This window comes from Paramormyrops kingsleyae, chromosome 4, assembly GCF_048594095.1.
Source record: "Paramormyrops kingsleyae isolate MSU_618 chromosome 4, PKINGS_0.4, whole genome shotgun sequence".
Classification (NCBI taxonomy): Eukaryota; Metazoa; Chordata; class Actinopteri; order Osteoglossiformes; family Mormyridae; genus Paramormyrops; species Paramormyrops kingsleyae.
Window position 1 is genome coordinate 14,074,489 of NC_132800.1, and position 71,386 is coordinate 14,145,874.

General features: G+C 44.8%; 3 protein-coding genes and 1 pseudogene across 4 annotated transcripts; 2 read left to right on the forward strand and 2 right to left on the reverse strand.

The window, feature by feature from the left end:
* The first annotated feature begins 12,366 nt into the window (after positions 1 to 12,366).
* Positions 12,367 to 17,096, forward strand: LOC111843109 (NLR family CARD domain-containing protein 3-like). The gene is made up of 6 exons (XM_072711652.1): positions 12,367 to 12,737; positions 13,459 to 13,572; positions 13,913 to 13,973; positions 14,774 to 15,002; positions 15,160 to 16,197; positions 17,041 to 17,096. The coding sequence occupies exons 1-6, from the start codon at positions 12,676 to 12,678 to the stop codon at positions 17,094 to 17,096; spliced, it is 1,560 nt and encodes a 519-aa protein (XP_072567753.1). The 5' UTR covers positions 12,367 to 12,675.
* Positions 17,097 to 23,339: 6,243 nt separating this feature from the next.
* Positions 23,340 to 31,215, reverse strand: LOC111840047 (E3 ubiquitin-protein ligase TRIM65-like; annotated as a pseudogene).
* A 936-nt stretch (positions 31,216 to 32,151) lies between these two features.
* LOC111845459 (NLR family CARD domain-containing protein 3-like) lies at positions 32,152 to 50,911 on the forward strand. Of its 2 annotated transcripts, XM_072710728.1 has the most exons (11): positions 32,152 to 32,223; positions 32,444 to 32,545; positions 33,262 to 33,375; positions 33,543 to 33,614; positions 43,759 to 43,819; positions 44,604 to 44,832; positions 45,005 to 46,724; positions 47,683 to 47,856; positions 47,996 to 48,169; positions 48,285 to 48,331; positions 50,059 to 50,911. In XM_072710728.1, the coding sequence occupies exons 4-11, from the start codon at positions 33,568 to 33,570 to the stop codon at positions 50,589 to 50,591; spliced, it is 2,985 nt and encodes a 994-aa protein (XP_072566829.1). In that variant the 5' UTR covers positions 32,152 to 32,223; positions 32,444 to 32,545; positions 33,262 to 33,375; positions 33,543 to 33,567; the 3' UTR covers positions 50,592 to 50,911. The 2 variants fall into 2 exon arrangements, with proteins under 2 accessions (XP_072566829.1, XP_072566828.1); XM_072710727.1 differs by lacking the exon at positions 33,543 to 33,614.
* Positions 50,912 to 60,446: 9,535 nt separating this feature from the next.
* LOC111859258 (uncharacterized) lies at positions 60,447 to 64,481 on the reverse strand. The gene is made up of 8 exons (XM_072710739.1): positions 64,069 to 64,481; positions 63,854 to 63,959; positions 63,683 to 63,763; positions 63,456 to 63,608; positions 62,900 to 63,381; positions 62,181 to 62,380; positions 61,242 to 61,401; positions 60,447 to 61,041 (listed from the first exon to the last, which is right to left on the reverse strand). The coding sequence occupies exons 1-8, from the start codon at positions 64,247 to 64,249 to the stop codon at positions 60,890 to 60,892; spliced, it is 1,515 nt and encodes a 504-aa protein (XP_072566840.1). The 5' UTR covers positions 64,250 to 64,481; the 3' UTR covers positions 60,447 to 60,889.
* Positions 64,482 to 71,386: the final 6,905 nt, after the last annotated feature.

Below are 71,386 nucleotides of genomic sequence, written 5' to 3' on the forward strand. Positions count from 1 at the left end.
TTTACATATAAATTGTCCTTTCCATGTAGGCCTATATGCATTTAGTCTGCGCTACTAAATAAGGACGTGCACAGAGCCCAATAATTGTATTTGCATCTTTATTTGCTAAGGCAGCAAAATTATTTGTATTTTTATTTAAATAAAAGTGGAAATGGGTGTAACAATCCAGTTTTTGTTTTTACTTCACTTCTAATTTTTGAATATTAAACTGTTAATATTTGTTATTCAATAATGTGTTTATGATAACCATGAACCAATATTACATTTAAGTATTTGTAATTATTTTAATGAATATTTATAACCATAAACATAATTGAAAAGAAAATAATAATTAAAAAAAAAACACTCGGTTCTTAATCCACACTCAAACCAATAGACTGAACTCGAAACCAGGGTTTCCCAAACCTTTTCGCCTGGGGACCCAAAAGGGAGATTTGTTGTTTGCCTGGGACCCTAACCCATAATTTATGATGAAATACCATTACATGTTAACGATATAAAAACAAAACAAAAAACGCACAAAGAACCAAAAGTTGAAGTATACAAACAATATTCTTTAAATATTTTTTTAGTTTTTAATATTTAATATTTATTTTTTAGTTTTATTATTTATATCTGTATTGCTGTTTATGACAATTGAAGTTCCCCTTTAAAGACCCCTCCTTCATTTTAGGTAAAACAAAATGGTGGTGCAGTGGTTAACACTGTTGTGTCGCAGGTCTGGGACCTGGGTTTGAGTCTCTGTCTGGGTTCCATGTGTGTGGAGTTTGCATGTTCTCCCCATGTCATCATGGGTACTCTGGTTTCCCCCCACAGTCCAAAGAGGCTAATTGGGGTTACTAAATTGCCTGTAGGTGTGAATGGTGTGTGATTGTGCCCTGTGATGGGTTGGCCCCCCATCCTGGCTTTTGAATTGGCTCTGGACTCCCCATGACCCAATAGGATAAATGGTTGGATGAATGGTTTTGATTCATCATATTTGAATATATATCATAAATTCCTGTAGTGTTTTTCATGTTGCTATCGGTATGAAAAGTCCTTAAGACACACAGACACATACAGTTAATGTATCATTGACAGAAACTTAACCCTGAACTTTATCTTCCACTGTCAAAACCTTGTCTCTAAGTTATCCTCTTCTAACTGGAAAATAACTCTTTTGTCTTAATGATGGGGGGGGGGGGGCATTCTAAAACGCTTAATGTGAAAAAGCTTAATGTGGTTTAATGTACCAAAACAGCGACCAATAATCACCAAATTTCTCACGGACATATCTGGTCATAAAAACTTTTCTTTCAAATCCAAAATATTAGGAATATGCACTTTATCTCACATTAAGCCTCTTCCATTGACGCCCGCTGTAAGGCAAAAGAAAGCATAAAAAAAGACAATAATAAATAAATGTAATGGACTGTAAGGTGTTCATATATTTAGTTTTTTAAATTATTATTTGCAGACAAACTTCTGACTACAGGAACCTCTATGTTTTTTAGTAGGCAGAATGAGTGAATGTTGTCACATTATTTAAGATTTCGGATTTAAGAAGTTTGTGGGTTCATTGGTAGGTATGGTTCTATATTTATGTTACTAAATTATTTGGAATAGACCGTTTGTGATGTTTTTTTAATTGCACTTTATGTAGCATACTGTTTCCCGAGTAGTCAGTTACTGCGTCAATCAAATTTTCAAGATATCCTGCCTACCCCATTGCCTGCGACGTCTCCACTACCTGCGACGCCCTTCTGCCTGTGATGCCTTCCCTGTACGCCCTTCTGCCTGTGATGCCTTCCCTGTACGCCCTTCTGCCTGTGATGCCTTCCCTGTATGCCCTTCTGCCTGTGATGCCTTCCCTGTACGCCCTTCTGCCTGAGATGCTTTCCCTGTACGCCCTTCTGTCTGTGATGCCTTCCCTGTACACCCTTCTGCCTGTGATGCCTTCCCTGTACGCCCTTCTGCCTGTGATGCCTTCCCTGTACGCCCTTCTGCCTGTGATGCCTTCCCTCTATGCCCTTCTGCCTGTGATGCCTTCCCTGTACGCCCTTCTGCCTGTGATGCCTTCCCTGTACGCCCTTCTGCCTGTGATGCCTTCCCTGTACGCCCTTCTGCCTGTGATGCCTTCCCTGTACGCCCTTCCGCCTGTGAGCCTTCCCTGTACGCCCTTCCGTCTGTGATGCCTTTCCTGTACGCCCTTCAGTCTGTGATGCCTTTCCTGTACGCCCTTCCGTCTGTGATGCCTTTCCTGTACGCCCTTCCGCCTGTGATGCCTTTCCTGTACGCCCTTCTGCCTGTGATGCCTTCCCTGTACGCCCTTCTGCCTGTGATGCCTTCCCTGTATGCCCTTCTGCCTGTGATGCCTTCCCTCTATGCCCTTCTGTCTGTGATGCCTTCTCTGTATGCCCTTCTGTCTGTGATGCCTTCCCTGTATGCCCTTCTGTCTGTGATGCCTTCCCTGTATGCCCTGCTGTCATATCACTGTTCGTCCTGCCATCTGAAGCAGCATCACCACTTGCCTGTCATCACCTCCCTGCCCCCTGCTTTGTATCTCAAATGTAAAGACTGTGAAAATGTGAATTGGGACTTTGACTTTCCCTGCCAGCCCCTGGAGGATGGGCTCCCCCTCTGATTCTGGTTAGGGTTAGGGCTTCCTCTGCTGCCCCCTGGAGGATGGGCTCCCCCTCTGAGTCTGGTTAGGGTTAGGGCTTCCTCTGCTGCCCCCTGGAGGATGGGCCCCCCCTCTGAGTCTGGTTAGGGTTAGGGCTTCCTCTGCTGCCCCCTGGAGGATGGGCTCCCCCTCTGAGTCTGGTTAGGGTTAGGGCTTCCTCTGCTGCCCCCTGGAGGATGGGCTCCTCCTCTGAGTCTGGTTCCTCCCAAGGTTTCTTCCTTTTAGGGAGTTTTTCCTTGCCACTGTCACCTCTGGCTGCTCACTGGGGGTTTTGGGTGGGGATGCTGTAAAACACTTTGAGACGATGTAATATTGTGAGAACATTCTATACAAATAAATTGAATTGAATTGAATATTGAATAAGGACCGTGAATGACCTGAAGATCTCAGCTCAACTCATATTGTGTTGCAAAGTTTTTATTCCCAGCCAAAATGCCACATTTACTGATTTAACTTGAACACATTGAGATTTGTGGTAGTCAGTATAAGCAAAAATTAAATGATCTGGGGCCTCATGTATAACGACGAGCGTAGAATTCACACTAAAACAAGGCGTACGGACAAAACTAGGAATGTGCGTAAGCAAGAAAAAATCCAGATGCATAAAACTGTGCGTAAGCACAGATCTACGTGCATTCCCTTTATACATTCCAATTAGCGTGAAATTTTACGCATGTGAACGAGCCCACAGCCACCCCCGCCCCGCCCCTAATTATGTATATTTGAATATGCAAATCAATATAAATACCCACTTTGTTCAACGTTTTGTTTAAAAAACAATGGCCAAGGCACGCGGAAAAAAGAAAAATTTCAGTGAATGCGAAGTGGAGGTCTTGCTTAGTGAAACTGAAGCAAGAGGAAAAATTCTGTTTGGTGGATTAAGTAGTGGCATCAGTAACAAAAGAAAACTGATGGAGTGGCACAGCGTTGCGGAGACACTTAAAAATGTAAGTTCGGAAAGTCGCACAGTGCCTGAAATTAAAAAGAAATGGTCGGATATTAAAGTCGACGTTAAAAAGCGAGTAGCGGCTCACCGTAAGAGTCTGAACACCACTGGAGGAGGTAGCGGAATTCCGGGGCTCACACCTTTTGAGCAGCGTGTTGCTGCTATTATTGGGGATACAGTTTTAACGGGAATCTTGCCAGCGGGTGAGGGGGACTCCGACATCAGCGCGGGTGAGTTTTTATTTATCTATCTATCGTACTATACTTGTTTGATTTATTTGCATGGTTAAGTTGAACAAGCAGGCATCACATGCGTCAGTACTCATGTTTATTCTGTTTCAGAGAATAGTACAAGAAGTGACCCCCGTGCTGTGGATGACACTTCTGGCGCGGAAGGCGCTGCTGTGCCGAGCACATCATCGGGCGCTGGCCACACACACCCCCGTGCCTCAGAAACCGAGGGGCGACCATCCGGCCGTGTGCTCACGGAAGCTGTGCTGCAGTCACAAAATGCAATGGTAAACTCTGTAACAGATGTTGCAAATGAACAAAAAAATATATATGCTGTGCTATGTGACATTAACCACACGTTAAAAGAATTAGTGAAAAAATAAATTCTGCATTTGATTACCTGTTGTTACTTTCTTTCTATTACATTCAAACGAAGTTGTAATGCTGCCCCATTTGCCGGATCATTTGGTGGGTCGAGGTCAGGTTCATCATTTCTCAGCTCTTCTGGTACAGGCAAGCCACTATGTTGTGCCACATTATGCAGCATGCTACATGCGTGCACAATGCGGCATACTTTCTGTGGACTATAGAGCAGCACCCCGCCGGTCTTGTCCAGGCAGCGCCAACGACCTTTAAACTGCCCTATAGTGCGCTCCACCACCGCCGAGCCCGAGAATGAACATCGTTGTAACGTCGCTCTTGTTCACTCTGTGGGTGTGCGAGCGGAATGAGAAGCCACGTCTTTAGTGGGTACCCACTGTCCCCTAAGGAATTGTCATATAGTTAAAACGTACAGAAAACCTACAATTTTGGTCCCAGAATATGAAATGTCTTACATCACGCACCACAGCATTGTCAAGTTTGATTCCAACACTACTATTTCTGAGAATGAAGGAATCATGGGTTGAGCCAGGCCATCTTGCCACAACATTAGTGAGACACATTTTCGCGTCGCATATGATCTGCACATTGATGGAGTGGAAGTTCTTTCTATTCACATATGCAACTTCATTCTCTGAAGGCGCTTTTATAGCAATGTGCGTGCAGTCGATCGCTCTGATTACATTTGGAAAACCGGACATCGCTGCGAATTGCGCTTTAATGTTTGCCTGTTCACCCACAGTGTAGGGAAAATTTATATATCTCGATGACAAGCGGATTATGCCATCCCATACAGCTGGCATGGCACGACTCAGTGATGACTGAGAAATGCCTGATCGGTCCGCAAGTTCACGCTGAAAAGCACCTGTGGCTAAAAATCAGAGGGTGGAGAGTGTGGTGTAATTGGTTATTTGGGGGTGGAGACTACGAGGTCGGGGAGTGATGACGTGGGGATAATGATTAAAGACACGCTACAATAACAGTCGGACTCACGAAGTGTTTTTTAATAACACGACATGGTGTTGGAAGTCCTGTAGTTAGCGTGGAGTGCTGAAGCCCGTCACATAGGTTCGTTGTACACCGGCACACGGGGAGAAGGACAGAATGAGCCAAGGAGGAGACGTTAGCGGCGGGAGCCAACGGCCGGCGGCAGCTGCGCCTGCACGGGGAGTCGCTGCGGGGACGGGGCCGTGCGCTACGTTTAATATCCAGCCACCGGAGTCCTTCGACTTTTCAAAGCCGCAAGGGTGGGACAAATGGATCCGGAGATTTGAAAGATTTCGCCTTGCAAGTAACCTGAATGTAAGCTCTGAAGAAAATCAAGTTAACACTTTGATATATTGCATGGGGGATGAGGCAGACGATATCTTACATGGACTTACTCTAACTGCTGCAGATAGAGACACTTACAAGGGGGTACGTGATGGCTTTCAAAGTTTTTTCGTGGTTAAGAAAAACGTTATATATGAGCGTGCTAAGTTCAACATGCGCAAACAGAGAGAAGGAGAGGCAGTAGACGCGTTGTTCACTGCATTATACGCGCTAGCTGAACACTGCAACTACGGTGCGCTACATGACGAGCTGATCAGGGACAGACTCGTTGTCAGACTGCTAGACAAGGGGCTGTCTGAACGCATGCAGCTGGATGCAGAACTTACTTTGGACAAAGCTGTCAGGATGGCACGTCAAAGTGAGGAGGTGAAAAAGCAGCAAGCTTCTCTGCGAGGTGACACCGGAGCACAGGCAAGTGATGGAAAGTTTGTGGAGTCAGAGTGCTCAAGCACAGCAAGTTTGCTAAAAACAAACCTCACCATGCTAGCAAACCACACAATGCCCAGCACAGCAAGGTAAAAGCTTCCCAGTCGTAGTGTCACAAATGTGGCAGTTCTCCATCACATCCAAAACATGATTGTCCTGCTAATGAAGGAAAATGCCATGCATGTGGCAAAAAGGGACATTACAGTCGTGTGCAGGGCGCCAAAATCTGTACATGAGGTTGAAGGAGAGGAGGAGGATGCTATTTTCCTCGGCAACATCACGACAGATGGCGATCCTTGGATGGTCAACATTGACATCAATAACAGTAATGTGACATTCAAAATCGACACGGGTGCAGACGTCACAGTCCTGCCACACACTGTGTTCAAAAACATATACAAGGACAATCCACCCATACTCTCCAAAGCAACAAAGCCTCTCCTTGGACCGGGGAGGAGTCCACTTGATGTTGTGGTGGTCGCTAGGCTGCTGCTGAGGAGAGGTGAGAAGGAGGAGATGGAGGATATGTATGTAGTTCGTCACCTGCACACTGCTTTGCTGGGAAGACCTGTGAGCTGTAGACTGGGACTTGTTGCACGCCTAGACAGTGTCACTATAGAGACACTAAAGCAAACCTACCCAAAACTATGCAGCGGTCTCGGAGAAGTGCGCCAGCCTTATGCCATAAAGCTGAAACCAGGGGCTCTACCATTCTCACTCAAAACACCACGGAGGATCCCATTGCCACTGCTGGACAAAGTCAAGCAGGAACTGTCCCGCATGGAAGGCCTCGGGGTTATATGCAGAGTTGAGGAGCCGACGGACTGGTGTACTGGCATCGTGGTAGTGCCCAAGAAGATGGGGGCCGTGCGCATATGTGTTGATCTCACCAAACTGAATGAGTCAGTGTGTCGAAAGAAGTTTATCCTGCCATCAGTGGAAGAAACACTGGGATTGCTGGCTGGAGCCAGAATAAGCTGGACGCAAATATGGGGTTTTGGCAAATTCCCCTGACTGAAGCTTCAGCGAAATTAACGACCTTCATCACACCCTTCGGACGCTTTTTCTTCAAGCGGCTACCCTTCGGCATAGCATCAGCTCCTGAACACTTTCAAAACAGAATGGTGACAGAGGTCACAGAGGGGCTAGAAGGCGTGGTTTGCCATATTGATGATGTGCTGGTATGGGGTCGCACACAAGAGGAGCATGACGCTCGCCTGCATGCTGTGTTGGAGAAGATCCAGAAGGCAGGCATCACCCTAAACACTGACAAGTGTGACCTGTCAAAGTCAGAGGTGAGCTTCCTGGGTCATCTAGTCTCTGCCAGTGGCATCAGACCTGATCCATGTAAGACGGAGGCTGTGAAGAGGATGCAGGAGCCGACGACAGTGAGTGAATTAAGGTCCTTTCTCGGAATGATAAACCAGCTGGGCAAGTTTATCCCGCAGTTGGCTGAGAGGGATAAACCCCTGCGTGATCTCCTGTCGAAAAAGAACTGCTGGATGTGGGGCATTGACCAGGCTAGAGCCTTTCAAGATCTGAAGGATGCACTGACGTCGCCACCTGTGCTAGCCATGTATGATCCCAACAGAGAATGCAAAGTCTCAGCAGACGCGTCGTCATACGGGCTAGGAGGAGTGTTACTCCAAAAATGGGACGAGGAGTGGAGGCCAATAGCCTACATGTCGCGGTCTCTCACACTAACGGAGCAGAGATACGCACAAGTGGAAAAGGAGGCATTGGGACTGACCTTGCGAGAGGTTCCATAACTTTTTGATTGGGAAACACTTCCAGCTGCAAACGGATCATAAGCCTCTCTTGAGTCTCCTGGGGTCTGAAGCGCTGGATGCTCTACCTCCTCGGATCCAACGCTTCAGAATGCGTCTGATGCGCTATTCATACTCTATATCTCATGTGGCAGGGAAGTGTCTGTGGACAGCAGATACGCTGTCACGAGCGCCAGTCAAGAGAGAGGAAACACTGGCTGACAAAGAGCTGTTAGAGGACACTAATATCTACATAGACACAGTAATGGAGAATCTACCTGCAAGCACTGCTTATCTGGAGGAGTTGAGAGTCCAGCTGCAAAGGGACAGTGTGTGCGTACGTGTGATTCAGTTGTGTGCAGAAGGCTGGCCAAGACACGGCATCCATGAACCTGCACTCAAGTCTTACTGGAGTGAACGAGCTTTTCTCACAGTCCAGGATGGTCTTCTGTTGAAGGGGCAAAGACTGGTTATACCATCAGTAATGAGAAATGATGTTCTTGCCAAGCTGCATGAAGGTCATCAGGGCGTGGTCAAGTGTAGACAGCGGGCGCGACAGTCGGTATGGTGGCCAGGGCTGAGCCAGCAGCTGAACGAACTGGTTCTTGACTGCCGAGCATGCTGCCAGGAGAGACAGAACCACAGGGAGCCGCTGCTGCCAACACCATACCCGGGGCAACCATGGCAGAAATGTGGGGCAGATTTGTTCATGTTAGGGAGCAAGACCTACCTGCTAGTGGTGGATTACGCATCAAGGTATGTGGAGGTCTCACTGCCACAAGGGCTAATGACGTGATTGATCACCTGAAGTCCATTTTTGCGCGTCATGGGATCTGCGAGACCCAAGTCACGGATAATGGGCCACAGTTCTCAGGTTTAGCCTTTGCCAAGTTTGCAGAGTCTTATGGGTTCCACCATGTGACTAGCAGCCCAAAATACCTCCAGGGAAATGCTGAAGCTGAACGTGCAGTACAGACGGTGAAGGGGCTCTTGAAGAAGTCAGAGGATCCCTACCTCGCTCTACTTGCATACAGGGCTACCCCACTACAAAATACAGTCCAGCTCAGCTCCTCATGGGGAGGAGGCTTCGTACCACCGTGCCTATATTTCCTGCACTACTAGATCCTGCTCTTCCTAATGGAGCCGCGGTAATGCTGAAGGAAAGTGAGAGGAAGAGGAAGGATGCGCAACACTACAATCTGCGACATCGTGCGCAGGATCTCGGCAGACTCGCTCCCGGGCAGGATGTGTGGGTCACAGACCAAAGAGCGGCTGGAGCTGTCATTGGAAGCTACACTACACCCCGCTCATACCTGGTGGAGGGTCCCCACGGGATCATCAGGCGAAACCGTCACCATCTCATTGCTACAGTATGCAGCCCTTGCCGGAGCAGAGCAGTGGTGGAGCAGCTGAGCATATCCTGAGAGGCATTCCAGAACGACCTTCCACAGAACATCCTGCAGCAGCACTGCCACAGCAGAACGTTTTGGAACCACCATCTACTCCTACTCTCAGAACCAGGTCGGGGAGAGCTGTAGTAAGACCGACCCGGTTGGACTTAAAGTTTTGTTCACAGTTTCCAGGGCCTGGGAGGCATTTAAAAAAAAACAAAAAAAAACAAAAAAACAAACGTGTTCAATATTGTGAATGAGCCATTTCATGTTTTGCGCTGTTTGGATGTACGCCTTCGAGCATTAGTCTCTAGGGTGAGGACAGATAGCACAGGGACGGTATTGTGTTTGTAATTTCTTGTTCCACGTTAAGGATTAGACTGCTGTGTGTCTGTTATGTGGATCGGAGGGTTCAGGATTCAGAGGGTGCAGACCTTCCAGCCACAGGGGCAGAATAACCCCCTAGGGTCTTGCTGATTCAATGGTAGTCTACCCATTGATTCTTAAAAGGGGAGATGTGGTGTAATTGGTTATTTGGGGGTGGAGACTACGAGGTCGGGGAGTGATGACGTGGGGATAATGATTAAAGACACGCTACAATAACAGTCGGACTCACAAAGTGTTTTTTAATAACACGACAGAGAGAACTTGTACAGGTACCGGTAAGGCACAATTTCTTGCAGTCTTCCTCCGTAAAGCTGGCTCCAGTTCAGCACACAGCTCCAAGAGGATAGCTCTTGGAAATCTGAATCGACTTAGTAGCCAGTCATCATCATGAGCCAAGAAATCACTGTGATCCCTGAATACGCGCTCTCTTCTGACTCTTCCATTTGCAATGTCCTCTAACAATGCAAAAGCAGCCATGGTTGGAATATTTTTTGTCTTTCCCTGCACCGTTTTATTGTCACAGATTGATTACGATCAGGTGACCGATGGGCAATTAATTTCGGTGTATTTCATGCAGACCGCGTCATGAATGCGAGTCTGACACAGTGAAACTGCAGTAGCACTCTTTTGCCAGTAGGTGCCTCCATTTTGCCAAATCAAGCAGAAACTTGCGTACGCCTTGTCTGGGGTTGCCGTGAGAATGTGCGTGGCGGTACGCCAAGTTTAGTTTTTATACATCTTGACGTGAGCATGGAAACGGGCGTGCGCAACATTTTTGTGCGTAAGCACCGTTTATACATGAGGCCCCAGATGATTTTGTGCACTTACAAAAGTATCTATTTGCAATATATGTTATATAGGCTCAGGGCTAGACATAAGCCGCGGCACCGCGGCCAATGGCCGTCGTGCCTTTCAAGATTGGCCGCACGCCTCCTCAAAATTGAAGTACCTTACGGCCAAGATTGGCCTGCCTTTAATGTTTGTCTGGCCGTATGCCCCCTTTTTACCGAAAGTAACGTTCATTACACAAAAGACTTGCGCACGACACGGTCCACTTTACCTCGTCAACAATCGATGCATCTGTACTGAACCCGAACCCGAACCCAACCTTCGATACGAGAAACGAGGTCGACCCGCACATCTCGTAATTCCCAACTACTGAATGAACCGCAATGAATTCTGGACTAATACGATCATGTGTTCGTCGCATGATTGGCTGGTATGGTATGTATCGTCCAGCCTACTATGGAGCCACAGCAATGACAATGGTGCATCATCGGGGGTTACGTTTTTGATTGGAAAAGCCATCCGACGGTTTCCGAATAACAGATAGGTGTCCTCTTCGGTAATCATCGTGTAATTGTCGTCTGCTGCTTATGCTGTCACCATGCCTCGCAAAGATCGAGAACGTAAAAGAAAGCAAGCTGAACTCGCGGCTACTGCCGCAAAATGTTGCAAATTATCTACTTTGTTCAGGTAAGTGTCAGATGGTGTTGTAAAAAAACATTTGCCGAGGCAGAGCAGATTTGACTCAGAGAAGTACCAAGCTCTGCTGGGAGGATATAGGACTGGTAGCGTGCAGTGTGCAAAAAACGAACGTCAAGTCAATTGTCATGTACTGTACACTAAAAGAATACGGGTGTTCTGAGCAAACAAATACAAAAATATTGACGGCTCCTTTATTGTTGGATTTTGTTTTTTGAAATAAAGCTATATATATATATCTATAAATATATATACTGTATATATTCTGTCTCAAATCGAAGGTCGTATTGCGTAGGTTGTCTAAACTTGGTAATTACAGTAATTGGTAATTAGTGACTCAGTATTGGCCCAATGCCTTTTCTGCTTTTTTGAAAATAAAAAAATGCATCCTTTATGGAAATAAAATTCCTCCACAAGGCCCGAGGTGTCCTATGAAATTTAAATAAATGAAAAAAACATTTTTTCAAATTAAAATTTTTAATTTGTCAATGACTTCACAAAAAACAATACCACTGCACACTAGCTAATAAATAATTTTGGCCTTGTGCCCAGGCTTAATGGCCTTGTGCCCTAGAAAAAATATGAATAGCCAAGGCCAAAGTGGCTGTGCCCTCCTAAATCCTTATGTCTAGCCCTGTAGGCTGTGATGGTGGTCTGCTAATAAAATAGAAATTTAATATAGCCTTTAAAAAAAGAGGTGAACCTTGAGAGTGGCTGTTGGGTGAATGTTAAGAATATAACTATGACAATTGTTGTAATATTCTTGTATATATGTATAATGTATATATAATTACTATTGTGTGTGTATATATACAGTCATATGAAAAAGTTTGGGAACTGCTCTCAGCCTGCATAATAATTTACTCTACTTCCACCAAAATCCATTTCCTAGGAACATCTGAGTACTTTACTAGAACAAAGATTTTTATTGAAGATTTTTAGTGGCACCAATAAAATATTAATCTGAAGTGGCTGCAAAGAAAAGGTGAAAGTCTTTATGACCAGATATATTGGTGAGAAATTTGGTGATTATTGGTCGCTGTTGTGGTACATTAAACCACAATAAGCTTTTTCACGTTAAGCGTTTTAGAATGTCCCTGAAGCAGCCGTAGGGCGGCGACAAATGTGAAAAGTGAATCGCAAGATTGTGTGATAATGATTTATATGTGTTATTGATTTAAGTGTCACTGTAGAACCGCGTTTTATATGTACAAGTATAACGCAAAATGTTCGTCATGACAGAATTAGGTGGCGGCGGGAGCTTAGTTGTCCCCTTTCTCTTATTGTTGCTTGTTATTAAGTCGCATGGATAATATCCCCACTGAGTCCGTGTCCATTTCTGCTTAGACTGCTTCCGAGTTTGATACGCAGCATTTCCTGTTTGCAAATGAAAGTGAAAGTATTTTAATGCTGGACTCTCCATTTTGTCAAGAAACGCGGATAAGATTCTGTATTGCAAGGCAAGATTTTAGTCAACAGATAAAACATAATAAAATAAGCTATATTTGGGAGTACAAATTATAGGCCTATATATATATTTGACCTATATATATAGCGGCCGCACCCGTTGCATGAAGTAGCTACTAAATATTATGCATGTATGTCACTATTTACCCTTCGTGTTCATAGAGGCCCCAGCATCAGTCATCTGGTCTAGATCAGCACAAAAATGGGGGGAGCTGCTTCTGAAATGACCCCCCCTGTGGAGTGTAAAACAAAGAGAACAGAGAGGTAAGACAGAACCTGTGTGTTTGTACTGCTTTACACACGGTCATAAAAAATAAACGTTCCAGCATTCTCGAAAGAGCGAGAAATCAGTCTTAACGTAATTCATTTCCTCGAGACTTAACTGATTCAGGTCCGTGGGGTAGATGATTTATGTTTACCAGTTATTACATTTATGAAATTTAATTTCCTTCAAGAATTTACATTTAATTGTACTCCCTGGACGCCGTCCTCTGCTTCCACCTAGCGCTGATTCTTCAATTTTTCACATCTATATGGCGCGAGGTGATTTTTCTGAATGTGCGCTAAAATAAAGTTTATGTTTTCGGTCTCCAAACCCCCCCCATTCAGAACCCGTTATCGGTATTCAGTAGCAGTCCAGTAGCCGGTTGGCAAAATTTTTATTGGTAACTTGGTGAAATTTATTTTGGGGAACTCCATTTAAGGCTAAATTTATGTAATATCAAGCAACAACTGTCAAGCCTAGTAACGGAGGCTGTAACAATGATACTAAACCTTTTTTATTGGAATCTTCAATTTAGGTGAGACAGTTTATTTCACAGTAAAGCTAACTGTAAACAAGCATGTTTGCATCAAGAGCTTCACAGCATAACAAAGTACATGAAGACAGAACAGAAGGTTAAACAGCTGAAGATTTAATGTGACCCTGTCCACAGTATATGGGTTATATTTATATAATCAGGATCTTTCCTCTCACTGTCCACAGTGTCCTGATGGAGAGAGCAGGCTCACCTGTACCCAGCTGTGCTTCCATGAAGAGTGACAAGTCAATGGACCTCCCAATCTTCTTCAGAGATGGACGTTTTCCTACAGATCAAAGGTAAATATACATTTAAACATTGTTTTAAACACCCAGACTCTCAATCAAAAGACATACAGGCAAATAAAATCTACAAGGAAAAAAACTTGCAAATCCCATCATTTTTGAAAATGTAAACAGAAGTTTTGTCTTCTGTATAAATCACGTCTGAGGTAAAAGGATGAGGATCACTGTAAAGACTGACTTCTTTCAAGCTGTCTCATGTCACTGCTTCTCTTATACTGTCATAAGCAAGCTGATGTCAGGAAGCTGCCCTAATGAAATAAACTCAGAATGTGGATGGCAGTTACATCTATTTAAATAAAAATATAATGGTTGGATATTTGTGTTTTATTCACAGGGACCGAGTAAATAGATGTAATTTACATCCACATAAAGCAGGCTTATCATCCATCTTCAAGGTTTGCATTTATTAAGTATATTTTCTTAAATTTTATCTAAATTGACATATATCTTCTACAGATATACAGTAAGTAGTTTGTCCTGTGAAAGAGAAGATATTTACAACTAATGCTGCGTTCCATTTACCTCGGAGGTCGGAAGTCGGAGCTGGGAATGACGTCACACCTATGTTACCCTCGTTCCAGTACAGCAAGTCGGAAAGACATTTAGCAAAACCAGGGACCTGTTTCAAAAAGCAGGATTTCTTGCTTAGCCAGATAACTTCTTCTATTTAATGTGCCCCAGTTTAAATGGCCTTCATCTTCATTCACTTATGTTTAGCCCAGATTATTTCAAATATTATCCGGCTAAGCAAGAAATCTGGCTTTCTGAAACAGGCCCCAGTTCTAGCCAGGTTAATTGTTAGCCATTGTTAGCAATACCAGTTGATAACACATTACGTGATGTTTTGCACATAAAAACACTATAGCAACATGTCCACAGAAAGTGGTGTGTGCAACCAATTTAATGAGCAACAAATAATACAGAACTGCTTATAAACACTGTAAAACTACAGCTTTAACTTCTGTTGATAAAGGGTGCAGCCATTTTGATTTCTGAGGTCAGGGTTGTGTAGATTCCCCCGACTTCACAAAGTGGAATTCTGACTTCAGGGGGCGTTCCAGTTGAAATTTCCCACTAGGAACTCAGAATTTCCAAGTTACAAGTTGAAATGGAACGCAGCATAACTCACAAATGAAGTTATAAAAAGATACGGTGCCAGGACTGATGATAATTAAACTATAGCTGTTCATTTCAGTTACTGGAGAAAAAAGCTCAAACGTTTCTGAAGGATGAACTGATGAAATTCAAAAGGTACCTGGATCAGAATGACCCAGAATGCTCTGAGCCTCAGCTGGAGGAGGACAATGACCTGGACAGTGATGGTCAGATGCAGAAGACCTGTGGTAGAGAGGGAGCTCTGAAGATCACACTGTATATCCTGAGGACCATGGAGCAAAATGATCTCGCTGACATGCTGGATAAGAGTAAGAGCTGTACCTCATTCAGTGTGTGTTTGATTTGCCGCAGAAAAAGTGTTTATGAAAAAATGTGTATTACATTTGTTTCTCATTTATTTAATTTGGCTTAAATGAGTAAAGGTTTTTTGAAAAGCTAATGCATTTTTTTCTCATTTCATTTCAGGGTATCTTCTGTCACAATGTCAGCGCAGAATCAAATTTAATCTGAAGAAGAAATTTGAGTGTGTATTTGAGGGGAAAGCTAAGGAAGGACAGCCAACACTTCTCAAAGAGATTTACACAGAACTCTACATAACTGAAGGGGGAGCTGGAGGAGTCAATGATGAACATGAAGTGAGACAGATTGAAACAGCATCCAAGAAAAGGGTAACAGAAGATACTACAGTCAAGTGCAATGATATATTTAAACCCTTACATGGGCGTGTGACACCTATCAGAACTGTACTCACAAAAGGGGTCGCAGGTATTGGGAAAACAATCTCTGTGCAGAAAGTTATTCTTGACTGGGCAGAAGGAAAAGCAAACCAGGACATTCACTTCATATTTGCTCTTCCTTTCCGGGACCTGAATTTGATTAAGGATGAATACAGTCTGATTGATCTGCTTCACCACTTTGTCCCAGAACTGAAATCGCTTGAATCCACTGAGCTGTGTAGGTACAAAGTTTTGTTGATCTTTGATGGTCTGGATGAATGTCGCCTTCCTCTAGATTTTCAGAACAATGAGAGCCGGTTTGACGTAACAAAGAAAACATCACTGGATGTGCTGTTGACTAACCTCATCAAGGGGAATCTGCTTCCATCTGCTCTCCTCTGGATAACCTCCCGGCCAGCAGCAGCCAATCAGATACCTCCTAAGTGTGTCCACCAGGTGACAGAGATACGAGGGTTCAGTGATGGCCAGAAGGAGGAGTATTTCAGGAAGAGATTTAGTGATCAGGGTCTGGCCAGCAGGATTATCACACATGTGAAATCATCAAGGAGCCTCTTCATCATGTGCCACATACCTGTGTTCTGCTGGATTTCAGCCAGTGTCCTTGAAAGGCTTTTTAATGAGACTGACAAGGGAGAAATTCCAAGGACTCTGACTGAAATGTACACACACTTCCTGATCTTTCAGGCGAGTTTAAAAAATGACAAGTATATGAAAAACTATGAAACCAAGATTAAGGAATACAGCAAGGAATTCCTTTTGAAACTTGGTAAACTGGCTTTTGACAACCTTGAGAAAGGCAATCTCATATTTTATGAGCAAGATCTGATAGGGAATAACATTGATGTCACTGAAGCTTCAGTTTACTCTGGAGTGTGCACAGAAGTCTTTAAGGAGGAATATGGATTGTATCAGGAGAAGGTGTACTGCTTTGTGCATCTGAGCATCCAGGAGTATCTCGCTGCTTTATATGTGTTTCTGTCAAACTCATCAGCTGACCTGCTGAAGACTGCAGTGGATCAGGCATTAAAGAGCAAGAATGGACACTTGGACCTCTACCTCCGCTTCCTGCTTGGCCTCTCAACAAACTCCAGTAAAACTCTGTTACAAAAACTACTGGGAGAGACAAGACCCAGCTCACATAACATTAAGGAAACGACCCAGTACATCAAGGAGAAAATACAGGAGAATTTATCTGCAGAAAGGACCATCAACCTGTTCCACTGTCTGAATGAACTGGGTGACAATTCTCTAATAGAGGAAGTACAAAGATACCTGAGTTCAGGAAGCCATTCAGCAGCAGACCTCTCACCTGCACAGTGGTCAACTCTGGCGTTTGTGTTACTGATGTCAAATAAGGAGCTGGATGTGTTTGATCTAAAGAAATACATCAGATCAGATGAAGGTCTTCAGAGGCTGCTGCCTGTGATCAAGAAATCTAGCACAGCTCTGTAAGTGATCTTACATACGTCTTGTTAAAGAAGTACAGATGTTATTCATGATACTGCTTTTATATCTTTTTTCATTCTGGATACTGCAGGATTTGTATATTTTTTAACATTCTTGCTGTGGTGTGTGGTTCAGTGGGTTTGGACTCTGTGTCTGTGGTCAGAAGGTCACCGGTTTAAATATCTGGCCGGCAGAGTGATGCTGGTTTTGGGCCCTTGAGCAAGGCCCTTACCCCCCAGCTTCAGGGGGCTGGATGCTGGCCAACCCTGAGCTCTGACCTGTATGTGTGTGTCAGAGAGAGCAAGATCAGAGAGGCAACAGCAATATTTTACCAGGGGGACGAATAAAGTTTCACTATTTCATCCCGATCTGACAGGATTGGTAATTGTGTGATTTGTGTTTTGGAAATTTTACAGGTTCTCAGATACAGAAAACAGAAAATAAGGATTTCAGTCATGATGTCAGCAATTCAAAAGTCATATAAAAATACATAATTAAAATAAGTTAAGCTCTTCTTGACATTCAAACCCCCATAAACATGTACACTTACACACATCAGAGCCAACGAACTGAACCCAAAACCCTAGAACCCCTGGGTCGGCTGTAGTGCTGATCACTGAGCCCCAGCGCTGCTCAGAGCTTTATAAAAATACTTTTGCATATATTACAGAGTCTCAGGGTAACTCACCCTGTAAGGTCATTAAACAGCAGGCTCGTCTCGGCTGGGGAGTGTCAAGTAAAAACTATTTGTGTTTCTGACTAGGACAAGGAAACAACAAAATAACTGATATTTCAGCTATATGCTGCATGTCTTATTGTACTTAAAAATGTTTATTTTGATTTTTTATTTGATATACCTGTGTGTCGTGTATGTATTTATATCGTAACACGTTTCCTTTTCCAGGCTGGACAGCTGTAGACTCACAGAGACATGCTGTGAAGTGTTGGCTTCAGCTCTCAGATCAAAATTCTCTCAGCTGAAAGAGCTGGACCTCAGTGACAATGACCTGCAGGATTCAGGAGTGAAGCTGCTCTCTGCTGGACTGGGGGATTCACACTGTACACTGGAGATACTGAGGTCAATATTACTGGGTATTCCACACTGTAATGTGTAATTACTGAAATCTTTATTGAAGTCGTCACATTTAGTTAAAAGTAATACTCATAGTGGTGAGGTGTTTTTATTTATTGGAGAGATATTGTCTGTCTCTCTGCAGGGTGTCAGGCTGTAGAGTCACAGAAGAAGGCTGTTCTTCCCTGGCTTCAGCTCTGAGGTCAAACCCCTCACACCTGAGAGAGCTGGACCTGAGTGACAATGACCTGCAGGATTCAGGGGTGAAGCTGCTCTCTGCTGGACTGGGGCATTCACACTGTGCACTGGAGATACTGAGGTCAATATTACTGGGTATTCCACACTGTAATGTGTAATTGCTGAAATCTTTAATGAAGTCGTCACATTTAGTCAAAAGTAATACTCATAGAGGTGAGGTGTTTTTATTTATTGGAGAGATATTGTCTGTCTCTCTGCAGGCTGCCATTCTGTAGAGTCACAGAAGAAGGCTGTTCTTCCCTGGCTTCAGCTCTGAGGTCAAACCCCTCACACCTGAGAGAGCTGGACCTGAGCTACAATCACCCAGGAGATTCAGGAGTGAAGCTGCTCTCTGCTCTACTGGAGGATCCCAGCTGTAAACTGGAGAAACTGAAGTGAGTATAGAATGTGTGTCTGCTCCTCCTATAGACTCATGTATGTGGAGAAAGTACAACAATTAAATAAATGGATACAGCAGTACTATGTCATTCTGCTTCTGCTATAGTGTGGACCACAGTGGAGAGTGCAGGACCAGACCAGGGATCCAGAAATGTAAGTTTGTTTGCATGTTTTTATGCTTAATACCATTAATACTACTTTATGACAGCATTCACATAATTATTGTGATGTGTGTTTTTTTTTTGGGTTTAAAAATGACTATTTTCTTAAATAACAATGGGAGTCTGGGGACTTCTGTAGTAGTACTGTTTTGAGATTTGTTAGGATTGTCCTAAGACAGCACCCGTAATCTCCCCTAACTGGCTGTGACACTGAATGTCGTCTCAGTCTGCGCTAGTGATGGGAATTTCGGCTCTTTTTAGTGAGTCGGATCATTTGGCTCAGCTCACCAAGAAGAGCCGACTCTTCCGGCTCCCAAACGGCTCTTCATTTTATTACTTCTGCTTCAGCCAGATTCAGCGCTGTTATGACGCATGATTGATATGTGTACTAAACCTTATAATTTTCTGAATACCATCATGTTTGGTATAAAAAGATAAAATGTAAAAACCTCAAACACTACTACACGTGTATTGAACATTATATAGTGGAAAATTCTTTTTTTGTTTTTGATACCATTAACAGTCAAATAACATAAATAACGAATAACAGTAAAGAAATTATAAAAAAATTACAACGTGCAAAACACCAGCATCCAACAGTTTTAGTATCTATCCACTTTAACAACTATCTATCACCTGTCTATCAGTGTAACATTTTAACATTTCCTTTAGGGCAGAAAGGCTAAGTGCCTCAGCTTAGACGGGCTGATCCGGCTTCTGGCAGTAGCAGCACGCTAGCCTGTCTTTTTCCTTCCATCTGAACTGTTGGATGCGCAGTTCCTAAGTGCCTGTGAAGGTTGTTTGTGGATCCTGATCGAAATGACAGCTTCATCTTGCAAAGTGTGCATTGTGCCTTTTAGTTATCATAGCTATTAAAATGCATCCAACTGCCGCTTCGTTTCCAACTATCACTCATCTTGCCTATTATTCGCGCACCACACTCCCTCTTTCTCTCCTCCTTTCCCTCCCTCGTGCTCTGTACCTGTACACCGTCAGCACGCGACCCCCCCCCCCCCCCTATCTGACTCATCACGTGATTGGTCGCGTGGTTCACACGCCATTAACACAAATTTCAGTCACAGTCAGAGCAGCATGGAGCGCTGAGCCGCGGAGATGTTTTGTTTTATAAAAATGTCGCTTGGTCGGGATCCGGATCTTTTGAGCGGGTCGTTCGCGACAGACACATCACTAGTCGGCGCTGAACGCTGCTGGAGGGCGGTATGTGTCCGAAGTGGTTTGAAAGAAGTTTTTATTTTGAAGTAAAGACAAATTAACTTCTAGTGGTACTCTTTGTGGTACAATTTCAAGTTTAACACGTTTGATTAATGCTGTTTGTAATTTTATTTATTTTATTTAACTGTAATTACGGCTATTAATTTAGCACGAGCAGCATTTCGCCCCGTCTTCCCGCCGGCGTCGCGCGGGCGTCCGACATTTCCTGAGGTATTTCACATACTTGAATTCCTGCTTCGTTTTTATATTTTGTGTATCGTACAGAATAATAGAGCGCAGGCTAAAGTGCAGTTCGGTCCCCAGCGAGTCTCTCAGCGCGGCGTGTCTCACAGCGCAGGGGGCAGCCGGAGCGCCGCAGACTCGGGCGGCTACATGAGTATATTGGGAATAAAATGTGTGTATTGGAGCGAGTTCTGTGTTAGTGAGTGTGTGAGGTGTGACAGTGATAATGATGGAGATGCTGGGCTTCGTGATGGGATTAATGGCTCTTCCTCTTGCCTACAGACTCTTGCCAGCTGACGCTGGACCCCAACACAGCAAACAGCCGCCTGTCTCTGTCAGAGGGGAACAGGAAGGTGACATGGGGGGCAAAGCAGCCATATCCTGATCATCCAGAGAGATTTGACTGCTGCCACCAAATTCTGTGCAGAGAGAGTCTGACTGGTCGCTGTTACTGGGAGGCTGAGTGGAGTGGAGGTGGAGCCCTGATAGGAGTGACTTATAAAGGAATCAGGAGGAAAGGAGGCAGTGCTGACTGTCGGCTTGGAGACAATGACAAGTCATGGATGCTGAGCTGCTCTCCTGACAGTTACTCTGTCTGGCACAATAATAAACAGACTGACATACCCATAGAGCCCTCAGGCTCCCGCAGAGTAGGAGTGTATCTGGACTGGGCGGCTGGTACTCTGTCCTTCTACAGAGTCTCCTCTGATGGACTGACCCTCCTGTACAGCTTCACCTCCTCATTCACTGAACCCCTCTGCCCAGGGTTTGGGGTTTATAACTCCTCCGTGTCCCTGTGCATGCTGGGATAGCTCACTGTGTGCTGGAGGAATCATTTTTACCTTATCAGAGTGTCACATGTCGCTGCTTCTCCATAGCAAAAAGGTAAAATCTCTGCTTTTTAACCAGTATAACCCTTTTTACTCTGAAGTGTGACATATTATAGATAAAATAAGTGACTGGGTTCAGCAAACTGAACAAACAGGCAAAATGATTCTGTCTGATTAAAATGTAATGAAATGTAATCATGTTGAGTGGGGGGGCTTTTCCCTCCCCTGTATATGTACATTTCATATATTTCTGTCTGTATATTGTATTTGCTGCCTGTACACTGACAATAAAGGCTTCATATTGTATCCTATTAATGTCCTGGTTCAGCTCTGCTCAAAGCGTGAGGTAACTGAGTAACATAAATCATATAATACAATTAAATAAATTCACTTTACTGTAATTGAACATAACTAACAGCATTAGATTAAATCAGCATATATAATAACCATGTAAAAGGAGACGGGAGAACAGCGAAAGCAAAAACAAAGTTAAAAACAAAAGTCATAAATCACATCAGTAACATACATTAGATTAAATGATCAGAATACAACAAGCAACAATAAAAAATTCCTAACTAAACCTGTGAACTGCTACACCTGACAACCGACAAGCTAATTAGCAAACCGCGTCTCTCTCTCACCACGTTAAAACTCGGGAAAAGACTCATTAAAAGCCGAACTAAGTCCTTACTACGTAAGTAAATAATTACACAAGTAATTAAAAACAAAGCGTAACATTTTAATTTCTCATTAAATATACGGTTTAACTTCAGACGGCTGAACCTCACGTCCGCCCCCTACTGCCGTCCTGAGGTAACTGCGGGTTTCCCGTCGGTCGCAGCAAGCGAGACGCTGCGGTCCCTCAGTTAATAATTTAGGAATAAGATTATCAGATGCAATGTATCCCACAATACACTCACAGTGTCATTGCAGCAATACAGATATACCCCTGAACGCAATGGAAAGGTGGATTCTTACTCTGACGTCCCTCTTCTTCCTCTGGTGATGAGCTATTGGCCTCTTACAAAATGATATCACATTTCTAAAGAATGCTTTCAGCACCTTGTTGAATCAATGCCACGTAGAATTAAGGCAGTTCTGAAGGCGAAAGGAGGTCAAAAACCGTATTAGTATGGTGTTCCTAATAATCTTTTAGGTGAGTGTATATGCCTATAGTGAACGAACCACCGGCAGCCTTGGTCACTCCCTTGGGTCTCATTCTCATTCTGAATGAACTGGTGAGTGAGTGGATGAACATGAGCGTCTGTCATTCACCTACTGACTCACCAACTCAGTCCACTCCTTCAGCATGAAGTGAATGGCAAATTTTCTCCAGTTTTAGACAAGATAAGACATCTCATTGCTAAGATGGTGCCAGTGTGTGTGGCCGGCCGTCTTCCATGATTAGCTCATGTTGGTGTTTTTTTGTTGCATTTTGCTGGAAATGTTTGCTCCTTACTGGTATATGATCGCCAAGCTCTATTTGATATTCGTTCTGCTACAAAATGCCGGATTATAAACATTAACAGCAGACACGGTGACCTTCCTCTGTTTTACTAGGAGTACCCAATCATCTACGCCGCATTCAGACTTCAATCAAGTGCCTTCTGCGATCTTTTAGCTCGTCGAGATCTACTGGTTAAGGAGGAGGAGTAGCTATAGTTTTTAAAGAGAACTTTTATTTGTAAACAGTTATCAGCAGTTTTACAATTTTGAGGTGATTATGTTTAAACTGGGCCGCCTAAATCTAGTATTTATTGCTGTGATTTACCGGCCACCAAAATATATATAAGAAGGACTCTATTAGTGACTTTTCTAACTTTCTGACTTATTTTATGCCAAAATATGACCGGGATTTGATTGTGGGTGATTTTAACATACATATTTGCTGCTCGCCTAAGCCGCTAGTTAAAGACTTCCTGAATCTTACTGAATCTTCTGACCTGTAATAGGTCTGTAATAGGTCCTACTGAAGATCATGCCCATACTTTAGACCTTGTACCATCATATGGCCTGTCTGTTTTTAATATGGCAGTTCATGAGGCCGATTTCTCTGATCATTCCACCATTCTGATGGAAAGTTATCTTCCGTGTGATGCCCCTAACTTGTGGGGGCTCCCAATGTTTCCGACAGATGAAGCCTTCTACTGCTACAAAAGTTGTAACTGCGTTTAATGATGCTGTTGGACCGTGTTTAGAGAATGTTCACTGTACCGATACGGAGGAGCTAACTTCACTTTTGTACTGCACTTGCCAGGATATTTTAGTTGTCATTGCCTGTCTTAAAGTTTGTCCTTCTAAGCCAAAATCAATGCCATGGCTGAATGTTATTACTCAAGCTGCCATAGAAGGACAGCGTTCCTGTCCCGTGATCCAGGTTCACTCCTATCTCAGAAGAGCGGGGGCAAATATAATAGTGTCATCATTATTGTGCCAGAGTGTGTAACTAGAGGGATCACAGTACAAACACCAGGACTTGTTATTGCTTCCAAGCCCACTGTCATTACTCCATCCTATCCTGCTGATCCCTTTATATGTGACGGCTACATCAATCAAATGCCCGCTCCACTCAACCTCCCAGTAGCAGCACCCAGTCAGACACTCTGTACACAGCACTTGCCGGAGTGAGTCAAAACTCTCCCAGTGATCAGGACATGACTCTGTCTCTCTCTTCCATGTCACCACTCTGTTGCCCTTAGACAGTTGGAGGTGTCTGTTTGCTGTGTTGGGGTCCAGAGCGAGCCGACAGGAGTCTGATGGAGGAGAACAGATGGTTTGGTTTTAAGTCTATTTCATACTGTGCACAGACTTCTACACACATATTACGTTTGTCTCTGTGCGCAGACTGTTGTAACTGGTCCATGAGTACAGCAATGATATTCCAGCAGACCAGCAGGCTAAGAATTCGCTGCAATGTGCAGTCAACACATACCGATGCACTAAAGTCATTGTCACTGTCCGCAGACTGTAACAGTACGAATTGGGCTTTATTCACTCCTTATATTAAGTCAAAGTCAAAGTGAACTTTATTGTCATCTCAGCTATATACATGTATACAGTGAGACGAGACGCGGCTCCAGTTCTTACAAAGTACAAATAGGCACAGAGAATAAATATATAAACTATAAATATAAATATTAACTCTAAGCTAGCGTGGAAATTGTGCAATTAGTTAAGGAGGTATTCAGAATATGTGCAAGTATTGCAACAGCAGAGAAACATTTTTCAATACTGGGAATGTAATTTTGTGTGCAAATGATTAGTAGCAGTTCAACATGATACAAGGACAGTATTTTTTTTTAAATGCAGTTTTGCACAGTTGTTTTTGTGCATGTAGCAGCATGTGCATTTTAAACAGTGATGTGTAAAGTGCAGATGTGTAAAGTCACAGTAAAGTCACGGTTCACAGTTCAGGTGTGTGTGTGGGTGGGGGTGGGGGGGCAGGCAGCACGATGAGGAGTCTGACAGCTTGTGGGAAGAAGCTCTCGCAGTCTGGTCGATCGGGCTTTGATGCTGCGGTAGCGTCTGCCAGATGGGAGTAGTGCAGAGAGTCCGTGTGGGGGGGGGGGGGGGGGAGTCCAGCACAATGCGGGAGGCCTTTCTGATGCAGCGCTTGTGGAAGATCTCCTGCAGTGAGGGGAGAGACGCCCCGATGATGTTACCAGCGGCTTTAACGATCCGCTGCAGGCTCTTCTGGTCAGCAGCACTGGCACTGCCGAACCAGACGGAAATGCAGCTGGTCAGGACGCTCTCTATGCTGCCTCTGTAGAACACGGAGAGGATGGGAGGAGGGAGGTTGGCCCGCTTCAATCGTCTCAGGAAGTGAAGACGCTGCTGAGCCTTTTTGGTGATGGAGGTGGTGTTGGTGGTCCAGGTGAGGTCGTCTGAGATGTGAATTCCTGTGCTCAGTCTGATGGTGCTGGACATTTTGTCGCCGATACGGACGGACTGAGGCCTCTCTGACAGAAAGTCCAGGATCCAGTTACACAGAGAGGTGCTCAGTCCCAGCTCGTTCAGTTTCCTGCTGAGCCTTTGGGGGATGATGGTGTCGAATGCTGAGTTGAAGTCTATGAACAGCATTCTAACATAAGTGTCTCTCTTCTCCAGGTGAGATAGGGAGAGGTGAAGGGCAGAGGATATGGCATCTTCAGTCGACCTGTTTGATCGATATGCAAACTGTGAGTGAGACATTTTGCAATTTCATGAAAAATATTGGCTCATTTTGAATTTCATGACAGAAACACGTCTCAAAAAAGTTGGGAGGGGGGCAATAAGAGGCTGGAAAAGTTAGTGGTACAAAAACCCAACAGCTGGATATAAATATTACCAATACATAATATTTGTTTGAGTAAGTGTACACTATATCTTTAATATTAAAAGTCTTGTGTTTGAGTAAATGTACACTATATGTTTAATATTAAAAGTCTTGGCTTGGGTACGCTGTACACCTTTTGCATTTTTAATAATGAGTACAATAGTAACTTCTACATACAGTGGCACAATTTATACAGTATATATAAAGGTCTTAATATAGGACATGACCAATTATTTTGACATGGAAAGTGTACAGGGCAGTTTGTTTAGAAATTGGTAATAAACAGACTTTTTAATGTTATAGTTCTGGCTAGCAGACTGTGATACAGTTAGGGGTGATATTCTGCCCCTAAGCCTCGCGGATGCGTAGGGGCTGTACTTTACGCTGAAGGAAGAAAAATGCAAAACTGCAGAGTGCAATGTATGTAAGGCTAATGCTGAACACAATAAGATATATCAATATTTTATTGATATAAACGCTTGCTGAACCTTTTTTTATTCTTTCACGGAGGAAGTCATCAGTCCTATAAGGAACAATGCTGAGTTCTCTGGGCCCAAGTTCATGTGAGATGGAGCGACACACAGTGGAAACATACTGTGGGCAGATGAGTCCATGTTTCAGCTGGTTTTCAGGAAACAAGAACGTTAAGTTCTCCATGACAAAGACAAAGCCAGTATCTGTCATGGTATGGGGGGAGCATCAGTGACCATGGTATGGGGGGTGCATCAGTGACCATGGCACGGATAATTTGCCTATGTGTGAAGGTACCATTGATCTTAAGGTGTATATTGGGATTTCAGAAAGACATATGCTGCCATCAAGGCATATTCCTTTCCCAGGAAGTCCATGGTTATTTCAGCAAGACGATGCCAGACCTCACTATGCACATGTATGACAGTGTGGCTTCATGGACACAGAGTACGTGGGCTTGACTGAGCTCTGCACTGATTCCCTGGAATCCCTGCCTGCTTCTGTCCTTAAAATTCCAGCAGGCATCGTTTTAGGATTCATTGGCATAAAATGAAGGTCCATTCTGTATTTCACAGAGTCGGCAGCAAACGGGTCACAGCCAGTAGTCATGTTCTCTAGAACAGTGTATCTGCATGTGACACATTCCAAGACCGACTGCGGATGGCCGAAACTATGATAGCGAACCACCCACAGACCCCATATATAGCCTGATTTTTGTGTAGATACATATGGTAAAGTGCAATTAATATACACATAGCAGGGCATTACCAACATTAAAAACAGCAATAATAAATCACATTGTACATTATTATACTGTACTGTACTGTACTCTCCAATGAAAGGGATTCTGGCATTTTGCCGAATTTTCAAGAAACAACAGAACAATGAAAAAATATTGTCTATCAAGGGGTGATGAAGTGATGAAAATCATGCTTTCATACATTTTTATAACAGACACTATGATAACGCGGCAATGAAGGCGATGAGCAGTAACGCTGGATGCAGGCTGGATGAGGGTTCTGTTCTGTGGGGAAGCTTGGGTTTGAGAACAAAGGGAGTCATATACTGGGCAGAACTGGGCCGGCAGAATTCACCATGTTACAGCCGGTACTCACTCGGTGCGCCGTTTGGAAATTAGGAATTGTTTATTTCTGGAATGTTCCTTTTTTTCCCGGACTATGGTTCCTGAAACTGCAGGTAGGGCAGTCCCACTGTATGAGTTATTTAGTTCATTTATTTTGGAATAGATTTAACAATCTGTTAATCTAAGCAGCACAATTTGGCCATACTGTCACAAAGCCAAAACCCAGTATAGAGGGGCTCAGTGAACGTGGTTTGGACTGTGTGTAGGAGGGTCACTGTGTCAGAAATACTATAGAAGGACTGAGTTCCTGCCCTGTGATCCAGGTACACTCCTATCCTGGGGGGGGCAAATATATCAGTTACCTCATTATGAATGAAGTATGAATTGGCCTTTATTCACTCCCTACATTAAACAAGAGTGCGAACCTTTTTGGAATGGTTTAAGGCTTTGAAATATGTCATTGAAATACGTATTATTTTTATTTATTATATTAATACATTTCATCTTATGTAGCAGCTTTTGATATATTTTTGAAAAATATATTTTACAGTGATTTGTGTCAGGCGCGGGCAAGAAGGGAGACAAAGATCCAAGAATGCAGGGAAAACGAGACTTTAATGAAGTCGACGGAGGACCAGCACAGGCAGGGAATGGCTCCGCACAGCGAAGGAGCGCTGTCTCCTTAGCTAGAGCGCTGTCTCCTTAGCTGGAGCGCTGTCTCCTTAACTAGAGCGCTGTCTCCTTAGCTGGAGCGCTGACAGAGAGCGCTGTGAGCGAGGGGTGCGATCGTAAGTGCTGAAAGCCGATGGTGAGGTACAGAAGGGGCGCGCAGGAATCGGGGTCGCTGTCCGTAAGCAGGGTTCGTCACCAGGGGAATCCGTCCAACAAGGAGACGCAGGACCAGGGCACACAAGGAGGGGAGAACGGGAGACGCCGGGATCAGCAGGGCAGGTAGGTTAAGGGCGGCAGCTGGTTTGAGGAGGGAAGGAAAGAAGGTAAGGATCGCACACACGGTTAACAGGCAAGGCGGGGGAGAGCGGGCAGACGAGAGACAAGAGTAATGCTCAGCAAGGCGTCTATATAAAAGAGGTTAATTGTCCGTCGATGATCTGCACCTGTCGAGCCCCGCCCCCGTGGGCGTGACAATTTGTTTATAACATCACTGAAAAAGCCTTTATTATATGAGTGCCTGTAGTCTTTTATATAGTTAAATTCTCAGTATGGATGCCTCAAAGAACAACATAACTAGTAAAAGAATATTAAACATCAGCATTGCAAAAAATTCTAAGGCTCCTGACATAAATGTAAATGTGAAAGGCCAGGAGGCAGCGGGAGAGAGAAAGAGAAGCTCCACTAGCAGAAGAAAACGAAAGACAATAAAACACACTCCACCTCATACAGGGAGAGAGAAGCGTGTGTGTGAACAGACTCACATTGTAAGAATTCTGCTCTGGTCCTGGGTACTAATACCGGTAGGACGGTGTCTTTGGTAACTAGAAGGATACAGAGAGAAACAGGGATGTGAGTAAAAGGAATTTACTTGTGGGAGATGGACTTCACTCACTGTGGAGACAACAGCAGTAGATTATTATCATTATGAGGGACAATAACAGGCATTTTAACAAACTGCAAATGATTATAAGTTATACACATAATACAGATTTTTGCATTGTATAATTTAGAAGAAACATGATTCATGTGATCTGGGTTTTGCAGCCTGTAGAATGTGGAGCTCTTTCTGCAGTTTTCACAAAGATTTTAACTTATTGAAAACTGAATCTGACTTGGTTACACAAACGTGAGGCTGACTGTACTGTACACTCTCTCTGCATGGTCTATATTAACATGAACAAACAGGAAAATGTACTTATTTATAAACCTGCATGAGGGATCTCTGTTGATTTCTTTTTGCAAACCTTCTCCAGTTGATCCTTCAGTTGAGAAACCACCTTCATCACGTTCCAAAAATAGCACTGTGGACTAACAGACACTCTGGGTCCAAATCCAGCTTCAGGAGTAACAGGCACCTCTAAATAAATGTCCTGGCACCTCTACAGACACAAAGTCAGATAAAACAGCTTCATCAGAACAAATCAATCAACCAATCAGTCAGTGTAACTTTATTTATATATAACTTTTCCTAGAAATGCAACACAATGCAAAGTGCTTTACATGATTAAATCTATATCAACAAACCCCTACTGCCATCCTCACCAAACTATGTAAAATAAAGGGACAAAAGACATGAAAGACAATCAAAAATAAATATGTAAATGTGTATTACCAAAGGTGTATTTTACCATAGTAAAAGGAACAAATGACAAATAAGTTGAATACAAATGAAAACATTCATCCATTTGAATACTCGGGTTTACATTTACATTGCATTTTTCATAGAATTATTCAGCAGCTGCTGATGTCCAAAGTAATGCACAAGTGAGAAAAGCTTTGGCACAGGGTCACACAGTTGGGGTTAAGTGTCTTGCACAGGGATCCAGCAGTGATTGATGACTCTGCCAGCCATGGGACCTAAAACCATGACCTTCTGGACACAGGCAGGGATTCCTTTCCAGCTGAGCACCTCAGCAACTCCCCACCACTATATTGGCTTATATATCGTCAAGATAGCAGTTATGTTATGCTACCTCTGCGTGTGAAGGCTGTTCTGGCTCAGAGTGTCTTCTCTTCAGTTCATCAATCTCCTGCTCCAGTCTCTCCATGTATCCTTCAGCCTGACTCACTGCAGCCTTCATCTGATCTATGATCAGCTTTGTCACCTCAGAGCGTCTTCTCTCAATGGAGCTTATCATCTCAGTGAAGATCTTCTCACTGTCCTCCACTGCTGACTGTGCTGAGCTCTGTTGGTGACACAGGGAGCAGAGGACGGTAAATTACAATTGGCCCCTTTTGAGAATCCAGAGAGCCTCATTGTACAATAGTGATGTGAGCCGACAGGAGGTATAAAAACAGCACAGGGCTGGGGTTTGGAGCGTCACCATGCTGGATGCCTCAGGTACTGAAACCCAGCCAGCACTGATTGGAAATGATCACTCATTAAGCTCATACACTGTCAGCTGCAGGGATTTGGCAGAGACTGGTGGCTGTATGGGGCAGGTTGGTTGTCACCATTGGGTCTCAGTTTAATAGGTGACTTTTTGGTGTTTCTTTGCATTACACAGGTGTATGAAAAGTTACCTTTTATTATGAGAATAGTATTTAAGGGCCATTTGAGAAAGACTTTAGTTCAACCTTCATGCCTGATGCCATTGTCCCACCCCTGTAGGAGATCCCTGATTCATTATAACCCACAGTGATCTTACATTAATTAAATCTTAAAGGACACAAATCATCCATCTGAGGAAGAGCTTTGATTCAAGCCTGAAATGATTTTTGCAAGCCAACTGTAATCTTTTCTTCAGGTTCATACTCAGGATCTTGGGAAGTTCGGGAAAATGACTGTTAAAAAATCTTCATCCTGGTGTAAAACTATATTTATATTTATATAAATATATTATATTTATAACTATTTCATATTTGTCAAAGAATGTCCTAACCATTGCAATACCTCTCTTAATGTCAACCCAACAGCAACCATGAGCAGCCATCCAATACACCCATGACCCAAACAGAGCCCCACCTCATATGGCTTATCAATACTTCATTAAGTTATTTAATCAATCAATCAATTAATCAGGAATTATATAAGAATACTTCTGGCCTGACCTGTTTCTCTGCCCTTCCTGCAGCAGCTGAAACTGTATCATGGCCTTTATGTTCATCCATCACACACAGCAGACAGATACACTGCTGGTCGGTACGGCAGTAGACCTCCAGGGGTTTGTCATGGTGGGAACAGACCTTGTCCTGCAGACGTCCAGTGGCATCAGCCAGCTTGTGCTTCTTAAAAGCTGGAGACTCATAGTGAGGCTGGAGGTGAGTTTCACAGTAAGAGGCCAGACACACCAGGCAGGACTTGACAGCTTTGTGTTTTATCCCAGTACAGAAATCACATTCCACATCTCCAGGTCCAGCATAATGGTCAGCAGGAGTAGCTGCTTGTAGTCCAGTCTTCTTCAGTTTCTCTACCACTTCAGCCAGTATGATGTTTCTGCCCAGAACAGGTCTGGGAATGAAGGTCTCTCTGCACTGGGGGCAGCTGTAAACTGCAAGACGATCCTCCTGATCCCAGCAGCTCTTAATGCATCTCATACAGTAACTGTGTCTACAGGGAATAGTCACCGGATCCTTCAGTAGATCCAGACAGATCGGACAGCTTAACTGGTTCTGATTCCCTGTAATACTGGATTCTGCCATTTTACCACGAACACTGATAGGATTCAGTTTAGTTTTCTGTGTGTGAGAGTGGGAGGAGCTTCCTGCTTCTCAGGCTGCAGTAGGTGTGGTTTTAGACTGAGGCCAGACTGAGAAGAGCAGTTAGATCAAACTCCACCTTCGTGTCTTAGGAAGGAGAGTGTAAAGCATATTACACAGGTCCTTAAATCACTGCACTGGGTTCCTGTGCATCACAGGATTGATATTAAAATATTACTTGTGTACAAAGCATCAAATGGTCTCAGGCCAGTATTTAATTGCAAAATATATTATATAGGCTATGATGGTGGTCTGCTAATAAAATAGATATTTAATATAGTCTTTAAATTGACTGTTGAGAGGTGAACCTTGAGAGTGGCTGTTGTGGATGAATGTTAAGAATATAACTATGACAATTGTTGTAATATTCTTGTATATATGTATAATGTATATATAATTACTGTTATATATATATGTATATATATATATATATATATATATATATATGTGTGTGTGTGTGTGTATACATATATATAACTATTAGGAATGGCACTAATTAAATATTAATCTGAAGTGGCTGCAAGGAAAAGGTGAAAGTCTTTATGACCAGATATGTCGGTGAGAAATTTGGTGACTATTGGTTGCTGTTTTGGTACATTAAACCACATTAAGCTTTTTCACGTTAAGCATTTTAGAATGTCCCTGTTATTGATTTAAGTGTCACTGCAGAACCGCGTTTTATATGTACAAGTATAACGCAAAATGTGCGTCATGACAGAATTAGGTGGCGGCGGGAGCTTGTCCCCTTTCTCTTATTGTTACTGGTTATTAAGTCACATGGATAATATCCCCAAAAATCCTACGCCGGGCCACTGAGTCCGTGTCCATTTCTGCTTAGACCGCTTCCGCGTTTGATACGCAGCATTTCCTGTTTGTAAATGAAAGTGAAAATACTTTAATGCTGGGCTCTCCATTTTGTCAAGAAACGCGGATAAGATTTTGTATTGCAAGGTAAGATTTTAGTCAAAAGACTAAAACTTATAATAAAATAAAATATATTGTTTCTCAAACCAGTCCTGGGAGACCTCAGACATACATATGTGTGTGTGTATATATATGTATGTATGTATACATATAAAAACACAGCTATATATAGCGGCCGCACCCGTTGCATGAAGTAGCTACTAGATATTATGCATGTATGTCACTATTTACACTTCGTGTTCTTTAGGGGCCCCAGCATCAGTTATCTGGTCTAGATCGGCACAAAAATGGGGGGAGCTGCTTCTGAAATGACCCCCCCTGTGGAGTGTAAAACAAAGAGAACTGAGAGGTAAGACAGAACCTGTGTGTTTGTACTGCTTTACACACGGTAATAAAAAATAAACGTTCCAGCATTCTCGAAAGAGCGAGAAATCAGTCTTAACGTAATTCACTTCCTCGAGACCTAACTGATTCAGGTCCGTGGGGTAGATGATTTATGTTTATCGTTTATTAAATTTATGAAATGTAATTTCCTTCAAGAATTTACATTTAATTGTACTCCCTGGATGTCGTCCTCTGCTGCCACCTGGCGCTGATTCTCCAATTTTTCACATGTCCGTGGCGTGAGGTGGATTTCTGAATATGATCAAATAAAGTTTATATTTTCTGTCTTTGCACCCCCCCCCCCCCCATTCATAACATGTTATCGGTATTCAGTCCAGTAGCCGGTCGGCAAAAATTTTATTGGTAACTTGGTTTAAAGTTTATTGTGGAGAACCCTATTTAAGGCTAAATTTATGTAATATCAAGCAACAACAGGCAAGTATAGCAACGGAGGCTGTTACAATGATACTAAACCTTTCACATTGGGATCTCCATTTTAGGTGAGACACTTTATTTCACATTAAAGCTAAATGTAGACAAGCATGTTTGCATCAAGAGCTTCACAGCATATCAAAGTACATGAAGAGCAAAAGGTTAAACAGCTGAAGATTTAATGTGACTCTGTCCACGTTATATGGATTATATTTATATAATGAGGATCTTTCCTCTCACTGTCCACAGTGTCCTGATGGAGAGAGCAGGCTCACCTGTACCCAGCTGTGTTTCCATGAAGAGTGACAGGTCAATGGACCCACCAATGAGCTTCAGAGAGGGACCTTTTCCTACAGGTCAAAGGTAAATATACATTTAAACATTGTTTAAAACACTCAGACTCTCAGTCAAAAGATATACAGGCAAACACGAGCTACAAGAAAAAAAACTTCAACTTTCAATATTTTTACTTTTGCAAATCCCATTGTCTTTGAAAATGTAAACAGAAGTTTTGTCTGTCTTCTGTGCAGTATAAATCACATCTGAGGTAAAAGGATGAGGATTACTGTAAAGACTGACTTCTTCCAAGCTGGAATTAGAAGGTAGATTGAAAAGTGCATTTTAAATGTCAATCCTCAGCATGCAACTGGAAAAAGCTACTGCTCTATATTGATTAATAATAATAATAATAAACCTTTATTGTCCCACATGGGGACAACAAAGGGACTTGCTCAATGACCCACAAACAGGCTGAGGCTGGGTTTGAGCCGGCAACCTTGTGATTACAGGCACACAGGCTTAGCCCACTGAGTCACACACTGCCCCCCATGACAGGACAATAGATTGTCTTCTTCTGGGATGGATGTTTCTGCTTTGATAATAAATAGATTCTCATGGGCTCATTAGCTCTGTTCAGACCGAGGCTTCAGTTTGAGCATGTTTAATGGAACAGTGCCTGTTACTAATTAGGTAGTTGTTATGGGATCGGGGGATGGTGCAGGCGAGGAAAGGATGACAATCCACAGTGCGGCTCCAAGATGACAGGGGTTTATTTACAACAAAACACAGAGCAGAAAATAAGAATATGAATAATTTCAAGAACTAATATGCACAAGGAGTAACACGGCAAAAGCAGCCCAAACTAGAAAAGACGGCTGGCAAAAAGTGACCGACAAATTAAAGGCGGAAGTAGTGTTCATTGTACTTACTGAATGCAGTGTTTCATTTCCTGTGTCAGATTAATGTTTATTTAATACAGTAAAATCTAGTTTTAATGGACTTCAATGGACCTGGCAAAACAGTCCGTTATATCCAGAGTTGCTGTATGTCCAGAATACAACTACAGGACACTATTTACTCATGCCACACCCCAGCAGACACACTTGTGGTATAGATTGTTATATTGTACATGTTGTAATCCAACTTCACCTGACCAGATGCGTGACTATTAATAATCCTGACTACGTATCTGCGCTGGATATCAGCGCCACACGCCTTGTAGGCGGAGCCTGTATGTCCGTTATAGCCGAACAAAACTACAGCTAAAAGCGGCCCATTTTAAGTGAAATTCCATTATATGCGAGTCCATTATAACAGAATTTTATACACAGAATATATATATATATATATATATATATATATATATACACACACACACGGACACACACGGACACACACACGAACACACACTATAGTACCTCGGTTCTCGAACTCACTAGAACTCGAACTTTTTTAAATTCGAACAAACCACTTTGACCTAGAACTGGATCTAAATATCAGAAACCGAACCGTGCACGCTGACCTAATATAAATTGTACGTGCCGTCTATGAGCGGAAACAAAAGGTAACGCTTCAGTATCAGCCTCGCATTTGCTATAGTAGCAGCGCTTGTTGGTAATAATACTATTTTATTGAAAATACTGTCTCAGGTACAGGATTACACTGTACTTTATATTATTTTGTTAGCCACTGCTCACCAAAAAGTTATGTGATAGTTGTACAAATGTTACAACCTAAAAGTTTGCTATTCACGAACAAATTAACGAATACAGAGTAATAATAAAAATAAACATGGACCGAATTCAAAGTTTTTATTGTCATGTACAGACTACAGTGCAATTCTTACTTGAATGCCTTCTTCACAGACTGGACGATTAACCAAATAAAGCAGCGCAACAATACAGTAACTACCAATAAATAAACCACTAACTTACGTGTACTATTAGAGCATTTATGCCATTTATATAAACTTTATTTTACCAGGTAAATAAATTGAAAACCAGTTCTCATTGCTTTACGTGATATTCGGGAGAAATAGCAGATTACGCATCGGAACTGCCTGGGATACAAACGTCATGCGTGTAACTAATGGTGCGTTCGTTTTTCTCTCGGAACTCGGAAATTCCGAGTTGAGTGACATCACGTCCGACAATCTCCCGTTCGAGATACCTACATCTCAGAACAAACATGGCTGCCTCCATGAACATGTTGCTGTGTGTTGTTGCTTTATATTGTAGCAGATTTGGAGTTTTCCAAATGGAGAAAATGGAGAAATGGAGATTTTTCCGAGAGACAAGCAAGAAACACAAACTAGTCAAACCACATTAAAAGTTTTATAAAATATTTTAGGACATTCACAGCGATATTCTTTTTTTGAACGGTAAACAAACTACAAACAAACCAAGTCAACATGTTGAAATTACGTCACAAGGGCAACTCGGACAACAAAATCTTGTCCAACTTCAACGTCATAAAAGAGGCTTGTTGATCTCCGCACGTACTAAACACTTACACTCGCACGTAACTAAAATCGCAGCAAAAGTAGCAAAGGATAATAAAAGCGAGCCCATTAAGCCTTTCCACTGTCCGAACGCCGAGGTCAGCCAAGCATCCCATATGTTACATACAACAATACAACAACCTCTTTGAAAAATTTCAGTCTGGTTTTCGCTCTGCCCATAGCACAGAAACAGCTTTAATTAGAGTCACAAATGACTTGCTGATGACGGCTGATGCTGGCTCACCTTCTCTACTCGTTCTTCTTGATTTATCTGCTGCATTCGACACCATTGACCATGATATACTCCTCAATCGGTTACATCACACCATTGGACTAACTGACACTGCCAAGTCTTGCTTTCAATCTTATCTTACAGACAGAACAGAGTATATTTCCCTTGGAAAAGCAAGGTCCCGGACGCACACTGTGACCTGTGGAGTCCCCCAGGGGACAGTTCTCGGCCCCATCCTTTTCACTTTATACATGCTCCCTCTTGGCCAAATCATTAGCCGCTATGGAATTTCATTTCACTGTTATGCTGATGACACACAGCTTTTCATGAAAACTGAGAAATACTCCTCTGCAGCATCATCTTCATCGAAACTCAGCATCTGTCTTGAGGAGATCAGTGTGTTGATGAAACAAAACTTTCTCCAGTTAAACTGCTCTAAAACTGAAGCAATCTTGGTTGGTACCCCGCATCAGCTTCAGTCAGCCTCCATACCGAGTATTACGGTCTCCGGTCATGACATTTCCCTTGCCTCTTCAGTCATCAACCTTGGTGTTAGACTTGATCCTCAACTCACTTTTGAAGCTCATGTTAAACATCTCTGCAAGATCTTGACATCTCTGCATTCCACCACCTCAGAAATATTGCAAAACTTCGTCCTACTCTCACCTTGCCAGATGCTGAAAAACTGGTTCACGGCTTTATCTCCTCCAGAATCGACTACTGCAATGCACTTGTCATTGGAATGCCCAACAAACATCTTCAAAGACTCCACAGTGCAGCAAGGATTCTGATGAGAGTTCGAAAATATGAACACATTACACCCATTCTTCAATCACTGCACTGGCTTCCCATTTCTGCAAGGATTGAATACAGTACAAGGTTTCCCTTATCACTCACCAATGCATCCATGGAAATGCCCCCCTTTACTTAAAAGAACTACTTACCCCCCTAACCTCAACACGGTCTCGACGATCTACAAATGCAAATCGTCTCCTACTTCCTAGGACCAAATTTAGCACCATGGGTGATCGGGCCTTCTGTTCTGCCGCCCCGCGTCTATGGAACACCCTCCCAGACCATTTGAGGGCCCCACAGACTATTGAAAATTTTAAAAAAGGACTTAAGACATTTCTTTTTAATAGACCTTATGGATTTTAATTAATTTTGTAGGTTTCTTAATTATTGATTGACTTGCTTGTTTTAATTGTTGTTTTAATATGTGTTTTTTTTTCACTTTTTTAGGATGACTCATTTTGTGGCACTTTGAGATTTATTTTAAATGTAAAGTGCGTTATAAATTAAATCTATTATTATTATTATTATTATTATTATTATGTTACTGATCCCGGAGTGTGCATGCATCGTTTTGGAGAGGGTCCGGAGACCCTCGAGTGCCCTGGTCACTGAGCCATCTGGTGCTGTGTTATTATGAATGTAAGTACAGCATACTTCCCCATACATAGCGCACACTCCCCTCTTTAGGACTCCAAAGAGTTCTATACACAATCCTGTCCATCCAGCCTAGGAAGGAGGGCAAAAACCCTGAGCTTCAGGGAAATTCCACTCCCAGCCCGCCACAGGCGCGGCCCCCCTTCGGGGTCCATGGCTGGCATGGCTCACAAACCACTAATCATTAACACTTTAAGCATTTTAAGCCTCACACATAACACACTTGTTTCCCCCAACATTCCCCTTTTTATCTTGATCTTCATCCTGGTCCTAGTGTTGTCTGGCGGTGGATGAGGTGCTTTTGTTCTTTCTGGTCGTTGGAGCAGGGGTGGACTACCCTGCTCTGGTTGCTCAGGTCAGGGGATTATTCTGCCCCTTCTGTTGAGACCTGAGTTGCGTCTTGTTCAGCCGAACTGACGCTCTGGATTCCTTCCCTCAGAGCCTCCTGGATCTCTGCCGTGGTTCTCCCTGGGTCCTCCGCAGCCACGCACTGGCTCCAGTGAAACCACGTGTCGCCTTTGCCTTTCAGACGAACCGCGTGTGACGTCCTCTCAGTGACCTGGAAGGGGCCCGTCCACCTGGGCTCTGACCACTTCCGTTTGATGACTTTCAGGAGGACCCACTCCGCCGTGTGCGGTTTGGCTGGATGGTTCTCTGGTCTCGCCTCCTGGGTCTGTTTAGAGAAATCTGCAACGAGACCTTGCAAACAATCATAATATGCCCTAGGATTTTGCTCCCCCTCCTCGTCGGGGGTCCAGGTTAACCCTTTCTGGGGTCCTGGGAACTGCCTGCCTGTCTGGAGCTCAAAGGGGGTGAACCCGGTCCCCCTGTTTATGGAACACCTCACTGACATCATTGCCAGTGGTAAAGCGTCAACCCAATTCATTTTGGTCTGCGCACAGATTTTTGCCAATGTTTGTTTTATTGTTTGGTTCATTCACTCCACTTTTTCCTGGGACTGCGGATGATACATAGTTCCAAACGCATGTCTCAATCCCAACGCTTTCTCCACCGTCCGGAGGTCCTCGTTCTTAAAGTGGGACCCATTGTCTGACCGAATCCTGTTGGGAAACCCATGTCGTGGTATATACTGATTAATCAGAAACTTTATTACGGATACCCCATCCTCCTTCTTTGTGGGCTATGCTTCTGGCCACCCTGAGAATGCGTCCACACACATCAACATCTGAACCCTCTCACTGGAATCACCATGTCTGTATAATCTATAATGATTTCTTCCCCTGACCTGGTACACATTGGAAACTGCCCTTTCTCAGGCTTGACTGTGGGTCGCGAGTTATACAAGGTACAGGTAGCGCAACTCCGTACATATCCCCCCACCATCTCTTTCATAAATGGATGCCACCAGCTTGTCAGATTCTCTAACATTTGTCTCACCCCTGCATGACCCACCCCGTGGGCTTCTGCCAAGATTGTCTGGCGAAGGCCTGGGGGAAGGGCTGGCTTCCCTTCCTTACTCTGCCATAGCCCCTCCTTCTTGTGCCCCCCTTTTTCTCTCCATATTGTCTTTTCCTCCGGGGAGGCCTTGTCCTGTTCGTGCTTAACTTTCTCTAGGGTCAGTCGGTAATTTGGGTGAACTTCCTCCTCTACCGTGACCATCTGTTTGGACAGCACGTACCCTGCGACCCTCTTTGCTTCCTCATCTGTGGCCTGATTTCCTTACGCTACCATTGTTCCTGACCCTTCATGTCCTTTGCACTTGACCACTGCCACTTTTTTGGGAAGCATCAAGGCCTTTGCCAGTTCCCTCATTTCTGCTTCGTGTTTTATTGGCTTGTTTCCCGCGGTCAAGTATCCTGCACTCAGCCATTGGCTGAGTTCCACATGCACTGTACCTACAGCATATGCTGAGTCTGAGTATATTGTAACTTCTTTTCCTTCTGCTAATTTCAGGGCCTCGATAACCGCTATCACCTCGGCTCTCTGGGCTGACTGGGCTCCCCCCAGTCTTTCTGCCTTCTAGGTTACATAATCCTGGCCTTGTCTGGCCATCACTGCATACCCTGCCTGCAAACCTCCTGTGTCTGTTCTAAAACAACACCCATCTGTGAAACAATCCTCTGTTTCCTCTATTTTTCCTGCCCCTAAGTCTGGTCGGACGTTCTCTTCCTTCTGAACTCGGTACTCACACTCATGTGGTTCTCCCCCGCTCATGTGGTCTGCCATGTTGATCCCTTCGTGAGAAAAATTCAGATTAGGTGCCTCTAGTATTTTACTAAGTCTCTGTTGCCTGAGTGACGTCATGGTAAACGTCTGTGAATTCACATAAGCCACCACACTGTGCGAGGTCAGAATGTGCAGCGGATGTCCCATCACTATTTGTGCTGTTTTCTGAATAATTTTGGCCACTCCCGCCACGTGCCTTGTGCATGCGGGGTGTCTTTTTTCTGTAGTATCGAGTTTTACGCTGACGTACATCAGCACTCTCCTCTCTCCCCCTTTTTTCTGAAACAGGATGCCGTTGACGACCTCTCCTGTTTCCGAAACATCCAAGTGAAACGGGAGAGAGTAATCTGGGAGGGCTAGGTCCGCGGCCTGTGCTAGCCTCTGCTTTAAGGTGATAAACGCCTCCTCAGATGCTTGGTCCCAGTTAAGGGGCGCCCTGAGGTTACGTAGGCCGTGTTCTCGGACAAGCGCCCTCAGGGGCTGTGTAAGTCCCGTGTAATCTGGAATGTAGGTGCGACTGTAACCTGTGAGCCCTAGGAAAGATAACATGTCTTTTACCGTGATGGGCTTTGGGTAATGCAAGATAGCCGACCGATGAGCTGGGGAGAGGCCTGTTCCTGCCCCCGACAACACTCGTCCTAGGAAGGTCACTGCTGTCCTAGCAATCTGCGATTTGTCTTTACTGACCTTAAAGCCTTTTTCTGACAGAAGGCGCAACACTGACTGGGTGGCCTGTAGGGCCGCCTCCGCTGTTGGGGCCGCGATCAAAAGATCGTCCACGTATTGGACGAGGGTGACACCGTCCAGGAGAGGACACCCCTGCAAAGCCTGCTTCAGGACCTGGTTAAAGATACCTGGAGAAAGGGGCGAACCCTTGAGGCAGGCGGGTGTACTGCAGCTGGCAGCCCCTGTAAGTGAAGGAGAATATGTCCCTACACTCCTCTGCTAGGGGCAAACAGAAAAAAGCATTTGCTAGATCAATGCATGTGAACCATTTTTGTTGCGGGGTCAGATTAGTTAGGGCAACATATGGGTTCGGAACTGGAACAGTAGGGGTCAGCAGGAGGTTGTTTATGGCGCACAAGTCATGGGCCATCCGATATTTGCCCGAGCCGGGTTTTGCCACTGGGAGGATGGGGGTGTTCCACTGAGGCGTGGAGGGCTCTAACACCCCGGCCCGCAAGAGACCCTCTATAGTCTCAGCTAAACCTTCCTCTGCCGCCGGCTTGTGCGGGTACTGTCTGAGCCAGAGGGGACCCTCCCCTGATCGAAGTTGGAACTGCACTGGCGTGCAGGATATTAGACTTACATCTGTGGGGCTGGTGGACCACAGCGAGACTGGCAGAGATGCCAGAAGGGCCGCCGCATTTGTGTGGTCCATCTTTTCACACCCGTGATCTCTAGCTATCTGCTCATGTTGCAGGAGGGCTGTGTCCTGTGTTGTGACCTGTATGCGATAGGTACTGCAGGAGGGCGAGAAGGAGACCTGTGGGATCTGGGTCTGTACCCAGTCCTCAGTTTCTCTGGCCCGTTTCACCATCGGGCCCAAATCCTTGGCCTGGTGTTTGGGATGGAGGGCCAGAGAGACATGTGGGACAGCTTCCTGTCCCATCATGTACCAGGGCAGCTGTTCTGGGGTGAGCAGTGTGGCTGAGGCTACCCCTTCGGGACCCACATATAAGTTCTCAGAGGCAACTTGCCACTGCCGGCCTTCTAGTTGCTCAACAAACAGTTCCTCATACCAATAAGTACTATCCCTATCGTAGGATATCCCTATCGTAGGATATCCCTATCGTTTTTCCACAGTAATTCTCCCAGTGAGCGCTTATCCTCTACTCGACACCCGGCGCTCCAAACCGCCCCACACATACGCTCCCCGGCATCAGCTACCTCCTTCTCTTTATCTCCTTCTCCACTTGCCCCTTCTATGGCTTCCTTCACCACCTGGATCTGCTTTACTAGTGGCTTCCACACTGCCTTTTCCGGTGGCGGCCATCCCCCGTCATCTAGCTCCTGATCTAACTCGCGGTCCATTTTTAATCAGTCCTGACTGTTTTAATCCCTTGTCTAACAGCCCTTCTGCCTCCGGATGTGGGTTCAGCCACCCACACTTAGTACACCTCCTTATCTTAGTCGAATGTAATACCAACAAACACCACCAATACATAAATCAACAACTTCTAAAACAATAAGACTATATTCAGAGCAGCTTACTGTTGTGTCCCTCCTGAACAGGGCACGTCCCACAAACTCAATCCCAGCCAAACAGGCCCACTCCCAGCTGAAACCCCCCCGATCTCCAGCATCACCCACCCTCCCGAGAGTCCAAGCTACTGTACGGGTGTTCTTAGAACTCACCCTAGGCGAGGTCCTGCTCGGCAGTTGTAATGAACGCCCGAGGTACCTGTTGGCCCTGCCCGTACTGAATCAGCCATATGTATGAGCTGTATCCCTTTTAAAGCCGTTTGGGCATCTCACCCCCTCTCTCGGTACCTTCCGTCTACGTGACAACCACATGTTTGACACTTGCTCTCGTTAGTCGGCTCGTAGTTGTCCTTCTGGAAGGCTAAAAGATAAGTAGGGGCCGCTGATGTTCTCTGTCGCCCCCCCTATCTGTTCCGATTAGGTAACCTTGCCTTGCTGGCACGCCAGTCAGTTCTCGTTTCAGTTAACTGCATTTTTTAGAATGAACCCCCCCCCCTTTTCATCATGCCCTGCTTTAAGCTATATTCTCCTTTTCCTCTATTCATTGTATGTTCTTTATAATTCTATTGAATCCCACAGTGGCCAGCAGGGGGCGCCGCAGCAGGCACCTCGGGCATGTGGCCAGCAGGCAAGGCCGCGGGCAGAGCAGCGGCAGCAGGCAGAACCTCGGGCGACTCAGCAGGAACCTCGGGTGTTTGGCCAGCAGGGGGCGCCCCCGCAGGCACCTCGGGCGGTGCCGCGGGCAGAGCGGTGGCAGCAGCAGCAGGCGGGGATTCGGGCACTTCAGCCAGTGCATCCAGGTTTGGCGCTTCCCGGAGAGGCTGGGTCCCTTTAAGGGATCGCGGGACCCGCGGGATAGTGTCCAAGAACGATCCGATCCCCACATATTCCAGGTGGCCACCCTGGAACATGGAGGCTGGTGGCGATGGTAGCTGCGCGACTGTGATGATCCCCGGGGGCTGCTTAATCAGGAGGGGTTCCTCCTGATACTCCGCGGGGAGAGAGGCTGTGGAGAGATAGCAAGCCCCACAAGAAGATTGTCGGGGCAGCTTCCTCTCCTTTTCCCCTGCGCCTCTTTTTCTTACGCCGGCCGGGACAGGTAGGTGGAGGCGGGGTTGCCTCTGCGAAGTCGAGCGGCTGGAGCTGCTTCTCCGTCACCTGGCCGATGAGCTGCTGAAGGTTCTCGCGCACCTTTGCAATGGCGTGCGGTTCTGTGCGCGGGGTGACCTCTTGTAGGAGGGTTCAACTGTGGTCGGCTAAGACCGATAAGCCGGGGTCCTCTCGGACCTCCGGCTGCTCGCGCCAATACATCACCTCGTGCAGCAGGATTAGCCATGGATCCTCTTCCTGCTACGGTGATTCTTTCGGGAGATCTGTCATTCTGTTACGTTGGCAAGCTGGCGAGCGGAGAAGCAGGCGAGCGGAGCCATAAATATGGACAAATGAGGTTTATTGGCAGGGAGACAGAGGCACACGGCAAGGAACATAACACCACAATGACAGATCTGGGGGATACTGACTTAGACACGGACTAAATACACAAGACAGGCTGATCTGAACAAGCAACAGGTGATTACAATCCGGAAGTAACACGAGGTAACGAGGGCGGCGTGGCACACACGAGGATCGGGCGAGCCGGGTGTGACAATTTGATCTATGTGTTTTTTTTTTTTTAAAAGTCGAGATCAGCTGGGGGCCCCTAAATTGCAGGAGTCAGGGTTGTCCCCCCAAAAAATTCCATCCCTGGATAGCTAAATGTCACTGCTTCTCTTATACTATCATAAGCAAGCTGATGTCAGGAAGCCGCCCTAATGAAATAAGCTCAGAATGTGGATGGCAGTTACATCTATTTAAATAAAAATATAATGGTTGGATATTTGTGTTTTATTCACAGGGACCGAGTGAATAGATGTAATTCACATCCACATAAAGGAGACTTATCATCCATCTTCAAGGTCTGCATTTATTACTGCAGTATATTTTCTTAAATTTTATCTAAATTGACATATATCTTCTACAGATGTACAATAAGTACTTTGTCCTGTGAAAGAGATGATATTTACATTAATGCTGCGTTCCATTTACCTCGGAGGTCGGAAGTTGGAGCTGGGAATGACGTCACACCCAAGTTACCCTCGTTCCAGTAAAGCAAGTCAGAAAGACATTTAGCAATACCAGGGACCTGTTGCAAAATGCAAGATTTCTTGCTTAGCCAGATAACTCCTTGTATTTAATGTGCCCCAGTTTAAATGGCCTTCATCTTCATTCACCTATATTTAGCCCAGACTACTTTAAATCTGACAAGTTAACCGGCTAAGCAAAAAATCCGGCTTTCTGAAACAGGCCCCAGTTCAAGCCAGGTTAATTGTTAGCTGTTGTGAGCAATACCAGTTAAGAACAACACATTACGCTGTGTTTTGCACATGAAAACACCATAGCAACATGTCCACAGAAAGCGGTGTGTGCAACCAATTTAATGAGTAACAAATAATACATAACTGCTACTAAACACTGTAAAACTACACCTTTAACTTCTGTTGATAAAGGGTGCAGCCATTTTGAATTCGGAGGTTGAGGTTGTGTAGGTTCCCCCGACTTCACAAAGTGGAATTCCGACTTCAGGAACTCCGAATTTCCAAGTTACAAGTTGAAATGGAACGCAGCATAATTCACAAATGAAGTGATAAAAAGATACGGTGCCTGGAGTGATAATAATTAAACTGTAACTGTTCATTTCAGTTACTGGAGGAAAAAGCTCAAACGTTTCTGAAGGATGAGCTGATGAAATTCAAAAGGTACCTGGATCAGAATGACCCAGAATGCTCTGAGCCTCAGCTGGAGGAGGACAATGACCTGGACAGTGATGGTCAGATGCAGAAGACCTGTGGTAGAGAGGGAGCTCTGAAGATCACACTGTACATCCTGAGGACCATGGAGCAAAATGATCTCGCTGACATGCTGGAGAAGAGTAAGAGCTGTACCTCATTGAGTGTGTGTTTGATTTGCCACAGAAAAAGAGTTTATGAAAAAATGTGTATTACATTTCAGTTTATCATTTATTTAATTTGATTTACTTTGGCTTATATGAGTAAAAAATGTTTTTTGAAAAGCTTGTGCATTTTTCTCCCATTTTATTTCAGGACATCTTCTGTCACATTGTCAGCACAAAATCAAATGTAATCTGAAGCAGAAATTTGAGTGTGTATTTGAAGGGAAAGCTAAGGAAGGACAGCCAACACTTCTCAAAGAGATTTACACAGAACTCTACATAACTGAAGGGGGAGCTGGAGGAGTCAATGATGAACATGAAGTGAGACAGATTGAAACAGCATCCAAGAAAAGGCTAACAGAAGATACTACAGTCAAGTGCAATGATATATTTAAGCCCTTACATGGGCGTGTGACACCTATCAGAACTGTACTCACTAAAGGGGTGGCAGGTATCGGGAAGACAGTCTCTGTGCAGAAAGTTATTCTTGACTGGGCAGAAGGAGAAGCAAACCAGGACATTCACTTCATATTTGCTCTTCCTTTCCGGGACTTGAATTTGATTAAGGATGAATACAGTCTGATTGATCTGCTTCACCACTTTGTCCCAGAACTGAAATCACTTGAATCCTTTGAGCTGTATAGGTACAAAGTTTTGTTGATCTTTGATGGTCTGGATGAATGTCGCCTTCCTCTAGATTTTCAGAACAATGAGAGCTGGTTTGATGTAACAAAGAAAACGTCTCTGGATGTGCTGTTGACTAACCTCATCAAGGGGAATCTGCTTCCATCCGCTCTCCTCTGGATAACCTCCCGGCCAGCAGCAGCCAATCAGATACCTCCTGAGTGTGTTCACCAGGTGACAGAGATAAGAGGGTTCAGTGATTCCCAAAAGGAGGAGTATTTCAGGAAGAAATTTAGTGATCAGAGCCTGGCCAGCAGGATTATCACACATGTGAAATCATCAAGGAGCCTCTTCATCATGTGCCACATACCTGTGTTCTGCTGGATTTCAGCCACTGTCCTTGAAAGGCTTTTTAGTGAGACTGACAAGGGAGAAATTCCAAGGACTCTGACTGAAATGTACACACACTTCCTGATCTTTCAGGCAAGTTTAAAAAATGAGAAGTATAAGAAAAACTATGAAACCAAGCTTAAGGAATACAGCAAGGAATTCCTTTTAAAACTTGGTAAACTGGCTTTTGACAACCTTGAGAAAGGCAATCTCATATTTTATGAGCAAGATCTGATAGGGAATAATATTGACGTCACTGAAGCTTCAGTTTACTCTGGAGTTTGCACAGAAGTCTTTAAGGAGGAATATGGATTGTATCAGGAGAAGGTGTACTGCTTTGTGCATCTGAGCATCCAGGAGTATCTCGTTGCTTTATATGTGTTTCTGTCAAACTCATCAGCTGACCTGCTGAAGACTGCAGTAGATCAGGCATTAAAGAGCAAGAATGGACACTTGGACCTCTACCTCCGCTTCCTCCTTGGCCTCTCAACAGACTCCAGTAAATCTCTGTTACAAAAACTACTGGGAGAGACAAGACCCAGCTCACATAACATTATGGAAACAGCCCAGTACATCAAGGAGAAAATACAGGATAATTTATCTGCAGAAAGGACCATCAACCTGTTCCACTGTCTGAATGAACTGGGTGACAATTCTTTAATAGAGGAAGTACAAAGATTCCTGAGTTCAAGAAGCCTTTCAGCAGCAGACCTCTCACCTGCACAGTGGTCAGCTCTGGCCTTTGTGTTACTGATGTCAGATAAGGAGCTGGATGTGTTTGATCTGAAGAAATACATCAGATCAGATGAAGGTCTTCAGAGGCTGCTGCCTGTGATCAAGAAATCTAGGAGAGCTCTGTAAGTTAGTATGTAATGATCTTACATATGTCTGTTGCTAAAGAAGTACAGATGTTATTCATGATACTGCTTTTATATCTTATCAGAACAATTAGAGTGTATTAATATGGACACCCAGAAATTCTTTTTCATTCTGGATACTGCAGGATATGTATATATTTTTAACATTCTTAGTGTGGCGTGTGGTTCAGTGGGTTTGGACTCTGTGTCTGTGGTCAGAAGGTCACCGGTTTAAATACCTGGCTGGCAGAGTGATGCTGGTTTTTGACCCTTGAGCAAGGCCCTTACCCCCCAGCTTCAGGGGGCTGGATGCTGGCCAACCCTGAGCTCTGACCTGTATGTGTGTGTCAGAGAGAGCAAGATCAGAGAGGCGACAGCAGTATTTTACCAGGGGGGTGAATAAAGCATCAATATTTCATTCCTACCTGACAGGATTGATAATTGCCTGATTAGTGTTTTGGAAATTTAACAGGTTCTCAGTTACAGCAAACAGAAAATAAGGATTTCAGTCATGGTGTCAGCTATTCAAACGTCATATAAAACATAATAATTAAAATAACTTAAGCTCTTCTTGACATTCAAACCCCCATAAACATGTACACTTACACACATCCGAGGCAGGAACTGAACCCAAAACCCTAGAACCCCTGGGTCGGCTGTAGTGCTGATCACTGAGCCCCAGCACTGCTCAGAGCTTTATACAAATACTTATGCATATATTACAGAGTCTCAGGGTAACTCACCCTGTAAGGTCATTAAAAAGCAGGTTCGTCTCGGCTGGGGAGTGTCAAGTAAAAACTATTTGTGTTTCTGACTAGGACAAGGAAACAACAAAATAACTGATATTTCAGCTATATGCTGCATGTCTTATTGTACTAAAAATGTTTATTTTTATATTTAATTTGATATACCTGTGTGTGTTGTATGTATTTATGTCTTAACACGTTTCCTTTTCCAGCCTGAACAGCTGTAGACTCACAGAGACATGCTGTGAAGTGTTGGCTTTAGCTCTCAGATCAAACTCCTCTCAGCTGAGAGAGCTGGACCTGAGTGACAATGACCTGCAGGATTCAGGGGTGAAGCTGCTCTCTGCTGGACTGGGGGATTCACACTGTACACTGGAGATACTGAGGTCAATATTACTGGGTATTCTACACTGTAATGTGTAATTACTGAAATCTTTATTGAAGCCGTCACATTTATTTAAGAGTAATACTCATAGTGGTGAGGTGTTTTTATTTATTGAAGAGGTATTGTCTGTCTCTCTGCAGGCTGTCAGGCTGTAGAGTCACACAGAGAGGCTGTTCTTCCCTGGCTTCAGCTCTGTGGTCAAACCCCTCTCACCTGAGAGAGCTGGACCTGAGCTACAATCACCCAGGACACTCAGGAGTGAAGCTGCTCTCTGCTTTACTGGAGGATCCCAGCTGTAAACTGGAGAAACTGAAGTGAGTACAGAATGTGTGTCTGCTCCTCCTATAGGCTCATGTATGTGGAGAAAGTACAGTACAACAATTAAATAAATGGATACAGCAGTACTATATCATTCTGCTTCTGATATAGTGTGGACTACAGAGGAAAGTGCAGGACCAGACCAGGGATCCAGAAATGTAAGTTTGTTTCCATGCTTTTATGCTTAATATCATTAATACTACTTTATGAAAGTATTCACACAATTATTGTGATGTGTGTCTGCTTTTTTCATTTCTTTTTTGTGTTTAAAGATGACTCCTTTCTTAAATAACAATGGGAGTCTGGGAACTTCTGTAGTAGTACTGTTTTGAGATTTGTTAGGATTGTCCTAAGACAGCACCCGTAATCTCCCCAAACTGACTGTGACACTGAATGTCTCCTCAGTCTGCGCTAGTGATGGGAATTTCGGCTCTTTTTAGTGAGTCGGATCATTTGGCTCAGCTCACCAAGAAGAGCCGGCTCTTCTGGCTCCCAAACGGCTCTTCATTTTATTACTTCTGCCTCAGCCAGATTCAGCGCTGTTATGACGCATGATTGATATGTGAACTAAACCTTATGATTTCCTCAAAACCATAATTTTACATTATGTTTGGTATAAAAAGATTAAATGTAAAAATCTCAAACACTACTACACGTGTATTGAACATTATGTTGGTGGAAAATCTGTTTTTCTCTTTGATCTATTAATAACAGTAAAATAACATAAATAACAAATCATAATAAAAAAATATTATAAGTACAAAGTGTAAAACACCAGCATCCAACAGTTTTAGTATCTATCCACTTTAACAACTATCTATCACCTTTCTAACAGTGTAACATTTTAACATTTCCTTTGGGGCAGAAAGGCTAAGTGTCTCAGCTTAGACGGGCTGATCCGGCTTCTGGCAGTAGCAGGCACGCTAACCTGTCTTTTTCCTTCCATTTGAACTGTTGGATGCGCAGTTCCTAAGTGTCTGTGAAGGTTGTTTGTGGATCCTGATCGAAATGACAGCTTCATCTTGCAAAGTGTGCATTCTGCCTTTGAGTTATCATAGCTATTAAAATGCATCAAAATGCCGCTTCGTTTCCAACTATCACTCATCTTGCCTATTATTCGCGCACCACACTCTCTCTCCTCCTTTCCCTCCCTCGTGCTCTGTACCTGTACACCGTCAGCACCCCCCCCCCCTTGTCTGACTCATCACATGATTGGTCACGCGGCTCACACGCCATTAACACAAACTTCAATCACAATCAGAGCAGCATGGAGCGCTGAGCCGCGGAGACGTTTTGCTTTATAAAAATGTCTCTTGGTCAGGATCCGGATCTTTTGAGCGGGTCGTTCGCGACAGACACATCACTAGTCGGCGCTGAACGCTGCTGGAGGGCGGTATGTGTCCGAAGTGGATTGAAGGAAGTTTTTATTTTGAAGTAAAGACAAATTAACTTCTAGTGGTACTCTTTGTGGTACAATTTCAGGTTTAACATGTTTGATTAATGCTGTTTGTAATTTTATTTACCTGTAATTAAGGCTATTAATTTAGCACGCGCAACATTTTGCCCCGTCTTCCCACCGGCGTCCGACATTTCCTGAGCTATTTCACATACTTGAATACTTTTTCATATTTTACGTATCGTACAGAATAATAGAGCGCAGGCTAAAGTGCAGTTCGGTCCCCAGCGAGTCTCTCAGCGCGGCGTGTCTCACAGCGCAGGGGGCAGCCGGAGCGCCGCAGACTCGGGCGGCTACATGAGTATATTGGGAATAAAATGTGTGTATTGGAGCGAGTTCTGTGTTAGTGAGTGTGTGAGGTGTGACAGTGATAATGATGGAGATGCTGGGCTTCGTCATGGGATTAATCGCTGTTCCTCTTGCCTACAGACTCCTGCCAGCTGACGCTGGACCCCAACACAGCAAACAGACACCTGTCTCTGTCTGATGGGAACAAAAAGGTGACAGGGGGGGCAAAACAGCCATATCCTGATCATCCAAAAAGATTTGACTACTTCTGCCAAGTTCTGTGCAGAGAGAGTCTGACTGGTCGCTGTTACTGGGAGGCTGAGTGGAGTGGAGATGGAGCTTGGATAGGAGTGACTTATAAAGGAATCAAGAGGAAAGGAGAGAGTGATGACTGTGGGCTTGGAGTCAATGACAAGTCATGGAGTCTGTTCTGCTCTCCTGACAGTTACTCTGTCTGTCACAATAATAAACGGACTGTCATACCCATAAAGCCCTCAGGCTCCTGCAGAGTAGGAGTGTATCTGGACTGGGCGGCTGGTACTCTGTCTTTCCACAGAGTCTCCTCTGATGGACTGACCCTCCTGTACAGCTTCACGTCCTCATTCACTGAACCCCTCTATCCAGGGTTTTATGTTTATTATAACTCCCCAGTGTCCCTGTGCATGCTGGGATAGCTCACTGTGGGCTGGAGGAATCATTTTTATCTTATCAGAGTGTCACATGTCTCTGCTTCTCTGTGGCAAAAAGGTAAAATATCTGCTTTTTAACCAGTATAACTCTTTTTACTCTGTCTGAATTGTGACGTATGTTAGATAAAATAAGTTACTGGGTTCAGCAAACTGAACAGACATGCAAAATCAATGTTTTTCTGCCTATTTAAAATGTAATGAAATGTAATCCTGATGAGTGGGGGGGGCTTTACATTTTATATATTTGTCTGTATATTGTATTTGCTACCTGTACACTGACAATAAAGGCTTCCTATTGTATCCTATTAACGTCCTGGTTCAGCTTTGGTCAAAGCGTGAGGTAACTGGGTAACAAATCATATAGGCTAATACAATTTAAAAAATTCAGTTTACTGTAACTGAACATAACTAACATGTCACGATCTGACATGGAAGCAGGCGATGGAACCCGTGAATATGCACAAAAGGGATTTATTGCTGGGGGTAACACACTTCAAGACACACGTAACGTCAATGACCAGACTGGGAAATGAACGGAAATGCGGACTAAATACACTGGACTAATGGCAACAATCAGAAACAGCTGTAAAACACTGGGAATCCACATGAGGTTAACGAGGGGGGCGTGGCACAGGAGGATCGGTCCGATCGGGGTGTGACAGGACCCCCACTCCCCAAAGGTGCGCCTAAGGGGAGCGAAGCGACGGGGACTGGGAACAGCACATGGAAAACAAAGCAGAACATCAACGGGGCACAGGGAACAAGACAGACACACAGACCAGACACAGTGACAGCAACTCAGATAACCACCGACAAACAACGGGAAAAGCAAACAGGCACAGGGGCGACAACACAGGAGACACAGGGGGAACACCACCGGGAGGAACGAAGGGGCCTGGAGCGAACGAAGGAGAAACAGGAGGACGAAGAGCAGACACAGGGGTCACAAAGGGACTGAAAGGCACAGAGGGACAGGGGGCAAACACAGGGGGCACAAAGGCAGGGGGCAAGGAGACAAATGGTGGGGGGAAATAGGCGGGGCGAGGGGCTGAAGCCGCAGGCGACAGCAAGGAGGGAGCAGGAGGGAATGCCAAAGGTGAGGAGGAGGAAGGCGAAGGGGACTCAGGCGAAGGGGAGGAGGGTGCAGCAGCCGCGGCAGTCAAAGGCGCAGCCGCTGTCGGCCAAGGCGTACAGGTGACCCCAGGTGACCGCCGAGTCGAAGCCAGAGGGACCACAGGCGAGCCGGGGGCAGGGCGGGTGGGACCTGGCCTCGGTGTCCCCTCCTTTTCCGGGAGACTGAGAGGCGGGGCCCTGGCCGGGATCTGCCCTGCTGTGATGGAGGTGGTGGAGCAGTCACTGGGGTGGTCATGGGGGAAGTCACTGGGGTGGTCAGGGAGATCCCCGAGGGGTCCCACTCAAGCTCCCCCTCCAACACCACTATGGAGGGAGGAGCATCGGTCCGGCAGTCTGGGACCTCTTCGGGGACAGGGGCCTCGGGCGTCATTTCGGGCACAGCAGGGGCCACGGGGGGCGCCGTCTCGGGTGCAGCAGGGGCCCCAGCAGGGACTTCTTCCCCTGCTGGAGGACCCAGCTCCAACCGCAAGCGGAGCAGCTTCCTCAGGATCTCGTGTTACTACCCCGATTGTGATCACCTGTTGCCTGTTATTTTCAGCGTGTCTTGTGTATTTAGTCTGCGTCTGAGTCAGTGTTCCCCAGATCCGTCATTGATGTGCGTCACCATCTGCCTTGTTTGTTTGAATAAACCCGCTTGCTTTGCATTCTTGCCTACCTGCCTTCGTCCTTCCCTGCGAGCGTTACAGAATGACGGATCTCTGTGAGAAAGTACCCCTCCTGCCCGAAGAAGATTTCCTCGGTTTGGTCGATGAGGTACTGCACTGGATCGCCCAGCCCGAGGTTCAGAAGAACCCGGAAGCCTGGGTGCTAGCCAGCCAGATTGGGGACCTCCTGGAGGGGATGTCCCAGATCCACCGCGGGATCTTCCTGAGAACGCCCAATCCCCGCCGAAGGCTGCAAACCGGAGGAAGAAAAGGAGGAAAGGTAAAAGACCCGAAGATGCACTCACGATCTGCTTGGGGGCAGTTTCCCTCTCCTCATCTTCCCCTGTCAAGTGTCTGGAGGAGCGCCTCCCAATCCTTGACCCAGGGGTGTTCCTGCCAGCCGCAGACAGGATGGATCTGTCCCTCACCAGCCAGTTCTTCACCCTCCAAGAATTATACTGGAGGGTGCTGGACGATCCAGCTGTGCAGAACTCCCTGGAAGCAGCCCAGCTCGCTGACCAGCTACAGGGAGAGTTTGCTCCCTTCACCCCAACCTCTCCGCGGGGCGATTTGGAGAGGTTGTCAGATGGCATGGAGAGGCTGCTCCAGTTGAGGAGGGAGCCAGCGGCTAACGGCACTGCCACCTCTTCCCAGCAAGCGTCGGCTGCATTATTGCCTGTAGCACGGCCCTCTACGGGAACTTACGTGGCTCTTAAAGGGGCCAGATCAATAAGGGACGCCATTCTCCAGATCCCCAAGGCCCTTAAAGGGGCAGCGCCTGCTCGCCCGGTGCCAACCCTGGCACCTATACCTGATCTGCCCGTCGTTCCTGATCTGCCCGTCTTTCCTGAGCTGCCCGTGCCGGCCTCGCCTGCTGAAGCCGCTCTGCCCGCGGCACCGCCGGATGCCGCCACTACGCCTGTCTCACCCGTCCTGTCTGCCTTGCCCGTCCTACCCATCCTGTCCGTCTCGGCAGCGCCCCCTGCTGGCCGTGAGGCAGGGGTACCTGCCCCCTGTTGGCCACGTGCCCGAGGTTCCTGCTGCAGCGCCCCCTGCTGGCCACGCACCCGAGGTTCCTGCTGCACCTCCCGTTGCTATGCCCGAGGTCCCGGCGCCGCCTCCGCCTGCCGATAGACCTGAGGTCCCGCTGCCCCCTACAGCACTGCCTCCGCCAGCAGCTACGCCCGGGGCTCCTGCATCAGCCCCGCTTCTGACTGCACCCGAGGCCCCTGCTGCTGCCCTGTCCATCCTGCCCATCTCGTCGACCCCGTCCGTCCTGCCCGCAGCAGCTAAGCCCGCTGTCCCTGCTCCGCCTATCTCTGCTCCTAGGCCTCCGCCTCCTGCTGCTTCGCCCAAGGCCCCGGCTCGGCCTACCCCAGAACTCTCTCTCCCTGAGGTGGTCCCAGACTGTATTACCATTGCTCCTCCTCCCTTGATGGAGGGAGAGGAGGAGCTCAAATGGGGCCCCATGGGGATCTACCTATTGGGCCCCAGGGACTCGGGTGGTGGAAGGACTCCTCCACCATCGCTCCAAAAAGGGAGAGGACATAAGCGCAGGGACCGGGTCCCGCCCGGCCTGCCCCCTGGCTTGCCCTTGCTCTCCCCAGCTGTGGCTCGGCGGCTACCTGTGGGTCCTTCGGCTCCGGTCCGGCCGTCGCCTGCGGGTCCCCCGCCGGGGGTTCGTCGCCCGCTTGCAGACCCCCCTCCAGCGCCTCGTCGCCCGCCTCCGGGTCCCCCTGCCTCGGCTCATCGGCCGCCTGCGGGTCCCCCCGCTGCGGCTCAGCGTCAGACGGCGCCTTCCCCGGCTCTGGCTGCCCCATCGCCTGCTGCGGCTTCCCCCTCCTTGTCACCTGCGCCAGGGTCCCCTCCGCCTTCTTCTTCCCCTCTCCCGGTGCCCCCTCCGCCTTCCTCCTTGTTTCCTCTGTTTGTCCCTCAGCCTGGCTCCTCCTCCCTTGTGTGGTCCCCTCTGGCTCCGGCCTCCCGTCCATATTTTTCTTAACAAAAAGAATGCCCTCATGATCGAGCCTGTACCTTTTTATCAATTCATTATTGTCGTATGTCTGCAGGACGTCCTTTCTTTGACAGAAAGTGCGCGGTCTCCGTCTGGGTGCGCGTAGTGCAGCTGCCATCATTCAACTTCTAACTGGCTTAGGAGTCCTCTCCAGCTCTCTTAAATAATTTAGGAGCTAAGACCAAGTCTTAACACTTAAGAATGTTTATGCATGCCACTTATTCTTAAGTCTGGGAGTAGGAGCAAAATCATGTCACTCTTAGAATTGTGACGCAATTAAGAGTGAAATTTTACTCTGAGAAGTTTTATGCATACCGGCCCAGGTAAACTATGTTTGACTGGATCACATAAGGAGTGACAAGTATTACACTTCAGCACAGTAGGTGGCGATAATGCAGCAATTGTGCGGTAAAATTATTATTATTGCCTAGCCTCGAACATCGGACATCATTAGGGCTGAAGCCAATGTTGTCAACTTAGCGACTTTGTCGCTATATTTAGCGAGTTTTTAGACCTCTCTGGCGACTCGTTTTCAAAAAAGCGACTAGCGACAAATCTAGCGACTTTTTCTAGTGTTATTGGAGACTTTTGGAGACTCTGACGTGGACGCACGTATCGTTCTTACTCTCCTCACCGAGCAGCAGGTACTACCGTGGGCTCCCCTCCCGTCCCAAAGCATTCACAGGCGGACAGTCCTCACGCAGCAGCCCCGCCCAGCTGCAGTCAGAGCAAGAAATGTTCACCTTTCCGCGTCCAGACTGCAAATGAATTGCACATGCGTGAAGCCACCACTGGCTGTTCCTGCCCTGGCTTATTGCCAAAAGCTCCGCCAAGTATGACAGTTTTTAAAAATAAGTAATTCTGCCAGAGTATCTCTTTGGGGTCACTTTTGCCGGTCCCAAGCCCGGATATAAGAAGAGGGTTGGAATTATGATATAAAAAAACAAGATTCGACAGAAGAAAGTTCATTTGTAGTTCTAAACGTATTTTTTAAGCACTTTCTGTCTTTCCCACGACATTATTCCTCTCTCCTACAGCATCCTTTATAATTACATGCACATTATGCAAATTAGGCGATGGCGTCATTTAGCGACTTCTAGCGAGTTTTGGGACAACCAATAGCGACATTCCTTGCTGAGGAGTTGGCCACAGTGGCTGAAGCAGACGGATGTCAAGGAGTTTGAATCGGTGAGTTTTTTTAATCGTCATTATAGTCCTTGTGATTTTTTGTGTTACTATGTCTGTCATTTATGATGTAGCTTACAATAATTATTATGGACAGTGTGCTGGAAAATATTAAAAAAATTTCATTTTATATGCCTTTTGCAGAGTGAGAGCATTGGGCCTCATTCACCAATATTTTCTTAAGAATTCTCTTAAATACGTTCCTACGAAATTTGTTAAGAACAACCTACGTCGGATTCATGACATGTTCTTAAGTAGCAGGATTGTTCGCACCTTTGTTCTTAAGAATGATGAATCCCACGTCTTCGTAACTGAAGGCGCGTGCCATTTTGTTCTAATTAGCATAGGGAAACGCGCTGCAATTTACCATAAAATGGCATGAGACTGTAGGGCTGTGTGCAAGGAATGGCGAAGAGGCGTGCAGGCTGTCAGCGGCTTGGCACTAAGAGGAAAAAAAACTTCAGTAATGCTGAAGTAGAAGTATTAATACAGTAAAATCCCGTTATAGTGGACCCGCTTATAACGGGATATCGTCTATAACGGACGAGGTCTGCTGGTCCCGGCCGTGCGCCTTTAAGAAAAAGCATCGGATATAGCGGACTGGCATATAACGGAATTTCGCTTATAACGGACAAACAATTTGGTCCCCAGGGCCGCTTTTAGCTGTAGTTTTATTCGGCTATAACAGACATTCAGCTCCGTCAACAAGACGCGTGGCGTGCCGGTGATATCCAGCGCAGGAGTCGGGATTTATTTTTAATAGGGATTATTAATAGTCACGCATCTGATCAGGTAAAGTTGGATTACTACATGTACAATATAATAATTTATACCAGAAGTGTGTCTGCTGGGGTGTGGCATGAGTAAATGGTGTCCTGTAGTTGTGTTCTGGGCATACAGCAACTCTGGATATAACGCACTTCGGATATAATGGACTGTTTTGCCAGGTCCCTTTAAATCACTTATGACTGGATTGTACTGTACAGGAGGTAAATGCAAATAGACACGTTATTTAGTAGCATAACCGGTGGATATAAAGCCCCCAAGAAAGCTGACACATGGAAAGATATCACCTTCTCTGTGAACGCTGTGTGCCAAATAAATCTAAATGATCTTCAAACATGCATTCCCTTCTCAGAGCACGATTGGGAAGCTCTTCAAGAAGTAACAGAAATGCCATTTTGATGGCAAGGCAAATGCGCAGAAACAGACCTATTTAAAATCCGCATGATTGCCATTACTACCATGAAAATAATTTTTACACATTAAAATTATTTTTTATATTTTACTTTTATAAATTATTCAAATACTATCATTTTATCAACTGTAGAATGAACAAAACTGCTATAACCGATTATTTTGAACAAACTATCATTACTCAAATGTGCGTACGAATGGTCTTGAGTGTGCGTAGATTCTGTTCATAGCTAACAACAAATTCAGATAAGAAACCATTGGTGAATGTCAGAATCTTCTTTAAAAAGTGCGTACGTGGGGTTTAAGAACAAATTTGTTCGTAAGAACGGTTGGTGAATGAGACCCATTGAACTCAAAAGAGACAGTGTCATTAGAAGTCTATGTGTCTACCTCAATGAAGACAGCAACACGCTCATTAAGCAGTACCTGGTCAGTAGTACCATGTTAGTTTGAGATTTTAAGATTTAACTTGTAAATTTGTAGTATTTGTTTTGTGTGTTGTGTTTGCGCCATGACTGTATTCTTTTTTTCCACTATTAGGATGTCAATGGTGAGGAAGCTAAGAGGGAGATCTCTCAGACCACAGTGGGGATTTCTGAGATTCGCAGTGAAGGTGCTGGTGAAGAGGATAAACCAGAGGATGTCGGAGTGGTGACTGAGGGTGAGAAACATTTTGATGGCAGGAGCAGTAAGCTATAGGCTCACTGGCATGGCAGTCACAGGGCATAACAGCATTAATGCTACTTCTTTCACACAGTTGATGATAAATAATTGAATCCCTTTTGTTTTCTTTTAAAATCTGTTTCAGGTAAACTTTTTGGGGCTTATTGGTGGGCCTGATGTGCGTGTATTAAGGAAGGCGTTCTCAAACACGCTGGCAAAGAAGCTCAACTGGAGGGGGGTTAATGGAAAGACTTCTTTGGCCTCCCTTAAACTGAGAGAGGTAGTGATTGGTCAGTATATTTGTCTGGACATACAGTACAGAAGGTCTCTCTCAGATGACATGTTTAACTGATGCTTAAGACCTCCATAATGCCCTTACGGTGTGCATTCATTTATACCTAGCTGCAGTTCGGAGAAACCCTTTGACTGTAGCGCAGCAGAAGCGGATATTGAGGCAACAATAAAGCGGTGGCTTCAGCTGGCAGCTGACCGAGAAGGCGGGTGGAAAAGAAGGCAACTCATGAGGGAAAGTCTTTAGTGTGTGTGTGTGTGTATGTGTGTGTGTGTGAGTGAGACAAAATTTCAGTAATGTTTACATATTTTAAAAATTGCGCAAATTTGTTGTTTTATTGAAAAGTTTGTTATTGGTTTTGTAAAGTAGGTTGTTTGTTGTAATTATTCATTTTTGTTATTATATTTCTTATAATAAAAAATACCTTGTATTTTTAAATGGATTACTAATTTTGAATTTGTGTTTCATTTTGAGCACTTTATGGCAGTTTATGGGCCACATCTGGCCCGGGGACCAAGCCGACACTCAGTCAGATCAGTTTTACAGTGTGCGAGCCAGATCTGGGCCAAAATAAACAATAAGAGTCATTTTATGGTGTGCGGGCCAGATCTGGGCCAAAATAAACAATAGGAGTCATTTTAGGTGTGCGGGCCAGATCTGGGCCAAAATAAACAATAGGAGTAATTTTATGGTGTGCAGGCCAGATCTGGGCCAAAATAAACAATAGGAGTCATTTTACGGTGTTTGGGCCAGAACTGGGCCAAAGCAAATTATTAGTCTCGGTTTTCATTGTTTGGGCCAGTTTTGGGCCAGAACTGAGGCAAGGGTGTGGCCCACAAGTGGGCCAGACAAATTTTGTTATGTGGGTATAGCCCGAAGCAAGGGGATCCTCCCAGACTTCGGGCTGGGCAAGCCAATATAAAACCGCGTCGGTGAGGTCGAGGTATTCAGCCTCACCGATCAGAGGTGTTTTCTTGTGGAGTCCGGTCATTCTGTCACGATCTGACACGGAAGCAGGTGACGGAAACCGTGAGCATACTGCTCGTAGATGACCCATCCGACATGGCGGCAAGCACGGACGCAGCGGCTCGGTGCTCTTCATTTCAGTGTTTAGTTTGTATGCATGTGCTAGTACTATTACTTGTTTCATCCACATTATGTTGAGCCAACAACATCAACAACATCTACAGCCGACAGAAACTTCTCAAGATTGGAGTGTGCAGTGTGGGAAGTGTCTCACCAGAGTTTCTTCGCTCCCACGACATTTCGGCAGACATAGCGAGGAGTCCCGGCTCTCCATGGATTATCATCCCCGCGGGCAGGTGAAAGAGGCGGCGCAGAGAGAGAAAACAAAAGCGAGGCTGCAGGGCCGGCGCGCTAGCGAGGCTACGCCGACAGCCTGCTAAACCACCACTCCCCAGTGTTTTTCTCACAAATGCCAACAAGATTGATGAACTGAAGCTACAAGTGGTATCAAATGACATCGTAAAGAACAGTTGCGTTCTGTTGATTACTGAATCTTGGCTTTACTCACTGAACCCGGACTCTGCTATCGAGCTAGCAGGCTACACTGTACAGCGCCACGATAGGACAAATGACTCCGGTAAGAGCAGAGGAGGTGGGTGTACGTAAATAACAGCTGGTGTACAAACACAGTGACTGTTGACAGTCACTGCTCCCCAAACCTGGAGTATGTGACTGTTAGATGCAGACCTATATATCTCCCCAGAGAGTATATGGTGGTCATGATTATCGCTGGTTACATAGCATCGGATGCTAATGCTAATTCGGCTATCGAACTTCTACACCGTAGCATTAGCAGTCAGCTGTCTAAGCACCCAGATGCCGTGTATATGGTTGCTGGGGACTTCAACCACGTGGATTTAAAATCTGTGCTCCCTAAATTCCATCAGCACGTCAAGTGTGCCACCAGAGGAGCGAACACATTGGATAAAGTCTATACAAACATTAAACAGGGCTACAGGGCTACACCACTACCACACTTGGGACATTCTGATCATGTATCACTGTATTTAGTGACAGTGTAATGTGTTATATTAAGAACTGCACAGACATTGTCACAGTGGATAAACATATTTGCGTTTACCCCAATCAGAAGCCCTGGATGACCAGGGAAGTCCGGAGGCTGCTGAAAGAGAGGAACACTGCCTTCAGGTCCGGTGACAAGGCCCTCTACAGCTCAGCCCGTGCTAGCCTGAAGAGGGGCATCCAGGAGGCCAAGTCAGATTATAGGAGGAAGATTGAGGAACATCTGGACAGCAATAACAGCAGGCAGGTGTGGATGGGTGTCCAGCACCCCCATAGCAAATTTTATCTGGCCCAGCTCCGGCCCACACAACCCGCTTTTGCTTGGCCCACATACCGCAATGAATTACGGTCCTAGTATGGACCAGGTCTGGTTTCCAGACAAGGGCCACACATGGGCCATAACTGGCCCAAGTCTCAGCCAAGTTAATTGCCCATAACTGGCCCTAAGTTGGGCCAGATCATCTGGTAATTAACTTGGCTGAGACTTGGGCCAGTTATGGCCCATGTGTGGCCCTTGTCTGGAAACCAGACCTGGTCCATACTAGGACCGTAATTCATTGCGGTATGTGGGCCAAGCAAAAGCGGGTTGTGTGGGCCGGAGCTGGGCCAGATAAAATTTGCTGTGGGACCCCTCCCAGATGAATATAGTCACAACAACGACAGTATTCTGAACAAGTATTTATTTAAGCATACTTAACATCAAAGCATTGACAGTTGTACAAACAACTCTCTAAAATGGCACTCTGTCAGTTTTGCAATAAAAATAAAAACAAAAATAAAACAAGTAGAAGTTCAGTGCCATATTTTGTTCATGAAGTTTCACTTTAAATGTAACACTTGATCATCCATGTTTATGGTCATTAACAAGTTTTACACTTCGCATAACACTTGAACGTCCATGTTTCTGGTCAGTAAGAAGATTCACTCAACATATAACACTTGAACATCCGTATTTCTAGTCATCAACTAGTTTCACTTCACATAACATTAGCGTCTATACGTTTATGGTCAGGAACAATTAAGTAGCACGCTTCAAATGACTCTGAAACATTCATGATTCTGTCAAGGAACAAGTTGGTCTCTGGACAGAGCTTCTGAACATCCATTCCTAACCAGTCGTACTCTCCTCACGCACTTTGTTCTTCATCCTCTCTTTTCGGCCACCATCTCTGTCTGGGGCCAGATATAGCCATCTTTTAATGGTGGCATCAATTTCTTTTTCTGTGGCCTCAGATGTTAGACGGTTACGCCTCACAGCCGCTGAAAAACACAAGCACACATGATATTAACTTTTGCATCAACAGGTAATGTGGCTATTGGATAAAATACAATATAATATTACAACGAAAACTGAACCCAGAACCTTTGGACAAACATTCTGGTTTGTCTTTTCCCGTCTAATAACTTTGAATAAGAAAAGTATGAATGACAGTATATACTTGGCATAAATGACAACTTACCAATCCCAACATCTCGTATCTGTAGGCGTAGGAAGCCAATCTTTCCATTCACTCCTCTCATATTAACTTTCCTCGCCAAGGAGTTCGTAAACAGTCCATGCATGATTCTCCAAACACACTCCTGAACATCCGTCCCACCTTTAAGAGCCAGTGTGTTTACCTGAAATCATTTAGTAATTAGTTTTAAGCAGTGGTTTAAGATTTAACTTCAATCACTAAATACATAGATTATTATAGATTAAACTGGTCAAACAACTTTAAAAAAAACAAAAAAAAAAACTTTTGTGTACACTTAAGAAACTTGTGTGCTCACAAGAAACCGTCGACACTTCTATAGTTTTTATACTTATATATATACACGCTACGAATCCAACAACAAATCCAGATCTGCACTTTTCACTGTAACAATCTTTTATTTTATCTTTTATATACCATTAAACCTATAAAATTTATAAACATGCAGAACAACGCACACGGAGCCATGCTGTGTGCCCCATACAACAATTAATCATAGTTTTACATACGATTACAACAGTATGATCAGAACATAGTGTTCATTATTGTGTGGGCTTTCATGGCTTAGCTTAAAAAGTTACGCTACCCAAAAATCAGAAGTTTAGAAAGTTGTAAATATGGATATTTTTTCTTACAAAAATATGCTGTTTTGCTTCAGAAAGCCTTTATTAACACGCCTGAGCCATGTGGATTGCTTTTATGATGGATGGATGCACTTTTTTGGTCTTCAACCAACCAAACTCCATGTTGACCACTACTCACCACAGTTATAACTCCAATTGTGTTCATCTGAATGGAGGAATATACCAAGGGTTTAGATTTTTGGGTGAACTATCCTTTAAAGCTGATAAGAAAAAAAAGCTTATTTGGAAAATGAAAGTTAGCCAACTAAGTTTTATTGTTATAAAAATAAATGCCAAATACCATTTGTTTATGGAGGTCAGGAGTACTCCGCAGATTGTCCTCCATGTTCTGAAGAGAACCGAGATCTTTGAGTGGCAACAAATTTCGATCCAGGCCTATCTCCGTCTCCTGACTTGATTGCATAGACTGGAGGGTCTTAAAGATAATTCTCTGTTGGTCCATCAGCATTTCCTGTTTTGTTAGTATATTACGAAGAAGGACTAAGAGGAAAAAAAGAGAAAGACAGACAGACAGGTTAGACAGCATGCAGTGGGGTCACTACATAACTACCGCTTTTATAAAGCTTTTGTGCAGATGAGGCTGTGCCTGCATGATGTTCTCAGGGCACACGTTGCCATAGCTGTGATTACCAAGGTCACATTTGTGTTTACTTAACTGAAAACATAACAGGCATTGCGTGTTTGTTATGTTATCAACAGTTTCACGGGAACATGATTAGCAGTGACAAAGAAACAATGACAAAAAATCTGCAGTGTTTTTCCATACAGTAGGTGATCAAGCTTGAGCTTAGGGGAACAGTACACAACACTTATTTGTACATTAATCATCACATCCTGATGTCACGTGTCTTTACAGAATTTTTATGTGTGAGCATTCACAGTTTGCGGAAAATCACTGGCAATGTGAATGAACCAAAATCAGATGATCCTGTGGAAAATCCCGTGACAAACTATCAGTGCATTCTCTGTGTGAAAAAGGCTTAACACTAATATACTCACAAATTTGGAGGCTGGATGTTTGCTGGATGTCCCTGGTGTGGTGTTGCTCAGGGTGCCTTGAAGATTCAGAGTGCCTTTTTTTATGGATCTCCCTACTTTTGTGGGCTGGTCTTCTGACCTCAACGTTAGCATGCCTTAATAGGGTCTCAGTGCTCGATTTACTTGATGAACGGCTCTCAGAGAGACCATGCCAGCCTGAGGATAGCATAGTAGTGCTGGTCTGCTGACTTGAGTAGATCTCAGGAGTGCTGTGGCCATCTGCATACAAGTCAGGACTGTAGTAGCAACTTGGGTGAAGGTCAGGACTGCTTTGGCCATGTGGGCTAACATCAGGACTGCTATGGCCATGTGAGTGAAGGTCAGGACTGCTTTTGCTGCGTGGACGAAGGTCACTACTGCCTTGGCCACTTAGGTGGAGGTTGTCTGCTGCAGGAGAAATCTGTTCCCTAGTGATCGCTGGAGCATTAGGTAAGGCATACCTCCTGCAAAGTACAAAATACCTTAGTCCTTTAACAGCTGTGATCAAATGATCTTTAATTTAAAAAGTGATGCTTACTTTTTTCTTGATTTTGTTCCTTTAATGCCTTCCATCTCATCATTGGGGAGGTCAGGAGTACTGTGGCAGAGCTTAGGGCAGCTTGGCTTTCCTGGATCTAATCTGTTGTGCTGTCTAGCAATTTTTGGAGCATCAGGTATGGAATGTTTTCTGCTAAAACATTCAAAATGTCTTAGTCATTTATCTGCTGTGATAAAATACATTATCATCATAAACAAGCTTCTTACCCTTTTTTTGGCTTTGGTTCTTTCAGGTGTTCTTCCATCTCATTATCATCGTCTTCACCAGGAAAAAGAATGTTCTTGGATCTAACACATTTATCAATTTCAAGATATACTTTTATTTGTAAATGTGGTGCAAAACATGAATGTAAATAAACAAACAAACCAAAACCCTACTTCCTTTTTCTTTGAAATGTAATCGGTGAGTTCCCTCCATCGGTCTGATCAACGTCAGTGTGATCAACAGCTAGAGGTAGTTTACGTCTAGCTTCCTTGTAGTCATCTGGAAAAGTAGCATCACAACAAGAAGAAGAAATGTAAAAAGTAAAACAGTGATTTTAAATATTACTATTAATTCAATTTGAAGGAAATGGTGGCAAAACATAACTCACATGATGTGAAAATAATTCTGGCCTTATGGGGCTTCCAGTCATCTCCAGGGCTCTCCTGCGATTTTACTGCTTTTGTTATATCACCTTTATTTGGAGGCCACATGCACTCTCCATTTTTAATCCAGACTGATGGCACAACTTCAACCTCATTTGTCTTGTCAAAGACAACAATATGAAACATCTAAAGAGACAAGAATTATATTCTTCAGCCAAGTATTATACAAAAGCAACTTCAGAGTTATTTCTCTTGATGCAGGAGTGGAACAACAACAAATAATCTGTTTCGGAATGGCAATCTCACATACTTCTGCAGTTTCTTTCCAGTCATGAAACACTTAACATTTGTGGAGAGGTTGGAAACCACATAAATTCCCAATTCTTTTGAATCAATAGGATATTTAAAGAAGTGTTCCACCTGTTTATATTCATTGCCCACAAGGTATACTGCACCTATGTCCTCAACAATGTTGTGGACTAAAACCAACTTATTGTCGATTTTGACACAAGAATCTCTCTCATTGAGCTTCACAACTATACCATCAATTGTAAGAACTTTAAATTGACGAGCTTGTTGTGAGAAGCACTCTGGTACTGGCCCATCTGTATGTTCTTTATCCAATTTTTGAATTGCCTCTTCAACATCACAACTGTAGTTGCTATTTTCTGTCTCTGACAATCTACGCATCACCTGAGTCAAAGGATTGCAAGGCCCTCTAACCAGTTTTTTGAGTTTTCCTAAGAAATTTTCAAAGGGAAATCCTGAGATAAGATCTAGATTGCCATGGATTTTGACATCTTCACTAAGGTGCACCAGGCCATGAATATTGTAAACCAAAAACTCTTCACCGTAAAGCTGGCTAAAGTGTTTAACAAATGAAAGCAACAGAGTATTTGCAAGGTCATTCATCCCCTTACAAAAATTTGGACTTGCCAAAATGTACACAGCTACAGACAAAAGCATGAAGTTGTCATAGATCTGAGGCTGTAGAACATCGTTCAGCACAACTGGACCAGTATATAACAAGAACTGGCGTAGCTCTGTTGCTTTCCACCTACATCGATTTGCCAGTGCCCGAGGCCTTCGAGCAAACTCATTTGGAATGTAACTTCTCAGTGCAAAAAGTCTGTCTGACACCATGGAAGCTTGAATGGATGATATGCGACAGTGCAAGGGGCCAATGGTGCTCAGCCACAAGTCTAAGAGACGCCGCATTACACCCAGACAAACCAGATGCATGTAATCGTGTGGGAAACAAGTGACCATATCAATGCCAATGTCTGCAAGAGGTGAGTGCTGGATGTGGTATTCTTCATCAGTTCCTTGCCTAAAACTCTCATCAGTTCTGCGCTTTGCATTCACCTCAGGAAATGTCATTCGATTTGATTTCCAGACACCTGTCTGGTGACACTTGTCACATCCATGATATCCAGTGTGTGACTTCACTCCTCTGATGAAGGCTCGGGCAGGGGTATCGCACACAACAGAAGCAACATGCAAAAAGAATGTTTTCTGCTTGAACAGAAACCCATCTCTCAACATTTTCAGCTCCTGAACCAGATCATGAAGATAATCAGACAAAGAATTTGGCTTTGAATTACCACAAAAGAGTCCAACCAAAACAGGTGCCTTAGTGTGACCTTGCAGCAAACCAAGAATCGGCCAAAACTGTGTAGCAGTACTCTTGAAGAGTGGGAGTCCATCAAAATTCAACTGTAGTTTGAAAACATGTTTGTCTGCCACAGTATGCCAAATTTGATCAAGGATTTTCTGAACAGAATTCAGAATGCCAAAATAGTGGAACACACCACCAGCTATACTGGTAATGCTGTAGCTGGTTTTTGTTTTCAGCAACGTTCTTCCATCCTTAGGCAGAGAGGAATGATGGACTTTGAGAATGGTAAGAAGTGCTGACAAAGCAATTAGTGAAATTCCGAATTCAATTGCCCAATCTGCTAGTGAACTCTCTCTGACTACAAGGTTCCCCAAGACCAGACTGGTCCTCAAAAGAAGCTGCAGTCTCTCCATGTACTACCTCATTCTCAACATCCTCCACAATATTCTGGTGGTCACTTTCTTCATCACTAATTTCCATGTCTGATTCCCCCGAATCATCAACACAAACACTTAACTCCAAATTGTCCTCCACTTCCCCCTCATGCTGCTCATTGTCAAACAATTCACTGACTAGTCTTAGTGCCCTTCTTCTGGAATTGCCCCTATCATTGTACTTCCATACCTTTTCCATACTGTGACTTTACTGAAGCCTTTTGTTCTTCCTCCTAAAAAAACAAACAAAACAACAAAAAAACTGATTATTAAAATGTTTAGACAATAATGAAAATGAAATACCAGAAAGAGAAGCTTTTTTTAGCCTGTTTGCGTTCTGATAAAATTGTTTAGTTTATTTCAAATATAATACATTCAAAGTGAGGAACAAACTTGCCCCCTTTTCAAGCATTTACGCAATTTCAACATGACAAATTCCAAAATATTGCTCAAATAAAAATGTATCATTTAAACTATAATTTAATATAGTTTAACAGACATTTGCTCCAACCACAATGCCATCAAAATTGCGGTTACAATCCTAATTTGCACTACTTTTTCAGTAGTGACATTAGTTTATTGTATTTACAACACGTATATTAAAACTGCATGCAACTGAAAGGCACTCGCGTGCAATTTTTACTTAGGATTTACGATAATTTCGATAGAACGTAAACGCGTCAATTAATCATTAAGTCCACATGTATAGAATATAGTAACTCACATGCATGTATGTTCGCACTTACCAACTCTGCTGGCTTGGCCTGTTCAGTGCAAATCAGTTTCGGAATTCTGTGCAAGACAGCAACGTCGATCCGTTTGTGACAGACGGAGGGTCTATTTTCATTCCCTTTTCGTCATTGGAGAGTTGTTGCTTAAAGCGTTATAAGACGTGAATCATAACAACCAGTTACAACATGTACAATATTCGATCTGAAATAAAAATATTTGAAAAATTGTCAAAAAGACAAAAGTATGAGACTGTGTGTGTTACAGCCAACTGGGTAAATAAAACAGCAATCCCAAAGCACTGCAAATGGCAATTAATTGCGCCTTTTGGCCAATGTCTGATAGGCCAATTTCGCATTTCCGGGTTTTTGAAATCCTAATTGGAGCGCGCTGGGTAACAGTTTTTCTGTTAAACAAAAAAAAAAAAAGAAATTACGCTATATTGATGTGCCCATCAATGTTTTTAGCGATGCATGGGAAATCATCAGCTGACACCACTGATTCGTGAGGAAGCTGCTATATATGTGTTTCTGGAAATATCTGTCATAAATGGCAACACTTTTTGGTCATCTCTCACATATTTGCTCAATTTGTCATCATCTTACAAACCCATTAGTAATGTTTCTGTTATACGTACAGTACATCTGACAGTGATTACATAATGTTGTGTGGCGTTATAAATAAATTATGTCTTATTGTTTTATTAGCTGCAGGATTTAATCATATTTGTCATAGAAATGTTAATAACATAGATTTCATAGAATGTCTCATGGCATAAAAAACATGAACTGAAATCAAACAATTACAGTGAATTCAAATAATGAAATCTGTATTGTTGCCTGCATTAAATTGAAGGCATTAGACAACAGGATGCAAACAGGAAGATGGAAATATCTTTGTGTATTAAAACATTTACTCAAAAATATTTTAAATTGATTTTAAATGTGGGTCAAGATCGGCCATACTTATGTGGCCTACATATCTATATCTGACATCTGGGCCAAATACTACATTTGACATCTGGCCCATGTCCTGTGTGCTGCCTTAAAACCAGTACCACCTCTGTCAAACCCGGGCCATGTTTGGCCCACATGCTGTATGCCAGTGCCGGGTGAATGCCATGTGTGCCAGATGAATGCCAAATCTGGGCCAAATTTGTTTGCTGACTGGGAAGTATTTATACAGAACTACCCAGACTACCATTTTAATTTATGAAACCAGTAGTCTTTAAACCCAAACCAGCCCTTTTTTAAAAGGGGGGAAAAAAACCAAAATGAATTAAGTGTTTTTGTAGTGCCAGTTTTTTCAGGATCTTTGGATGTTTGGATGTCTTTGGATCAAACACAGAAATTCACTTGCACACAAAAATCCATCTACAATGAGAACCAAAAAAAAACACACACATCACAATACCTGCACGGATGCTACCATAAAGTATTATTCAGGTCAGGTCAGGTTGGGGAGCTTGCTGTTATGCCCCGATCGTCCGCTCCTCTCGTGTGCCACGCCCCCTCGTTAACCCCATGTGGATTCCCCATGTTTACCAGCTGTTCCTGATCGTTGTCAATTAGTCGATTGTATTTAGTCCGCGTTTCCGTTTGTTTCCCGAGTCCGGTCATTGTAGTGTCAATGTGTTGTTGCCTGCCCTTTTGTGGAATTAAACCCTGTTTCTTTGATATCCGTGTGACCGATCCTGATTCCCTCCTCGCTCGCCCACACGGATCGTGACAGAATGACCAACGAGGTTTTGTATTGGCTTTGTCAGCCCGAAGTCCGGGAGGATCCCCTGCTTCTGGCTATGGCCAGCCAGAGCAGGGACGTGTTGGAGGAGACATCCCTACCCGGAGACGCGCACCTCGCGAGGGAGGTGCACAACAACTTGCGCCGGCTGAGGCCAACATGCGGAAGGCAGCCCTCGCCAGCAGACTGCCTTTTGGTCTGCTCTCTGAGCTGCCGGAGGTGTCCCCAATGCCGCTGCCCGCTGCAGGCAGACGGTCAAAGAAAAAGTGGAAGAGACGCGGACAGGGAGACGCACCAGAGGAAACCCCAACCATCCGCCTGGGAGCCGCTTCTCTCTCCCCAGCTTCGCTCAGGGGGAATCCCTGATTACCATGGACACCCCCGCAGCGATGCCCCCGCAGGTACTTCCCCAGTGACTACCCCCGTGGTTACCCCTGTGGCTACCCCTGTGACTTCCCCCATGACTTCTCCACCGTCACCCTAGTGTGACAGACCCTGGCCGGGTCCCTGCCTCTCGGTCTCCCGGAAGGGGAGGGGACACCTGCGCCGGGGCTGGGTCCCACCTGCCCTGCCCCCCGGCTTGCCTGCGCCCCCCCTGGCTTTGGCTCGGCGATCGCCTCCAGTCCCGCCTTCGGCGCCTCGTCGGTCGGCTGCGGTCCCGCCTCCGACGCCTCGCCGGTCGCTTGCGGGTCCCCTGCCTCCGACTCGTCGGTCGCCTCTGCCTTGGCTGGCGGCGGCTGCCCCTTCACCTGCTGCTGCTGTTGCTCCCTCCTCCCCTTCACCTGTGTCCCCTTCGTCTTCCTCCTTGGCTCCTCCGTTGCTCCCTTCGCCTTCCTCCTCCTCACCTTCGGCCTTCCCTCCTGCTCCCTCCTCGCAGTCGCCTGTGGCCCCTGCGGTTTCCGCCCCTCGCCTGCCGGGGTTCCCTCCGGCTCCCTGTTTCCCCCTGCCCTTTGCCTCCTTGCCCCCTGCCTTTGTGCCGCCTGTGTCTGCTCCTCGTCCTCCTTTTTCTCCTTCATTCGCTCTTGGCCCCTTCATTCCTCCCGTTGGTGTTTCCCGTGTGTCTCCGGTGTTGTCCCTGTGCCTGTTTGCTTTTCCCGTGGTTTGTCGGTTGTTGTCTGAGTTGCTGTCCCTGTGTCTGTTTTGCGTGTCTGTCTTGTTCCCTGTGCCCCATTGAGTGTTTTGCTCTTGTTTTTGTCTCTCCAGGTCCCGTGTCCCCGGTCTCATCACGTCCGTCGCCTCCCCTGGGGGCACGCCCGGAGTGCGTGTCTTTGGGGGACTGGTTCATTACATTTACACACACATCACAATACCTGCACGGATGCTACCATAAAGTATTATTCAGGTCAGGTCAGGTTGGGGAGCTTGTTGTTATGCCCCGATCGTCCGCTCCTCTCGTGTGCCACGCCCCCTCGTTAACTCGTTAACTTCCCCGTGTTTACCAGCTGTTCCTGATCGTTGTCAATTAGTCAATTGTATTTAGTCCGCGTTTCCGTTTGTTTCCCGAGTCCGGTCATTGTAGTGTCAATGTATTGTTGCCTGCCCTTTTGTGGAATTAAACCCTGTTTCTTGGATATCCATGTGACCGATCCTGATTCCCTGCTCGCTCGCCCACACGGATTGTGACACTTGCACTGATGCAGCGTGTTGCCGCACCCACCACATGGCGAAACTCCTGGTTGGTGATCCCCCAGAAAGACACATGGTCCAGTCCCACCCTCCGGAAATGACCATCCATCTGCCACAGCCAGGAGTTGCATGGGCGTCCCTTTGGCCTGGACTAGCCGCTTGGGTCCCCAGCAATGAGGATCCTGCAAGCCGGATCACCCTCAGAGAATCGTGCCACATGGCCATAGTGCTGTAACTGACACTCCGTTACAATGCAGGTAATGTGCCTCATTTGGGACTCCTCTAGCAACTGCTCATTTGACATAAAGTCAGACCAGCGATACTCAAGGATTCCCCGAAGAGATACAGTACCAAAGGAGTCCAGTCTTCATCTCAGCTCACTGGATAGTGTCCTAGTATCAAAGCCATACAGCAAGACAGGGAGCACCAGGACTCTACAGACTTGGACCTTCGTCCTCTTGCAAAGATATCGGGAGCGCCACACTCCCCTTTCCAGCGACCTCATGACCACCCATGCTCTTCCAATCCATCTGCTGACTTCATAGGAAGAGTCACGAGAGACATGAATGTTGCTGCTGAAGTACTGTAGGTAAATCTCTCGACAAGGTCAACATTCTCCCTGCAGATAGACGCACTACTCATGGCTGTGCCTAAGAGGTCATTAAATGCCTGGATCTTGGTCTTTATCCAAGACACCTGCAATCCCAGGAACTCAGACTCCTCGCTCAATCTCTTGAGAGCCAAGATCAGAGCCTCCATTGACTTCACTAAGACACTGCATCATTGGCAAAGTCAAAATCATAAAATTTTTCTTCACCAACGGATGCCCCACAGCTGCTGGACCCCACAACCCTGTCCAACACCCAGTCCATACAAGCATTGAACAGAGTAGGAGCAAGAACACACCCATGGTGAACCCCAGAATCAACTGGGAAGAACGCAGAGGTTCTCCCTCCACACTGTACAGCACTCACAGTACCGGTATACAGGCCAGCCATAGCTTCCAGAAACTTCGGGGGGATCCTGCGAAGTCTGAGGATGTCCCACAGAGTAACTTGATCAACTGAGTCGAACACTTTACGAAAATCGACAGGCTGCAAAGAAGCTCTGCCGATATTTGCTCTTGCACTCGATGAGAACCCTCAGTGCAAGGATACGGTCGATGGTAGACTTCTT

Bases quoted from the DNA above. Each gene is read 5' to 3' on its own strand.
- LOC111845459 (XM_072710727.1), top strand. From the start codon at position 32,484: ATGGGGGGAGCTGCTTCTGAAATGACCCCCCCTGTGGAGTGTAAAACA. The intron at 43,820-44,603 runs GTCTGCATTTAT...TGTTCATTTCAG, and splicing joins ACTTATCATCCATCTTCAAG to TTACTGGAGGAAAAAGCTCA. The intron at 47,857-47,995 runs GTCAATATTACT...GTCTCTCTGCAG, and splicing joins TGTACACTGGAGATACTGAG to GCTGTCAGGCTGTAGAGTCA.
- LOC111859258 (XM_072710739.1), bottom strand. From the start codon at position 64,249: ATGTTTCATATTGTTGTCTTTGACAAGACAAATGAGGTTGAAGTTGTG. The intron at 63,960-64,068 runs GTGAGTTATGTT...CTACTTTTCCAG, and splicing joins CAGAATTATTTTCACATCAT to ATGACTACAAGGAAGCTAGA. The intron at 63,382-63,455 runs GTAAGCATCACT...TGTACTTTGCAG, and splicing joins GGAACAAAATCAAGAAAAAA to GAGGTATGCCTTACCTAATG.
- LOC111843109 (XM_072711652.1), top strand. From the start codon at position 12,676: ATGGGGGGAGCTGCTTCTGAAATGACCCCCCCTGTGGAGTGTAAAACA. The intron at 13,573-13,912 runs GTAAATATACAT...TTTTATTCACAG, and splicing joins CGTTTTCCTACAGATCAAAG to GGACCGAGTAAATAGATGTA. The intron at 13,974-14,773 runs GTTTGCATTTAT...TGTTCATTTCAG, and splicing joins GCTTATCATCCATCTTCAAG to TTACTGGAGAAAAAAGCTCA.